Source organism: Strongylocentrotus purpuratus, unplaced genomic scaffold (assembly GCF_000002235.5).
Source record: "Strongylocentrotus purpuratus isolate Spur 01 unplaced genomic scaffold, Spur_5.0 spur5_scaffold_7, whole genome shotgun sequence".
In the NCBI taxonomy this organism is placed as follows: domain Eukaryota; kingdom Metazoa; phylum Echinodermata; class Echinoidea; order Camarodonta; family Strongylocentrotidae; genus Strongylocentrotus; species Strongylocentrotus purpuratus.
The window spans coordinates 17134555-17188282 of record NW_022145613.1 but is presented as its reverse complement, the minus strand read 5'-3'; the positions used below and the strand labels follow the sequence as shown (position 1 = coordinate 17188282).

Below are 53728 nucleotides of genomic sequence, written 5' to 3'. Positions count from 1 at the left end.
GGGATAACTTATTGCATTGAAACCATAGAGATAATTTTGGTAACTCATTATTAAGTGTATTTACTAAAGTGTTTAAATTAGGATGTGAACAGCAGATGTTCGTGTCATCAGCAAATAGGACAAATGATAATAAAGGTGTTGTATTGGTTAAATCATTAATATATAATAGAAAAAGCAAAGGGCCTAAAATTGATCCTTGCGGAACTCCACATTTGGTAGGTAGGAAACTAGACAAAACATCATTATACATTACATATTGTTTTCTGTTAGATAAATAGCTCTCAAACCATGACAATGCAACTCCACGAATTCCATAGCAGTACAGTTTTTTCAGTAAAATTTGGCTTTTGATAAATCCATAAAAACTCCTATTACATGTTCTTTATAGGCCATAGCATTCGTTATTTTATCATATAATTGTACTAAAGCTTGGTCAGTTGAATGTTCTTTTCTAAAACCATATTGATTTAGATTTAGGAAATGAAAAGTATCTAAAAACTTATAAAGCCTATTGTAATAATATTTTCTAAGATTTTGGATATGCTGGGAAGAATAGAAATAGGCCTGTAATTGCTAATTTCGTGAGGATTGTCTTTTTTTAAAACAGGATTCACATTAGCAAATTTCAAGGACTCGGGACATTTCCCGGTATTTATTGATAGATTAAAAATATGAGTTAAAGGACAAGTGATAAAGTGTATGACGTGTTTAAGAAGGAAAGCACTAATTCTATCGTGACCCTGTGATTTACTTTATTTTTTAGATTTTTTGTTATTTCGGTTATTTCATTAGGATCAGTAGGATTAAAAAACAGTGTAGAATTTGAAGGTTCAGGAAGAAATGTAGCAATATTTTTGTTCGGTGTATTAAGTTTATTTGCTAAATTAGGTCCTATGTTTACAAAATAGGAATTAAAGGTATCGGCTACATCTTCAGACTTTATAACTGTATCATCTATTGTAAAATTTTCATTGGGCAATTTTTTTTTTTTTTTCTTCTATCAAATCATTTATAATCCTCCAAGTAGATTTCATGTTTGATTTCACTCTATTGAGTTTGTCGGAATAGTACATTTTACGAGAATTTCGAATGATGTTAGTTAATTTATTTCGGTATGTTTTATATTTGTTTTTGTTCTGAATAGAGAACGATTCTCGGCGGGGGTCAAGAGATGGAGCCCCCAGAAGCTCAGGGGGAATTCAATTCAATTCAATTCAATTCAATTTTATTTTATTCAAGTCCATTTAAAAAAAGTACATTGAAAAACATTGTACATTGACAACATATTAACATGTAGGATACACAGTATACATTGAACTTTAAACACACAATTAAAAAGAGATGTAAAGACAAGAGTAAGAAATCAAAGAAATAGATAATGAACATAAAATGGAAATTGCAAAAAAAAAATAAAGGTTCTGTCGAGGCAATCCCCAGCCTATTAAAAATTTAACTGATAAAAAATTAAAAAAGCATAGTGCCATTATGGCCAAAAAAAAGAGTTTAAAAGTTATAAAAGTTAAAAAGTTGTAAAAGTTGGGATGGATTAATTATTTTGTAGAGTATGTGAATAAATAAAAAGGTTAAGTTTTGATTTAAAAGAATTAAGATAATGAGGAAGAGAGTTCCATGTTGACGGTCCTTTTGATTTGAAAGAAAAAGATGACGCTGTATTTTTACATTTTTCGACATAGTAATTTTCTGGATTTCTAGTAATATAATCATGCATTTCTGTTTTACATTTAATAATATAGGCAGGATTATATGGTAGTTTGTTATGTTTATGTTTAAAGACCATTAATGAGATACAGTAGTCATTCAATTGATAGATTGTGAGAAGATTAAGTTTTTTAAATAGTGGTTGTGAAGGAGCAGTATAGTGAGACATTGAACATATTCTTACAATCTTTTTTTGCAATTTCAATAATTCAAGGAGCCTACTGGAAAATGTATTGGCCCATACAACATTGCAATACATTAAATAAGGTAAAATCATTGAATTATACAGTAAGATTAAAATATGTTCCGGCAAGAAGTTGCGCAGTTTGCTGATGACACCAATATTCCTTGATATTTTTTTAGATATAGTAGATTTATGTTCGACCCATGATAAATGTTGATCGATAACAACGCCTAAGAAATTTGTGGATTAGACACGTTTTATGATTACATTATTCATACTAATATTAAGATTGGTCAATAAATGTTCTGTAATTGTATTTTGCTTACGATGAAAGTATATAAAGCTAGATTTGGAAATGTTAAGAGATAGCTTATTACAATAAAACCACTGTGAAGCATGGCATAATTCCTCATTAAGAAATTTACATACATCATAGAAATTGTCATGGATATAAAGGATATTTGTGTGATCAGCAAAAAGAATGAATTTCAATTTATCAGAGCAATTAATAAAATCATTTATATACAGTAAAAACAAAAGGGGCCAGGATTGAATCCTGTGGTACGCCACACTTTACTCTCATTGGATCTGATAAAACATCGCTGTAAAAAGTTATTTTAGTTCGATTTTTAAGTAGTTTCAAACCATAAGGATACTGTGACTCTAGTACCATATACCTTCAATTTTTCTAACATAATTTCATGATTGATCGAATCAAATGCTTTACTCAAATCTAAAAACACCCCCACGGAGTGTAATTTGTTATTCAAAGAAGATATCAGATAATTATGTAAATCAACAAGAGCCATTTCAGTGGATACATTCCTGGTAAAACCATACTGGCAAGAATTTAATATTACATGTTTTGTTAAAAAATGTTCTAAACGATTATAAACAATTTATTTTTTTAAATTTTGAGAAAAATGGTAGTACTGATATTGGTCTTCAATTTCCAATAACATGTGTATCATCCTTTTTATGTACTGGGGTTACTTTAGCAACTTTCATATCAAATGGCACTATACCAGTACATAAAGATAGATTAAAATATGAACAAGAGGTTTTGAAATATATATTAATACCTTCTTTAAAACACATGGATTAAGATTATCAATACCACAACTACTAGTACTCTTCAGCGATTTCACAATTTTTTAAAGTTCTGATTCATTTACAGGAGTTAAAAATAATGAAGCACCATTAGATTAACGCAAGAATTTAATAAAATCATTTTCATTACTTCTGGGAATGTTATTGCACATGTTAGGACCGATATTAATTTTAAAGAAATCATTAAAACAGTTTGCAATAAAAAGAGGATCATGAATGTCTTGACTATTAATACTAAAATATGAAGGTAAAGATTTACTTGATTTATCAACAATTTCTTTTATCACTGACCATGTTTGCTTTATATCACCTTTATTTTTTTGGAATTTATGAGCAAAATAGTTACGCCGTGCTTTCTTTCTCAGCTTATTCACTCTATTACGAGCTTCGTGAAATTTAGTTTTATTTGTGTTTGATCTCACTTTACGATATCTTCTATACGGTTTATTTTTGCCTTCAATTAATTTTAATAATTCAACATTCAACCAAGGTTTTTTACATTTATTTTAAGTTTTTTTTGTTGTAATTAGTGTTAATTTTTTTTTCATAATATAAGGAGAATTTGGTTTTAAATTTCTTGAAAGCAATTTCTGCATCGTTAGAAAAAATGACACGTATCCAGTCTTCGGTCATCAAATCAAATTTCAAGTTATTCATGGTTTTATCATTAATCAGCCGCTTTTTACCCTCTGCACAGGCATATTAGATATAGCATGATTTGTAATTTTTAAAATTGGTAAGTGATCCGTGACATTGTTGTAAAAAATCCCAGAAGTAAGGAAGGAATTGATATTATTGGTAGTCTATCAATTTTTCACTACGAGCAGAAAGAGTTTTAAGCATTAAATTTGCATCAGATGAGCATCCAGGTGCCTGATTTTGGGCCTTAGGTAAAATCCGGGGGGGGGGGGTAGAGTCCCCGGAAGCTTAGGGGTTTTAAGGCATTTAATCACGGTCAGATGAGCCATTTTTTTTTTGGGGGGGGGGGTGGGGGCCGGAAATTGGGAAATTACGTCGTCAGATATTTCATTCAGTGGCTTAGGGGGGGAGGAACTTTTTGTTGTTGCCAGGGGGCCGAGTCCCCGGGCCACACCCCCCCCCCCCTCGATCCGCCACTGCCCACAACTGTAACTGTTCGATTTACATCTCTTGAGTGTCTGAGATGAACTGAACGCTGATAAAAAATGAGTACTGTACCATCAGCTGACGATAATATTTTGTGTAACCACTCAATTGACGAGTCATCTTGGATTTCTGTTCGAACAGGTCGATCTGCTCGGCTCGAGATTGTGTAGAGATCGTGTGTACGTCTAGTTGGTCTATTAGGGATCGCGTTGGGATTGTATGTAGATCGGAATGATCGAGAAGAGATCGAAGTTGTGGTCGCCTATACGTCGTGCAGGAGTCATGAATGGTCGAATGTGGGTCGTCAATGGTCGAATAGCGGTCAGGAAGAGCTTCTGTTTAGGCATGGGATCGGGATTGGTCGGGGAAAATGGGTGATCGGGCTTGATTGGGCTTGGTCGGTTTGGTTTGATCGGCAGTGGGAACCTACCATTATGGTAAGTCGTGGACAGACAACCCCGATGACTAATTTCATAAAGAATTCTACCATTGCGTCCAACAAAATACAAAATATAAAGGCTACGTTGAAAAAAAGGATAAAATATCAAATTTTACTCGTGGCTCACATCATCAAGAGCCAAACTAGACATATAATACTTGTTTGGAACAAGTATAGGTGGGCTGGTCAACTAAAATTTGAGACAAAATAGAGCAAAAATAAGCGACATACTGCTTACAAATTCTTAAAAAACAATATCATGTAGATTCATAACGTGAACTAAATTCACCTTCTATAGGCATAACACGCAAATTATGAAGTTTTTGACATGAGGCCTTTAATCAAAATTTTCACTATGATGACGTCATCAAAATGAGAAATGATTATTACTGCGCTTGTAGAGAATTGTCTTAGCTACAACATATCGAAATTTTGAAGAAAATTGATCAATATTTACAGAGATACAATCAATTTTACATAAATATGCTGACGTCATAATATGCAAATTCGTATTTTGAGTTCCAAGGCCATTGTGATGATGTCACGATACACTTAATGGCCAAATGAGACATGGAATCATATTTCCGACTCATACTCTATCTAAATATGAAAAAAAATTGAGGATCCCGGTGCATTCCAAAGAGGTATAACGGATTTTGTATAGGCATGTTTTTGCCCATATATGCTATGTATTAAAAGAGCTCGCGCGCACTGACATTTATCTTGAATTTACGCTCATCTTGTTAATAATGGTCATAAAGAGATAAACATGGTATCAAATTCCTTGAAAAAATATGAGAAATATCATGAAAGAAAAAAAAATGGCGATTCTATGTTGTGTAATGGTGTTACGCGCGAAAACGCGCGCGCATGCTCGTACGCGCGATTTTTTATAAAATGCTTAAAATGGCCTTAAACGTATGCAAAATAAATTTGAAACGATTCTCAGCATTATAAAATTTTGCGCGCGCACTAACGCGCGGACGTACGCGCACGCGCGCGTTTTTTGACATGAAATTGACCGGACTGATATTGACCTTGATCATGATAAATATGAATGAGAAATGATTTACCGTTATGAAAATATGATCATGAGTAAATTTTCAGAAAATTTCACAAAATGGCGCCTAGATGACGTCATCAGTCAAGGTCAAGGTTGAAAACCTTACCGTGTTTTCTCCATATGCCTATACATATGTGTGCCAAATTTCAAGTTATTTGATTGAGCCATTTTCAAGTTATCTTGTTAACAAAAAAGTGGTTAGAAATAAAATAAATAAATAATAATAAAGGCAATTTTAACAAAATTATAAGGTGGTCTGTATAGATACAGCCCACCTGAAAATAATATGAATTTCCATAGGCCGCTTCCAAAAGCGTATAATTCCAAAAAGTTATAACATCAAGGTGGTCTCAGAAGGGATTTTTAATATTGCGTAATTGCATTGATGCAAACCCACACACAAAATGAGAAATTCATGAATATACATTACAAAATACGTACATAATGATTTAAACATTATCAAATGAATCTGTCAATCAGGGTTTAAAAAACAACACTTGGTATCTGTGGACGGGACAGTTAAAATAAACAGTTCGATGGAATGGTAACAAAATAAGACATATGGAGAGAAGGTGGAAAATAACGTTGACGAATAGAAAAGGGAAAAGTAACATTGTACGACAAAGACAAGCAAAATGTACATTATATCTATACAGACATTTATATCGTGGTGAAATTAACGTACTTATATTTTCTAGGACAAAATCGGTCCCCTTTATTTAGAGAACTTGAAAGACAAAGTTTCTGCAACATTCAATATGTTATTCCCGAATTCTTTTAAATTTGGGATCGGCCATAACGTCTAAAGTTAATTTTTGCATGACGTCATAAAAAATGAAGCAAGACTCACCATTTGGGGGTGTATGTTACTAATTAGTGACATAATGTAGCTATGCGGATACAGAGGCATACCTGCTCTATTCAAAATAGAATTGACTCTTGACACATGCTTATGCCACTGCTATACCAAGCGCTGATCAGTCATACGAAGTAAACAACAACAAAACAAAACAAAACAAAACAAAACAAAAATGACGAAGAGACAGCCCAGCTCATGACAAGCTTAATTTTGTTGAATAATTCTATCGTTGCCCCCTCTCCTCCCCCATTCTGCCTCAAAATCATCACTGAGCATAATTATACCTCGTGTTTTTATTTTTGCAATCGACAAAAATAAAGATTCTCGTAGAATCTAACAAAATTAGCCCTGCATTTGACAAATACTCCATAGAGAGTGTATGATGATACCAAAGTATGAAAATATATTATATGCAAAGAAAGATTATCAAACACGAACATTAGAAATAAACGAACAAAAAACACTGGGTAATCGAGATATTAGAAAATGGAATCCGTTGTATGCATAGCGGTGCTGGTAGTTTACGGATAATGTCATATTGCAGCAAGTTTTCGTATAAAATAAACAAAAAGGGAACTTTTGCTGGTTCAAACATCAATTCCATTGCATGATAAATAATTCAAAATGACCTGGAATGTTTAAGATTACCTAAAGACGAAATCCATGCTTACATTTCGCAAACTCAAGTAGAAATGGCTGATCCAGAGATCTAATTATGTTTTATTTTTATCGTCATTATTTCCACCGGAGTTTATTTTCCAGATGTAATGAGAACCGAATGTAATATTAATGACAGTAATAATCACCAATCTTGATTAAGTACCATAATCAAAAGTACCTTGAGTATCGTGTATACAATCGACGTTGTCTGTTTTGTTGTGACGAGGGTCATTAAATGGAAAATGAAGGGAAGGTGTAAAGATCCTCATTATAAACAAGATAAAATGGCGTTTGCATCATTTTTGTAGTTTGGAAACCTTGAAATGTGACCATCATCAAACAGCCATTAATTTGTTTGGTATGATGTCTTAAGTTATATCCTCTAAAAAGTTTTAGACAGAATACATTCAAGAAAAAGTTTGGTAAAGTTTACCCGAAAATAAATAAACTTTTACCCGACTTATTTAAGTGTGTAGAATTTAATTTTGATTAAAGGACGTTTGATTTAGTTTATTCTTAGAACTTTAAAGATAAGGAAATATGAATTCTCATACACTAATAAATGAAGAGGAATCATTTGATAACATCACCCTCTTATCAATGTTTGTGACCGATAGCAGATTAGCGAATTCTAATGTATATACTGTCTCTATAAATTTACACAAATCTCTATAAACTGTCATTTAAAACAAATACATGTAGAATTTAAAAAATAATGTCAGCGATTGTTCACATTTCGTAATTTCCCGTTCTTTTGTTTCCATTTCGTTAACAATCGCTAATTACTTTTAAACGTAATTTTCTGATTTTATTCGAAGCAAGCAAACTAGGATTTCGCGAAGAACCATCCCAATCTTTATAGGGTAGTAGATATTGTATTCCAACCACTGAGAGACATAGCGAAAACGACTTGAAGCAGTATAACCACTATTGATGCGGCCACTACCGGGTTACCTTTGGCGTATGGCCCACAGTATGGACTATCTGCAAACCGAGCACACTGGAGCCACATGATTTCCCTGGTAAAATACAAAACAAGAAACATTACAGAAAATTGTAAATAAGTGTGGTAGTAATTGGAAGTCTGTAAAACAAAAAAGAAGAAGTTATTGGAAAAAATAATGTAATGTGAGTGAGAGAAAGAGAGGGGGAGAGAGAGAGGGGAGGAGAGAGAGAGGGGGGAGAGAGAGTGAGTGAAATAAAAATGCATGCATACAACTAATCATTTCATTTTTTCAAATATTACTGCCTCTGTCGCAATACATTGTTAATACAATCGCGAGGACTTTCAAGAAATTTACTAATTTCAATACCATATATTGTTTATTCCATTGGAATCATGTTCAAATTACGTAATCATCATCAGTAATAGTAGGCCTATGGTGTTCGCACTTATCAATCGGTGGTGGGCTTATTGCAAGTGCTTGAGGCCGAGTTTCAGAAACTCCTTGCGATCATATTTAACAGACCGGCTTACTAACATATTAAAAAATGTGCATTATTATGCATGTTTTTTAAACAAAGATTCTTCTTGACAACCTGAAAGCTTGCCCAACGCCAGTAGCGGATCCATGGGGGGGGGGGGGAGGCCCCGGCCCCCGCCCCTGGGAAAAAACACGTTAATTTTATCTTTTTTTTATAGATGCCCCCCCCCCCCCTGGCGCTCAAGGGGAGGGGGGGGGAGGGTGTGATTTTTCAAATTTTCGAGGGCCCCCCAAAAAATGTGCTCACTACCCCCCTCCCCCACTGAGCGAGTTTTCGGCCGGCGCGATTTTCAAATTTTCGGGGGCAAAACAAAAAAATGGGCGTCACCCCTAAGAAATCCTGGATCCGCGCGTGCCTAACGCTTACCAGACAAAACAACAAGTGATGTATGCAGACTGGATTCCAACTATTGTAGTTTATTCACTAATAACAGGTTAATGAAATAACTCGTCACTAGGTCCCCATGAAAGAAACATCCATAAATTTGAATATGTTAGTAAACCGTTCTATTTACATTAGGACTTTTAGATTTACACGACGAGAACGTGGACCGCCACGTGTGACATCCTTTTAAGGGAATGTGACGTCCTTTTAGACACTGCCGGGCACGGCCCAGTGCCTAAACACAATGTCACACGCGGCAGTCCACGCTCTCGTCGTGTAAATCTAAAAGTCCCTACTTACAGGATCTTAACTTACTTAGGGTTCTCCTCACATGTCACATTCAAATTCATGTCCATTAAGAAATTCTGCAAGTACAAAACGCTTCCATTGGTGCACGTCTCTGCATACCTTGAAAGATAAAAATCAAAATCAAAAATTGAATAAATCCTGAATCTAATCTATAAACCCATATAAATATGAATGGTGCAGCTTCTTGTAAAATCGCTCATGTCCGTCACGCCGTGACGCTCCTGCAGGCCCTGTTTCATAAAACTTGTTATCAATAACAGGTTACAATAACTATTATAAGTTGCTGTAATTGTGGTATCTGTTTGGCGGAGAGCAAATTTGTCACGGACATTTGGCATTTGCTATTGATACAAAGTTTTATAAACCAGGCCCTGGCGCCCCAACTTTTTTTACCCCGGGAATCAGTCCCGCCACTCATCCTCTCCAAGCGCTATAGTTCTTCTAAGAAAGATAACCAACATTCTTTTTCAAGACTATACCAAACAGTCCTTTTCAGGACTACAAACCCTCAAGAAAGATTACCGAGAGTCCTTTTCAGGACTCCTCAATCCTCCCTCTCTCTCACATGGTGCACCCGCAAGCCTACTGTATAAAGATGATTTTGTCATTTAAATAGTATGTTCTTTCAAATTTGACACTCAGTTTTTCATTATCTCACAAAAAATTATTTTGTGTAGCGCCCTCTGCAACAGAACTCAACTATCCCTTTAAGTTCACTTTAGGCCAGAAAAAACAATACTAATTTCCTTAATTTGTTCTTACATTTCATTCGGAATCGGAAGAGTGAAGTTTGGGATGAGATAGATGGCGACATTTTTGACCACGTCCGGGTTGAGATTAGGTGCTTCTTCCGTGGCGAAGAAACTAAGAAATGACAAAACAACACAAATAAGCATAGGTATATTAGGTAAGGCTTATTCGACTTAAAGTCGCTTATCTCATCCTCTTAGCTTTGAAGATGGACAGACGAACACTACTACTTCCCCCTTTCATCCTTGGATAGCCCTGACACATGCTTGTACATGTATTTGGATTTTCAAAAAATCAAAAATTCCATTCGCCAGGTCGGGGGAGGGTGGGGGGGGGCGTATTTCCCCCAACCTTAAAACAATTGATGGGGAAATTACAACTGTCATTTCCTCGCAACTACATTTTTCATGCCAAAAAAACGCAAACTTTGTGCTTTAAAGGAGCTACACAAGAAAGTTCACTAACAACTCATAATTAGAACAAATTACATATGGATGGAAAGATTTTCTCTTGAAAAACACGAACAATTTGCTGAGAAATCATATAGATATAATGGAAAGGCGTAAAATGCAATTTTTCAAGACCCTCCTTAGACCCCCGAACGCCCCTAAACGTAAGTCAAACACACAAGCGTAGCGAGCTCTGAATTGTGACGTCACACACTGGACGAACAGCTCTGTGCCGTGTAGCAGTATGTAGCTAGCCAGCTGTGTCCCGTATGTGACGTCACAAATATTGAAAATCTGGGTCTCAAAACTAACATTTTTGAGAGTTGATTACTTCGAGCCCCAAACATATTTTGAAGAGAAGAGTTGTTGTATTTGATCGGCAAGGCTTCCCCTTCACAACGATATGAGTTTTGCATCAATTCAAAACACTTTTGATTCTTCGTGTGGCTACTTTAATGATTGGTTCGCAGAAAAGAACAATATCAATTTTAATGGCAAAATGCCACGGCTGTCTTTTCGTCGTGTGTGTGGTTAAAATTTACAATGCCCATGGTTGTTGGTTAAATTTTGATGAGATTATTTGACACACCAACTATCAAAAATGTCATCAAGGTGTTGCAATCGTCAAATGTATAGACACACAGATAGTGGTAGATCCGGAGGGTATGGTGGGGAGGGGGGCACGGGAAATAATAAAACAAGAATCATGGACTGATGACCCCTCCCCCCGCCCATTGCTCTGTTTGCTAGTCAAAGAACATTCGGACATGTGACTCTCACCACATCAGATAATCCTGGCTCTGCCACTGACAGACATGGGACTCTATGTTAGTGGTTCTCTAAAAAACTATAGGGACTTTTAGATTTACACGTCGACATAGTGGACTGCTACATGTGACGTAACACGTAGCAGTGCACTATGTCGACGTGCAAATCTAAAAGTCCCTTATCGCCGCTGTGGGGTTGAGGTAAACGAGTTACATGATATTTCCTTACCTATATTTGCTGAAAGCCCCGCCAGGTTTTTGCGCATTCAGAACAACATAGACGTCATCAACAGCTTGCGTTGCGAACTGTACCAGGAAAAAAACATTATCATCAGAGCGTTTACATTATATATGCATAATAATTGTATTTATTCAAATACAATGATTGTATTCATAATCAAATCACGCTATGCGAGTTAGAGTCCAACAATGCACTATGGCATACCTCGATGACTGAATAGTCCAAAATCACTTCCCGTGAACTCTAGAATTAAAGCGCACGTTATTATCAGCCTCAATGGGTGAATTATAATTATTTCAGTGTACGGCTATACCAGTGGGTTACGAATATATTCATACCAAGGTCTCATTCAATTTCTACAGCAAAAATATATGGAACTGTAGTATTGGGTCAGAAAAGGACTTTGGGCATTTCGATTCCTCATGGTTCTTACTCTTTCCCGACTGTTGTAACTTGTCATGTTTTCTCATTGTGTTCCATATTACAAACATTAACCTGTATTCTTCTCTAACATTTTTAACACTTTATATAAATGCTAATATAAGAGCATAATACAAAACTGATACTTTATTAGATTGTTTGCCACTTATACCAATTTAGAAATGTTTATATGAGAAACAGGAACATTAAATCCGCCATTATAATCAATCAAAACTGGAACACAATTATATCAAGTATATCTGAACGTCGTAGACGAGTGTTCAGAAAAAATAGTCTGGAGATGAGGAGATCATGGGTTCGAACTCCAGTACGATGTGCAAGTCGTTACGCAAAGTATTTTTTCATACGAAAATGGCTTGTCTCTATCATGTGGACCCGCTCGGGTGCAAACGTCAATGTAGTTTGTGGTAACAGGTCTAAATACACGATCGCAAAGACTTTCTAGTAATCATATCAAGGGCAATTTCAATACCCTATTTCTGGTATAGGTTTCATGTTCAGGTTTAAGAGGTCATTGTACTGTGTGCAGATTTCAAAACTTGAGGGAGAAGGCTTCTAAATGGCGCAGCGGATAAGTGAGCAGAGAGAACTTAGATATCATGAGACAAGAGGTTAGTAGGTTGTTAAAAAAAAATGGGTTATCATATGGGTTGAAACAAGGTTCGGTCAAAGCCTAGATACATTAATTGCATCGTTTTAAACAATGAAGCACTTTATAAGTACGAGGTATCATGTAACTTTTAAAAGGATTTAATATCAGTGGATTTGGCGCCTTATAGAAGTCTTATGTATTGGCACATTCACTCCATCAACCCTAACTTGGTACAAGGTAATTTTGCAAAACTTTTAAAAGACCCTGGTGCTCAGTCACCCGTGGCAGAATTATCATGAATATGGTATCATTGGACAGAAAACAGGTTACTTTTCATCATAAAATAGATTTCAAAGTTATATTAGTTATGACTTATTTAATTAGGAGCTATCAAAGTTGGGTACACTTTTTTGTATGCGCACTGTACACTCCAGGGGCAGATCCAGCCGGCGGCGAGGGAGGGGACAAAAAAAAGGTAGAAGTTAAATTAACGTTACCATCTTTTTAAAACCTATTTTGGGGGGCCATCGGGGGAGGGGGCCGGGCCCCCCTAGACCCGCACCTGGTACACTCTGCCTCTGACCATGGACCTAATACGGATGAACATTTGTCGTTTAGTTAACGAATTCATTGTGATTGTTTACGTCAATGTCGTCTCAATAACATTCGTATAATTGTCTTCACTTTGATCTCATGAGCGTCACCGCCAACAAGCCGGGACAGAATCAAGATAGTGATTTTACACATGTTAATCTACATGCGCACAAGATGGTAAATCGCTTAAATAATAGAAAATCGATGTGCAGTTCTGGTCTTTAATCGGAAATTGTTGTTCCGTGTTCTGTATTTTATTTTGAAAAACATGTTGGTATTACCAAATAGAGATTATATTTGGATTGGTTGTGATTTAAATTCCCTTTTCCCACAATTTCCTCATAATATTCCAAAGTTACAACGCACAGGGCTTATAATCATGGCCTTCTAAATGTTTTATAATGTCATGGGTGTGTGCGAAAATGTGCGAATCAGTAATAATACATTTCATATCTCACCAAAATCGTCTGCTTTTCAACTTTGCTGCTCCCCATTGGGGATGTTTTTATTGAATGCTACGGTCACAAAGGTTCGTACGAACGATAATTTCGTACGAATCTCCCTGTTTTTCCATTGTCTTCCCGAATTTCCATTGTCTGAAAATCGTTCGTACGGCGTTCGTAGCAGTTCGTAATGGCATTTGTGACCGAGGCATAAGACACACTCTTACAGAGCACACAATCCAAACAATACCCAAGAGAGAGAAACTGCTCCTTACGCAGTCGTTATTGTTAAAACAGCTGAATGTTCTCAATAAGATGCACGTAATCAGAAGGCGGTGACTATCATTGGATCAAAGAAAGAATCTCGTCGAATGTCCATCCGTAATAGGTCCATGCTCTGACGGATCCCGGTTCGAAACCGAGTTACGTCAAGGCGTATTATGTAATCATAACTGATTGATAATCAGTTATGTAATTTGTAAAAGTCCAATTGTACGCATGTACATTAGGCTCTAACACTTTGTGAAGGAAATAATCTGATTATATAATTGTTGCATCTGGATGTTGTATCTCAAGGTTACTCAAGAAATTGTTGATTATTTTTTATCTGTTATTAATTTTGAATTGAATTGAATTAAATTGAATTAAATAAAGCTGACAGCGTGCACAAAGCACAGCTGTAGACATACACTATAGCGTTTAAAAAAGAGCAAGGGTCGGTTGTGCCCGATATAAGTCCCGAGTGCCCAGACTCAACATCTTCGAGGCGCTGTTCCAGGAGGCTGTCTTGGAATTATTGGGACACTTTATGATTTAATGAGGGGGCTAGGGCCGGTTGTGCCCAATATAAGTCCCGAGTGCCCAGACTCAACATCTTCGAGGCGCTGTTCCGGAAGGCCGTCTTGGAATTTGGACCCTTTAGGGATTTAAAAGGGAGCAGGGGCCGGTTGTGCCCCCATAAAGCGCGGCGAAGACTCACCATATTGGATGCCTTAGCCCAGAATATCGCCTTGGTATTATTGGGACATGTTGCACCTTTCCCTTTAGGACAGACAGTGAAGTTGAGTCCGAGTCCTGTGTCATTACCGTCCGTAGCGCCACACCAGGATAGGTTACCGGCCATGTAACCCGGGAAGGTCTCCCCTATCACGTTGAAGTAAGGGGTGACCTGAGCAATGTCCTGTGGTACGTTGGTGCCCTTAACACCTGACCAAAACATCGTCTGTATAGAAAAGTATAGAAAACATAGTTCGATGATTATATATAGTGCAGTACTTGCATGAAATTTGATGATAATTGGAACAGCGTTGAGAGGAATACAATGGCCTTCAGTAACATATCGAATGTTTTCTGAACTATAAGGATATAAATGATAAGTGCCTCTTCAAACAACATCATCTACTATCATTTAAGTTTAAAGGGAACCAAAACCTTCATACTAAGTTACTTTTATTGTAAAGTTTAAAAGATTTGAATAAAATCAGTGAAAATTTGAACAAAATCGGGCAAGGAATAAGGAAGTTAGAGTGTGTGTGTGTGTGTGTGTGTGTGTATTGGGTTTTTACAGACGTGTATCAATCAGATATGATTATTTACGTCTGGGACCGACCTTTAAACGTCACCATCCGAAAGACGTGACTCAGTTTCGAACCTGCGTCCTCGGCTGAATCAGTTTGTAACTTCCGCTTTTTAGCTGGATTACAGGCGCACGCCACAACGCCTAGTTGTTAGAGCTTGTTGAAATGACTAGTCACTAGAGGGCGGTATTCAAATTGATGACATCATCTGTGGACAACTCTCCATGCCTTTTGTACATACAATTTCACTATTTTTTTCGTTTTCTTCGTATTTATTTGTGTTCTTGATCCGACTTCATAACATGTGAAGTAGAATATCATTTTGCATTCTATATCTTGCTTTCAGGGGAGTAGATTATCTCATCACAAGAAAGAAGGAAAAACATGAAATTTGATTACAGAGATTTGTTTTATCTTGTCCTCTTACCGAGGTGTTTTATTTCACATATTTCACATTTCATATATATTTACATCAACTTACATTTTAACATAATAAAAACAGACACAAGTTATTGAATAAATAATTATAACCTTAACATTTCTTGAACAATTTTTTTGCGTTTCGTCAATAAAAAACTTTGTTTATTTGCTATGTAATATTGTAGTTTTAATTTGAAATTAATGAACAGACTTTTACTATTGTACTCTCTACCATCACACACAGGCGCGTACGCAAGATTTTTTCAAGGGGGGGGGGGGGGGTTAACATTTTTAAATCGGGCCGAAAATTTCGCATCGACTAAGCCAGCCGCTAAGCGGGGGGGGGGGGGTAAGAGGACACTTTTTTAGGTCAGCCACGGGAATAATTTTTATTTTTTTATTATTTTTTTATTATTAAAAAAAAAAAAAAAAAAAAAAAAAAAAAAAAAAAAAAGGGGGGGTTTTTTTTTTTAGGGGGGGGGGGGGGGGGGGGGGGTTTATACACATAAAAATACCAAAGGGGGGGGTTAACCCCTCAAACACCCCCCCCCCCCCTGCGTACGCGCCTGATCACACATATTTAATAACAGAGATATATATCACTTCTTTCCAAGCAAGTAGGCCTAATACATGGATAGATCGAATTATAAAAGTGGGACAACTAAATTACACAGTTCCTTGTTGACTCTGTGTTTGAATATGGGACATGTGGTATGTACATGTACATGTAGATCATTTAATTCTCCTAGCCACAGATTCGAGATTTGTATTCACTCTTCCTTCCTTTGTTCCAATGACAGCCTTGTTTATGTTTCCTGTTCTATGCATGTCTAAATCCTTGCACACATTTATTCTGATCTAATCAAGTGAATTATAAAGTTTTAAAAGCCAATTGTTAGGTGAGTGCTACGAACGCATACGATAAGTTAGTTTTTAATAATTTTGTTTATCATATTATTTTTTTTATAAAGTGCTATCTTGGGGTGGACGCGGAAGTGGCACGTGCCAAATTCAGCACTTAAAGGGGGTGGGGGCTAAATAACGGAAAATAAGGACAATAAAATGAAATGGACAAGAGAAAGGGAAGGCACATCCGATCAGCTCCCCCCCCCCCCCTCTGTCGAAACCCAAGTGGCATATATACCCCAGTAGCAGTAATAGTAACTTAGTAGTACTCTAAGAATATGCCCCTTTGATGATAACCTTTTTCATTTGTTTATCAAATAGAATTAAGAATATTGTGCCTTCTGTTTTACAAAATCCTGGATCTGCCCCTGTTCATTTTCGGTAAGTATTTCTTAATTAGGCACGAAACTTACCGTGTTACGAACTGTTGTGGGCGGGACCATTTTGAAGAATTCATCATATGCGTTGTATGGGGTAGAACATGGATCCACATTGCGAATGCCTCCTAAAAACGACTCCACTGCTGCAAGACAGTTGACATTGCGACTATGAGAGAGAGTGGGGGATAAAGGGGTTGAGAGAGAGGGGAGAGGGTGAGGGGGTGGAGAGGGGGTGAGGAAGAGGGGGAGAGAGAGGGGGTAGAAAGGGGGAGAGAGAGGGGAGAGAGGGAGAGAGAGAGAGAGAGAGAGAGGGGAGGGAGGGGAGGGAGGGGAGGGAGGGATGGATGGGAGTGATGAGACAGAGTAAAGGTGGAAAGGAAAAGGTGAGAGAAAACAGGTGAGCTAGAGTAGTCTACATGTACATCTAAAATGATGCGAAGAGAAAGGTTTCACCTTATTAGTCCGATGGTTTCACGAAGAATTTCCAAATGAGATGAACATTACTATACCAAAACAAATTAAAGATGAGAAAAGGCTAGGAAGAAAATTTAAACTTACTAGGACGGGAGACATGGCTCCCCCAGGAGGCACTTCCGGTATTCCTCGCATCTACCGATCAAGATGTCAGTAATGTTGTGCGTGGTCCCTTGGCCTGGGTTGTTATAGGCAACGTTCACCGCTAGTATTGGTGACAAGTAGAGGAATATCGTGTAGATGCCCATTTCGAAGTTTTGATCCGTTCCTAAACATGAACGATTATAGTGAAGTTACTCATACATTTATAACATTTATAAACATTATATAATGCTATACCATGGATTTGGAAGGTAACACTCAACTTTCCACAAAATACAACACTACAGGAAGTTACAGTTGATATAATCCCTGATAATACAGTGGATACTAAAAACGGTAATATTATCACATTGTTGGGTATACAATTTATATTGCAGTGCAAAGTTATGTCTGTCACACCAGACATTATATCTTTCTATCGGCGGTTAAGATATTATGCGCAGGAGAGTATATATGAACGACAGAAAAAAACATTATACTCAACTTAAAACTTAAGAAGTGGAATAGAATATTAGAATGTTTAAATAGCAAATTACACATCATGCGTATTATGTACGTAAGACTTCCTATCATGAATGCCTCACAATATTCTTTGTTGTTGTTATTGTTTTTGTAAGACCTAGTTAGTCGTAATCAGATAAAAGTTGTTCAAGCTAAAACAGCATGAAATATAATGAACCGCGATCTCCAGCTACGGACAATACTCTTCCCATGTATGCAGTCATAGAAAAGAGGTCTGAGCTATTCGAGACTAGATTGCATCCCAATAAACAAAATCACGTGAAAATCACGTCAATATCAAGGTATCGACTTGAGGAGATTTACGTTCTTCAAACACCTGACATTTACGTAAATGTGTTAATACGTTTATTACTTTATTGCACTAGGTCACTTAAAGCACACGTACACTAAATCACGCAATTATTGTCACTGCAATATGACCATAATAATAACGTGATAGGAAACCGTGGTTTGTAAACCTAAACTCCCGTTTTGTTTAGTTATGAAATTACATCTTCATAAACGAAATTATCACATTCTTTAGAAGTTTTAGAATCGCGTCACAGAAACACGTGAAGCGTTAGTGCGGATAATTTTAGTTAAAATATATGCGTGAAATTCACGTGAATATTAAGAGGCTGACTTGAGATGAATCATGTTCTTCATTCACGTGAAATTTACGTCGAAGAGGAAATATGTTACTGTTACCCGCGTTAAACCCAATAATTACGCAAATATTACACAATAAAGGAACCAAAATAATGACGTTCTCATCCCGTTTCTGAACATCGTGTTTTTGATCTTCCATATAAATTACGTCCAGACGCGCCGAAAGCAGTTTGGGATTAGAGGGAGTGAGGGGGGGGGGTCGAAAGTGCAAACATCCTAGAAGAAAAAGCTACTTGCAACTGGTCCAGTTGATGAACCAGTTAACCCTGGAAATTGAAATGGGCTAAATGAGTCATTAGAACCATTTGGTAAAACTTCCAACTAGAATTGGTGTCAACTGGTGCAATGAAAATATGCTAACATTCAGTTATCAACTGGTGCAAATAGAAATATGCCAACAGTCACGGGATTATCACCACGGAACTTAAATGGTAACTGTGAAGCCATCAAGACACCCAAGAATAACTCATTGTTCACACCTAAAAAATCACAAATTCACACCTAAGATTAATAATCAGTTTGAGTCACGAGATCATTAACACGGAACTTTGATTTGATTTGATTTGATTTGATTTATTTATTTCTGTTTGATTTTCTTTTTCTTTTGCATTTTTACAAATATATAACAAACAAATATTGCAAATTTACACATGACAAAAGAATATATGTAGAATAAGTTAAGGCTGGGTGTAACTAATCGAGAACATCAAACAGGAGGGTTGACAAAATAAGCAAAGCTTGATAGTATGACTACCCTCAAAGGATACATAATAATACAAATATGGAGGAACAAAATATTGGTAAAAAGGGGGAAAAGACAGAAAAAAAGAAGAGAAAAGAAAGAGGGGATGCACATCAATATTCACAGACTTATGTGGTAGTTGGATTTCAAATTGATATATAACGATTTTAAATAAGAAAAGAAATGCAAATTTGAATACTGAGTGGCCAACTTGGGATACAATAGAATGAGAAGACTCTCAAGGTTCGGACAGTAAGAATGTGAAAGTAAGATCAGCCAGCTGGTTTTAAACCTGGGCCTGCGAGTCAGAGCCTTGAAATGTTTGTATAGAAGACAGTGTTTATTCGGTGCCAGGTAAAAATGTCAGAGGTAAAAATGTCAGAGGTAAAAATGTCAGAGGAAAAAATGTCAGAGGAAAAAATGTCAGAGGTAGAAATGTCAGAGGTAAAAATGTCAGAGGTAAAATTGTCAGAGGAAAAAAATGTCAGAGGTAAAAATGTCAGAGGTAAAAATGTCAGAGGTAAAAATGTCAGAGGAAAAAATGTCAGTCGTAAAAATGTCAGAGGTACAAGCAAAAAAATTAGCAAAGTATTTCGTACATGTCCTGAGGATAATACAATGTGGAAAATAGATTTTGAAATTTATTTTGTTGTGATCAGGCTTGCATATAATGAATGTCTAACATTTTTGATATTTTGATTTGGTTGATGTGTTAATGTTTGTGAAACGGACCGGTTTGGCCGGTCGGGCAGCCTGCAACATAGCCCGTGTAACGTTCCAGAGACGAACAAAGTCCAAAGTCCAAACGAAGAAATGAAAATTCTCGACAAAAGTCAAGTGTTAAAGTTAGTAGTGCATTTAGTACAAAATAGTTACATAATCCCGAGGAATCACGAAAAGTTACATATAAGGGCTGGGCGCCCCGAACTCTTCTAAAGCTTTAGCACCTCCTGGCGGCAAAGGAAGTGGAGTAAGAATAAGAAAATCAAGAAGTCGCTCCGAAAAGTAAAAAGTCGCTCTGAAAACTAAAAACCCGCTCCAAAAAGTAAAAGACTGTCTCGATTCAGAAGCTCATGTCATTTAAACCGAACCTCTGCAAAGCGCGCACTTCTCTAAAATGTGATGGTGCGGTTGGCATTTAAAGATAAAGTTGAGTTCTGGTCTTGCGATTGCATTGTGAAAGAAACGGTGTGGAAGCAATCAGAAAAGGTTGATCATCTAGCATAAACATGTAAGTATTGGTGTGTAGTGCAAGGTTTTGGAGTCATCAAAATGATAAAATCTTTGGCCCAGTCTTGGTAAAGTAACAAGCACTGTACACAGAAAGATATCGGGCCTCATTTTAAAGCTGTTACTTGTCATATCTGGGATATGAAGTCATTTGAAATAGATTTTCAAGGAATAACTTTTTTCTTTGATGTTCTTCCACACTTGCATAATAAGAATGATAACAAACGCTCACATATTATTGTTCACCTTTCCCCAGAACTCAACCATTACGTCTATGACTCAACCTTCTCTTTAATTGATGTAACGTGGGCGGCTTTCTGCTTTGTATCGGAGTAACAAAGCTGCTTATTGATTTTTCCCAGACTATTTTATACCGCAATAGTAATCGACAATATTTTATTGCAACGTGCGCACTTCGGGAATGTGATGGTGCGGTTAGCACTGATAACATGGCTTTCTGCTTTGTTTCAGCAGGGAGGTGAGACTTTAAAACTCACATGCCCTGGTTTCAGCATGGACCCTACTTTCAGAGTATCAAAATACCAAGCCCACAAGAAAGTGGAATTGTCGGAAATATGCATTTATTGGAAATTACATATAATAGTAGTCATTGCCACGCAGTTGAAATGTCCAACAATCTTCAAAAGTGAAGGAGAAGTGTGGGGGGGGGGGGGGAGGTTCATAGATATCTGATCCTATTTTGTGGGCTGTACTGACTTTTCTTTTTATTTAATGATTACACCATGGAGCGACAACTCAGCCTATAAAACATGGCCAAACTTCTCGATTTTAGAAATCTTTCCCCCCAGAAGTTTGCTCAGTGTACCAGTACCATTTGCTTATACAAAAGCATAATATACCGGTAAATAAATATTGAATAAGGCAGACTAATGGGACATGCATGGTTGCTACTCCGAGTTTCATGCCTTGCAAGCGATCATCAGACAATTGATAGCATTCGTCAAAGTACATGATTCCTCTACAACCTTGGTACAAATACGCTCAAAATAAGAGCTATACAATACATGTATATCCGTCCTCCATTTATTACCACAATTACTTTACTGGGGCCTACAGCCTTACAAGCTTGCTTTCATGTAGGTCCCATCATATTTCTCTTAGTTAAATCACAAATTCATATTGACCACTTATCTTTGTTATTATTATTTGTTATTAAAATAAAAACAATCTTGTACTTCATTTGAAATAAATGTATGTGTATGAGAAATATGAAAATAAATGAAATGAAATGAAAAATAAGACTACAATATCTGAATACAATGCAATAAGAATACTCATGAGTAATTCCAATTGTATTTTTATTAGTTAAGTCTTATTTTAGGGGTATTTGTACCAAGGTTGTAGGATAATCATGTACTTTTAAGAATGCTATCAGTTGCCTGATGACTGCTTGCAAGGCGCGAAACTCGGAGTAGAAACCATGTCCCATTAGTCTGCCTGCTCTGCCTGGGCATTAACCACTGTTCGGAAGGATATATAAAGCAAAGCATATATATATAAGAGGAAGGGGAGAGCAGCCGGGTCACCGTGCCCCAGAAGAAGAATACCCTCCTCCCTCCCCCCCCCCCCCCCCGTCTTCCTTCGGCAATAATCGGGCAAAAAATCACAATTTTGGGCCGAAAGGTAAATAAATTTAAACTGGGAAAGTGGAAAATAAAGCAGCGGTGAAATAACGACTGCAGAATATCCCTCGCTGTTCTTTTTCACACGGGTGTAATTATAACAAGCTTGTCACATGCTTTTGTTTTTATTGTATACCTCTAACATTTATACCTCTGACATTTTTACCTCTGACATTTTTACCTCTGACATTTTTACCTCTGACATTTTTTCCTCTGACATTTTTACCTCTGACATTTTTCCTCTGACATTTTTACCTCTGACGTTTTTTCCTCTGACATTTTTACCTCTGACATTTTCACCTCTGACATTTTTACCTCTGACATTTTTACCTCTGACATTTTTTCCTCTGACATTTTTACCTCAGACATTTTTACCTCTGACATTTTACCTCTGACATTTTTACCTCTGACATTTTTACACCGAGCCGTTTATTCAGTATCCCAAGTAGGCCACTCTTTATTCATACGTGTATTCATACCAGGTCATGGAAGGTTATAATCAACGTTTCAATAAATGGAAGCAAAAAAAGTAAACAGTACAGAAAATTGTCGAGTTTTGTAACGATGGGTAAACGAGGAGAATTTATTTTGTTGATGGATTTAAAGATAATGAGCAATAAGAAACTTTTTCACCGCTCTTTTAAAGGATAGCATTGTATTCATCGTTTTTATTTCAGGGGGTAGTGCATTCCAGGTATCAGGGCCAGAATGTCTAATTGAGTTTTGAGCTAAGGCTGTTTTGGCGTTAAATAGGTGATAGTCATTTGAATGCCTGGTTTGGTAGAAATGAAAATTAAAATTATGTTGGAATAAAATGACTAGTGATGGGGGAAGATTGCCGGATTTGAGCCGAAACATGAACACAGATTTTTGCATGAAGTGTATATCACTTATTTTTAGAGTTTTTAATGTGGCAAATAAAGGGTCAGTGTGGTCGCGATAACCTGCATCGGTACAAACTCGAATTGCTTTTTTCTGTAACAGTAATATACGATTAGTATTGCACTTATGAGTAGCCCATATGATATTGCAGTAAGAAATATATGGTAAAACCAGTGTATTATATAGCATACTAAGCACATGTGTTGGCAAAAAGTATTTTAGCTTAAATAATATACCAATATTGCGAGAAATAGGGGTAGAGATATAATTCACATGATCATTCCAGTTACATTTTTCATTTATATATACACCTAAGAATTTCGTTGATGACTTTTTTTCTATTGGAAGATTATCCACAAGCAGCTCAAAGTTATAAATATTGTGATTTCTTGAGTTTCTAAAGTGAATAAAATTGGTCTTCTTTAGGTTCAATGATAATATGTTGCTTTTGAACCATTTCGATAACTTAGGTAATTCAGTGTTCATGGTTGCGATCATCGAATTTAAATCGGAATGTGAATAAAATACATTTGTATCATCGGCAAATAATATATACTGTAGAATTGGTGAAACATTAGAAATATCGTTGACATATATCAAAAATAATAGTGGCCCAAGTATGGAGCCTTTCGGAACTCCACATTTAATAGATGATACGTTAGAAGAAACTGAATTGAATAAAGTATATTGTTTTCTTGATGACAAGTAATTTTCGAACCAATCAAGTGCTTTACCTCCTACACCGTAATGCTTTAATTTATACAATAATATAGTGTGATCAAGAGTATCAAATGCCTTGCCGAGATCCATGAATATGCCTATGACATGTTTATGATCAGCCAAGGCATCTGATACTCTATCGAACTTATGGCAACCTTGACTACCATTAAAAAAGGTGTTTTAAGACACCTAATAATTACTAATTTTTCAAACCTAAATATCACGGATTCACAGCTTAGATTAGTAATCAGTTTAAGCCACGTGATCATCACCAAAGAAAGTTATGGTGACTTTAAAACCATTTAAAAAGGTGTTTTCAGACACCTAAGAATTACTAATTTTTTACACCTGGAAATTACGGATGCCCAGCTTATATTAATAATCCGTTTGAGTCACGTGATCATCACCGCGGAACTTAAAGCAACCTTGAAACCATTTAAAAAGGTGTTTTAAGACACATAAGAATTACTAATTTTTCACACCTGGGAATCACGGATGCCCAGCTTAGATTACTAATCCGTTTGAGTCACGAGATCAATACCGCGGAAATTATGGCAACCTTGACTACCATTTAAAAAGGTGTTTTTTAAGACACCTAATAATTACTAATTTTTCACACCTAAATATCACGGATTCACAGCTTAGATTAGTAATCAGCTTGAGCCACGTGATCATAACCAAGAAAGTTATGGTAACTTCGAAACCATCTAAAGAGGTGTGTAAGACACCTCAAAATTACTAATTTAATATAACCAGAGGTTCACGGACAGAACAATAAGACGATTAGCCGGTGAAAGTAACGTGATTATTTTGGATAACCTGTGAAACCAATCGATAAAGGTGCTTAAAAGACCAGATAATTACTTATTTATCACCACCATCGGTTAACGGACAAAAAACTCGTTGCTTGGTCAAGTGGTTATTTGGTCATAAACACTTGATTTACAGAGGTAAGTGGAATCACGTTACTCCAGTCGCGTGATAAATTGGTGGTTTTTAGGTGCGATGAAAACGTGAACAGGAGTACCTTTTTAACAAAAATGAAAGGCACGTGTCGATCACGTTTAAATCTTGTTCAAAAGGCACCATACTTTAAAATCACTTAAAATACACTCCCCAAAAGGGTTAATTTTTAGTATTCTGTTTATTGGGATGGGTCAATCTCAAAGTAAACTTCGCCTGACTCAATACCACTAAACTCTAGAGTTTAGTGCTCAATACAATGTATTCTGTTAACTGTGGCAGGGTTTATACTAGCGGACTAATGCCATTCCTGTTCAGAGGTACACCAGAGTGCCTAGTTGTTCAAAGCAGTGTGTAATATCGTCGCTTATTTGTCATTTTATAAAGGAAGTCACGCGGGCAAAGATAATCAGCCTATTATTGCCTGTATAAGTAGTTCACAAATAATGGAAACCTACGTTGATACGGTTATGTACTTGTACTTACAACTGAGTGAAGATCAAGCACTGTGAATTTAACAAAATACTGTCACTCCTGCCTCAAAACCCCTGGTCTGTGAACAGGTATCCAGTGTTTAGAAGTCCAGTTGGGACTTGCATCCAACCAATAATGAATTCAAAGTTGAAATCCGCGGCTATATACTAGTATGTCCGTGGTGAATGTATATAGAGTGAACTATATAATCTTCGTTCTGCGGGAGCTCTTCATTAGATATGCCTGGGTAATTTAGTCTCATTTCACAACGCCCCCTATCGTCAGAGCATGGTCAGATTCAGCAGCCTAACATGTTAGCCTATGGACGTTTTTTTTTTTAAATCGTTAAAAATTCATTTTTTGTTTAAACGAAAAGCACATCCACCCCGACGTACGTTATCACTAGCTCTTTCATTGGAGCCCTCATGTCTCATTGACTTTTGAAAGTTCACCCACCGTAATTTTTCAAAATAGGTTGCAAGCTCGTCATTGCCTATAATACACATGTGAAACAAGTCTAACTTTGGACTCAGTTTACCAAGCGATTTGAAGATTATAGGTCGAGCACACGAAACATAAAAAACATGAATTATCATAGATCACTTCTGCCTAGTTCGTTTTGTCCATTTCATCCAACCCCCCACCGTAATTTTTCCATTTAGTAAAAGCAAACATTTTGCCGAGTTTAGCAAAAACATGAATATTCATGAACGGTCAGACAATACAGCCTTTTAGTACGTAACGTATAGTGAATGGGAATGTGCGATGATCCGTGTAGGAGGTAGAGGTCAGTGGTTTGTGCTGGCAATGTTCACGCGAGTGAAAATGAGACAATCGGAGCAATATGCATGGGTAATGTTGGTTTGTTAGTTCAGTCTAGCTTAGTGTTTCCTTATTAGAGAGAGAGAGAGAGAGCGCGCGAGAGAGAGAGAGAGAGAGAGGAAGAGAGAGCTAATGGGTGAGCGGCAGAGAAAGAAAGAGAGAGATAGATAGAAGAGAGAGTGAGAGAGAGAGAGAGAGAGAGAGAGAAAGAGAGAGAGAAAGAGAGGGAGAGAGAGAGGGAGAGAGAGAGAGATAGAAAGAATCGAGAGGGAAAGGGAGAGACAGACAGAGGGAGAGATAGAGGGAGAGAGAGGAGGGGAAGGGAAGGGGGTGGGACGACTGAGACGGCGGGGGAAGGTTAGATAATAACATTTATGTTAGGAAAATATTTTGAGTATTTGAAGTACACAAGGAATTGAGTAATTGGTCATACTCCACAATGGCAACACACATCGAAACCATGCAAATTGCCATAAGGAGACTTTCCATATCGAACTTTCTACAGTTTCAAGGTTAATGAGATTTATCATATTGCAACATGAATATGAAATAGCTTTACAATAACTGTCGTATTATCGTAAATTACACTTATGTATTAAAGGTAATGCAAAGTTTTGGGAAATTATGAAAATTGGATAGATAGTAATTCTCTATAATTTTAATATATTTGGATGCCCCTGTGGATGAAATATAAGTACTACAAAGTTTAGCCCCTAAACACTTCTGCTTTCGAGAAATAAAATAATAAAAAATTAAATTATTTCAAACAGCGCGTAAGGCCATTCCATGGTAGTTACGACAATGAAAATCTCAGGATATGCAGTTCTGATATATAATTTCCAAACGGGAATAGCAAATCGGTCGATTGTAATCAAGAAACATTGTTTTAAGGCTGAAGTAATATGTGTCTTGAGAGAGTGCTATACAACATAAAGAGTTTGGTATTTACAATTGTATCACTTTATACTCGATTTCAACCGCGACAACAATCCTTGAATATCGTAAAATTGCATATGCTTCCAATATGTTCATTTGAACCAATTCATAACCCCGTACCAAAACTGTGTATAACCTTTAACAGCGCGTGACCGAAAGAGAGGGAAAGAGAGAGAGAGAGAGAAAGAGCACTAGAGAGAGAAAGAAAGAGAGAGAGATAAACAGAGAAAGATAAAGAGTTAGTAAGTGGGCGGGAGAGAGAGAGAGAGAGAGAGAGAGAGGAGTGGGGGAGGGGGAGGGGGAGTGGAGGGGTAGAAGTGGGAATGGGAGGCCTGAGGTAGCGGGAGAATGTTATATAATAAAACTTATGTTGTAAATACATGTATATGAGTTTTTAAAATACACAAGGAATTAAATTATTCGCTATACTCTACATGCAAATGGCATCACATACCAAAAACATATTACCTTTCAAAAGTTCGTAACTTTTTTTTCTATTGGATTTATCTTATACTTTCACTTATTTTTGTCTCAAGTTATTTACTTTCATTTAGGTCAGCCAAACATGAGAAGGTGTTTCAATTCCCAATTTTATTTCAAAAAATTAAACAAAAAATTAAACAAAAAAAATTCTTTCCCTTCATAACGTTTATTTCCCTCTTTCCTTTTCAAAACATTCCTCCAAGTTGTTCCTTTCCTTTTCAAAACATTCCTCCAAGTTGTTCCTTTCCTTTTTCCTTTGAAAATGTTCCTTTCCTTATAGTTCCCTTTAGAATATTCATGTTTTGGTCTTAATTTGATATTACATTATTAGGCATGTACATTATTCTCAATGTACTCAATTCTAATAAAACCACGGCTGTGCATGAGGTAGAAACCATGAAGGAATTTGAAAATGAGTCTAGCTATTCGATGCCGAACAAAAAATGTCACTTGATCCATTCCAGTCAAGTACTTCTACAGGGGAGGGGGGCCCCAGACACCTTTGATATTATTTGCAAAATAACTACTCATTCCGTCAGAAGCTTGTGGGGTGGGGTAGAGGGTGCAGTACCCCCAAAGGTTTGATTTTGATTTGATTTGATTTGATTCCTTCTGAATTCATGTAAACAGTTTTTCGATAACAATAATAATATAAAGTACAATAAGTATTTTTCTGACAATGAATCATAAATAAGCAAATACATATATATAAATTGTTATATTCAAAAACGAAATGATAAACTGTCATAAATACTAAATTTCCTCAAACATGATAAAACATTATAAAATTATTTGCGGAAAAAGGACTGTCATTGTAAGCAGATTGCTTGATAATACGACAGCGCCAGACAAAACTCATGAAATATATTAACACATTTATTAAGCAGAAACGGATAGGTAATTGAAAATACAAATTTCGATGATGGTGATGCAGGATGAGGATGATGATGAAGATGATGATGATGATGATGATGATGATGATGACGATGGTGATAATGATTCGAATGAATGAAAGAAGAGATGACATGATAATGAATGAAGAGTTGACACAGAAATTCTACCTTGAGTATTCTGATAATAACATCGTTTTAACTTTGGCCTTACATGATTACAGGGAGCAACATGATTTAATAGATTCTGGGAGAGAGTTCCATAGGTCGGGACCATGGTGTCTTATGGATCTATGGGCAATAAGTAATTTCGGGTTTACTAGATAAAAATTTGAGGCATTGCTGGTAGGGTAAGAGTGAATAGCTTTATTCATAGTGAAAAAGTTTTGAATGAAAGAGGGAGCATATTATTTAAATACTTAAACATGATCAGTAAACTTTGTAGCGAATTTATGTCGAATAATGTTAGGGTTTTCAGTTTGTAAAATATTGGACTTGTGTGAGACAAATACGGTGAACCAGTGCATATACGAAGGGCTTTCTTTTGCAATAAATAAATAGAGTTGATTTGGGTTTTGGCGCTGGTGGCCCATACTAAATTTCAATATGTTATATACGGTAATATCAATGAATTATATAGCATAACAAGTGTATAACATGGGATTAATTTCTTAATTTTATATAATAAACCAACATTCCTAGAAATAGAAGTAGTGATCATTCCAGTTTAGATTTTCATCGAAAATGACACCCAAAAATTTAGTTTTTCTCTTTCTTTCGAGAGGGACATTATCTATAATTATGTTGTAAGGAAAGTCAATGACATGCGAATTTGCGTGGTTGAAATGCATAAAATTTGTTTTATTTATTTAAGGGATAACTTATTGCATTGAAACTATAGCGATAATTTTGGTAACTCATTATTAAGTGTATTTACTAAAGTGTTTAAATTAGGATGTGAACAGCAGATGTTCGTGTCATCAGCAAATAGGACAAATGATAATAAAGGTGTTGTATTGGTTAAATCATTAATATATAATAGAAAAAGCAAAGGGCCTAAAATTGATCCTTGCGGAACTCCACATTTGGTAGGTAGGAAACTAGACAAAACATCATTATACATTACATATTGTTTTCTGTTAGATAAATAGCTCTCAAACCATGACAATGCAACTCACGAATTCCATAACAGTAAAGTTTTTTCAGTAAAATTTGGTGGTCCAGTGTATCAAAGGCTTTTGATAAATCCATAAAAACTCCTATTACATGTTCTATATTGGCCATAGCATTTGTTATTTTATCATATAATTGTACTAAAGCTTGGTCAGTTGAATATTCTTTTCTAAAAACCATATTGATTCATATTTAGGAAATGAAAAGTATCTAAAAACTTATAAAGCCTATTGTAAATAATTTTTTCTAAGATTTTGGATATGCTGGGAACTTGGGAAGAATAGAAATAGGCCTGTAATTGCTAATTTCGTGAGGATTGTCTTTTTTTAAACAAGATTCACCTCAGCAATTTTCAAGGACTCGGGACATTTCCCGGTATTTATTGATAGATTAAAAATATGAGTTAAAGGACAAGCGATAAAGTGTATAACGTGTTTAAGAAGGAAAGCACTAATTCTATCGTGACCCTGTGATTTACTTAACTTTAGATTTTTTGTTATTTCAGTATTTCATTAGGATCAGTGGGATTAAAAAACAGTGTAGAATTTGAAGGTTCAGGAAGAAATGTAGCAACATTTTTGTTTGGTGTTTGAAGTTTATTTGCTAAATTAGGTCCTATGTTTACAAAATAGGAATTAAAGATATCGGCTACATCTTCAGACTTTATAACTGTATCATCTATTGTAAAATTATCATTGGGCAATTTTTTAGTTTTTTTTTCTCCAATCAAATCATTTATAATCCCCCAAGTAGATTTCATGTTTGATTTCACTCTATTGAGTTTGTCGGAATAGTACATTTTTACGAGAATTTCGAATGATGTTAGTTAATTTATTTCGGTATGTTTTATATTTGTTTTTGTTATGAATAGTGAACGTTTCTCGGTGGGATCAAGGGGTGGAGCCCCCAGAAGCTCAGGGGGAATTCAATTCAATTCAATTCAATTCAATTTTTATTTTATTCAAGTCCATTTAAAAAAAGTACATTGAAAAACATTGTACATTGACAACATATTAACATGTAGGAAACACAGTATACATTGAACTTTAAACACACAATTAAAAAGAAAAGTAAAGACAAGAGTAAGAAATCAAAGAAATAGATAATGAACATGAAATGGAAATTGCAAAAGAACCAAATAAAGGTTCTGTCGAGGCAATCCCCGGTCTATTAAAAATTTAACTGATAAAAAATTAGAAAAGCATAGTGCCATTATAGCAACAAAAAAAGTTTAAAAGTTATAGAAGTTAAAAAGTTATAAAAGTTGGGATGGATTAATTATTTTGTAGAGTATGTGAATACAAAAAAAGTTAAGTTTTGATTTAAAAGAATTAAGAAACGATTTTTAAAAAAATATAATGAGGAAGAGAGTTCCATGTTGACGGTCCTTTTGATTTGAAAGAAAAAGATGATGCTGTATTTTTACATTTTTCGACATAGTAATTTTCTGGATTTCTAGTATTATAATTATGCATTTCTGTTTTACATTTAATAATAGAGGCAGGATTATATGGTAATTTGTTATGTTTATGTTTAAAGACCATTAATGAGATACAGAAGTCATTCAATTGATAGATTGTGAGAAGATTAAGTTTTTTAAATAGTAGTTGTGAAGGAGCAGTATAGTGAGACATTGAACATATTCTTACAATCTTTTTTTGCAATTTCAATAATCCAAGGAGCCTACTTGGAAATGTATTGGCCCATACAACATTGCAATACATTAAATAAGGTAAAATCATTGAATTATACAGTAAGATTAAAATATGTTCTGGCAAGAAGTGGCGCAGTTTGCTGATGACACCAATATTCCTTGATATGTTTTTAGATATAGTAGATTTATGTTCGACCCATGATAAATGTTGATCGATAACAATAAAACCACTGTGAAACATGGCATAATTCCTCATTAAGAAATTTACATAAATCATAGAAATTGTCATGGCTATAAAGGATATTAGTGTGATCAGCAAAAAAAAAATGAATTTCAATTTATCAGAGCAATTAATCAAATCATTTATATACAGTATAAAGTAAAGGGGCCAGGATTTAACCCTGTGGTACGCCACACTTTACTCTCATTGGATCTGATAAAACGTCGCTGTAAAAAGTTATTTAAGTTCGATTTTTTAATAGTTTTCAAACCATAAGGATACTGTGCCTCTAATACCATATACCTTCAATTGTTCTAACATAATTTCATGGTTGATCGAATCAAATGCTTTACTCAAATCTAAAAACACCCCACGGAGTGTAATTTGTTATTCAAAGAAGATATCAGATAATTATGTAAACCAAAAAGAGCCATTTCAGTGGATACATTCCTGGTAAAACCATACTGGCAAGAATTTAATATCACATGTTTTGTTAAAAAATGTTCTAAACGATTGTAAACAATTTTTTATAAAAATTTTGAGAAAAATGGTAGTACTGATATTGGTCTACAATTTCCAATAACATGTGTATCATCCTTTTTATGTACTGGGGTTACTTTAGCAACTTTCATATCAGATGGCACAATACCAGTACATAAAGATAAATTAAAAATATGAACAAGAGGTTTTGAAATATATATTAATACCTTCTTTAAAACACATGGATTAAGATTATCAAAACCACAACTACTAGTACTCTTCAGCGATTTCACAATTTTTTAAAGTTCTGATTCATTTACAGGAGTTAAAAATAATGAAGCACCATTAGATTGAGGCAAGAATTTACTAAAATCATATTCATTACCTCTGGGGATGTTATTGCACATGTTAGGACCGATAATAATTTTTAAAAAATCATTAAAACAGTTTGCAATAATAAGAGGATCATGAATGTCTTGACCATTAATACTAAAAAATGAAGGTAAAGATTTACTTGATTTATCAACAATTTCTTTTATCACTGACCATGTTTGCTTTATATCACCTTTTGTTTTTTGGAATTTATGAGCAAATAGTTACGCCGTGCTTTCTTTCTCAGCTTATTCACTCTATTACGAGCTTCGTGAAATTTAGTTTTATTTGTGTTTGATCTCACTTTACAATATCTTCTATACGGTTTATTTTTGCCTTCAATTAATTTTAATAATTCAACATTCAACCAAGGTTTTTTACATTTCTTTTAAGTTTTTTTTTGTTTTTAGTGTTAAGTTTTTTTTCATAATATAAGGTAAATTTGGTTTTAAATTTCTTGTAAGCAATTTCTGCATCGTTAGAAAAAAATGCACTTATCCAGTCTTCGGTCATCAAATCAAATTTCAAGTTATTCATGGTTTTATCATTAATCAGCCGCTTTTTTTTACATTCTGCACAGGCATATTAGATATAGCAAGATTTGTAATTTTAAAAATTGGTAAGTGATCCGTGCCATTGTTGTTAAAAATCCCAGAAGTAATGAAGGAATTTAAATCATTGGTAAATCTATCAATTTTTCACTACGAGCAGAAAGACGAGTGGGCTTGTCAATCAATGGCAAAAGTTGTGACGAGTATAACAATTGTAAAAAATCAACACTATATTTATTAGTAGATTTAAAAAAATCAATATTAAAGTCACCCATAATGTAAATAAGTTTATTTTCTGTATTAAGCTCCTGCAAACATGTGTCAAAGTCACTTTATATGAAACTATCGATTCTGCTCACCCGCCATTACTCATGGCTCACATCATCAAGAGCCAAAAGATAATATGAATTTCCATAGGCCGCTTCCAAAAGCGTATAATTCCAAAAAGATATAACATTAAGGTGGTCTCAGAAGGGATTTTTAATATTGCGTAATTGCATTGATGCAAACACACACACAAAATGAGAAATTCATGAATATACATTCCAAATACGTACATAATGATTAAAACATTAACAAATGAACCTGTCAATCAGGGTTTAAAAAAGCATTACTTAGTACCTGTGGACGGGACAGTTAAAATAGACAGATCGATGGAATGGTAACAAGATAAGACAAATAGAGAGAAGGTGGAAAATAACATAGACGAATAGGAAAGGGAATAGTAACAGTGAAAAATGAGACAAGCAAAATGTACATTATATCTATACAGACATTTATATCGTGGTGAAATTAAAGTACTCACATTTACTAGGACATAATCGTTTCCTTTATTTCGAGTAGTTGAAAGACAAAGTTTCTGACACATCCAATATGTTCTTCCCAAATCCTTTTTAATTTGGGATTAACCATAACGTCTAAAGTTAATTTTTGCATGACGTCATAAGAAAAGAAGCAAGACTCACCATTTGGGGGCGTATCAGTGACATAATGTAGCTATGAGGATACAGGGGCATACGTGCTCCATTCAAAATTGAATTGACAGTGGACACATGAAATGCCACTGCTATACCGAGCGCTGATCAGTCATACGAAGTAAACAACAACAAAACAAAAACAACAAAAATGACGAAGAGACAGCCCAGCTCATGCCAAGCTCACTTATTTTGTTGAATCATCATTTCGTTGTCCCCCCCCCCCATCTGCCTTAAAATCATCACTGAGCACATACGTTGTGTTTTTAGTTTTGCTATCGACAAAAATAAAATTCTCGTAGAATCTAACGAAATTGGCCCTGCATTTGACAAATACTCCATAGAGATGTATGATGGTACGAGAGCATGAAAGTATATATGCAAAGAAAGATTATCAAACACAAACAATAAAACATAGAAGTACAAAGAACGCTGGATAATCGAGATATTAGAAAATGGAATCCGTTGTATGCATAGCGGTGCTGGTACCTGTAGTTTACGGAAAATGTCATATTGCAGCAAGTTTTCGTATAAAATAAACAAAAAAGCAATGGTTCGAACAACAGTTCCATTGCATGATAAATAATTCAAAATGACCTGGAATGTTTCAGATTACCTAGAGACGAAATCCATGCTTACTTCTCGAATACTCTAGTAGTAAAGGGTGATCATTTCTTTAACCAGATTTCTTATTATATGTTATTTGTATCGTCATTATGTGTACCTGAGTTTATTTGCCAGATGTAATCAGAACCGAAGGTGATATTGATGATAATAATAATCATCAATCTCGATTTAAAGCCTTATGTTGGGAGCCTCACAAATTTGATGAGAAAATTTCACTTAAATTGAATAATAATGTGAAAGAAGATGTCATTTACAACACATTTCTGCAAGGATTTTCAAAACAAATGTGTTTAACGTCGAATATTGATGAAAGAATACAAAATTTAGGTTTTCTGCGTACAAAAGAAACCCCAAATTATGTATTCGGAATGTAACCACCTCTAAACAGCTATCCATTTGTTGAGTAGAATATCTAAATGTCTGAAAAGTTCAAGACACAGTACGCTCTGCAAAAAGTTTGGTAAAGTTTACCCAATAACTGATGGGTAACATTTTACCCGGCTTATTTTAGTGTTTAGAATTTAGTTTTGATTAAAGGGCGTGGACTAATGTTTACAACATGAAACCAAGAATTAACAACACTATTCATTTGATTTAGTTTATTCTTAGAACTTTAAAAATAAAAAAAATATTAGTTCTCATACACTAACGACTAAAGAGGAATCATTTGATAACATCACCCTCTTATCAATATTTGTGACCAATAGCAGATTAGCGATTTCTAATGTATATACTGTCTCTATAAATTTACACAAATCTCTCTAAACTATCATTTAAAACAAATACATGTAGAATCAAAAAAATAATGTCAGCGATTGTTAACATTTCGTAATTTCCCGTTCCTTTGTTTCCATTTCGTTAACAATCGCTAATTACTTTTAAACATAATTTTCTGATTTTATTCGAAGCAAGCAAACTAGGATTTCGCGAAGAACCATCCCAATCTCTATAGGGTAGTAGATATTGTATTCCAACCACTGAGAGACATAGCGAAAACGACTTGAAGCAGTATAACCACTATTGATGCGGCCACTACCGGGGTACCTTTGGCGTATGGCCCACAGTATGGACTATCTGCAAACCGAGCACACTGGAGCCACATGATTTCCCTGGTAAAATACAAAACAAGAAACATTACAGACAAGTGTAAATAAGTGTGGTAGTAATTGGAAGTCTGTAAAAAAAAAAGGGGAAGTTATTGGAAAAAATAATTTAATGTGAGTGAGAGAAAGAGAGGGAGAGAGAGAGAGAGAGAGAGTGAAAATAAAAATGCATGCATACAACTAATCATTTCATTTTGTTCAAATATTACTGCCTCTGTCGCAATACATTGTTAACACAATCGCGAGGACTTTCAAGAAATCAACTAATTTCAATACCATATATTGTTTATTCCATTGGAATCTTGTTCAGATTACGTAATCATCATCAGTAGGCCTATGGTGTTCGCACTTATCAATCGGTGGTGGGATTATTGCAAGTGCTTGAGGTTGAGTTTCAGAAACTCCTTGCGATCATATTTAACAGACCGGCTTACTAACAAAAAATGTGCATTAAAAAATGTGCATTATTATGCATGTTTTTTAAACAAAGGTTCTTCTTGACAACCTGTAAGCTTGCCCAACGCCAGTGGCGGATCCCTGGTGGAGGGGGAGGCCCGGCCCCCGCCCCTGGGAAAAAACACGTTAATTTTATCCTTTTTTTTTTAGATGGGCCCCACCCCCTGGCGTTCAAGGTGGGTGCGATTTTTCAAATTTTCGAGGGCCAAAAAAATAAAATGGGCATCACCCCTAAGAAATCCTGGATCCGCGCCTGCCTAACGCTTACCAGACAAAACAACAGGTAATGTATGCAGACTGGATTTCAACTATTGTAGTTTAATCATTAATGAAAAAAATCGTCACTAGGTCCCCCATGAAAGAAACATCCATAAATTAGAATATGTTAGTAAACCGGTCTATTTACATTAGGGACTTTTAGATTTACACGACGAGAACGTGGACCGCCACGTGTGACGTCCTTTTAAGACACTGCCGGGCACGGCCCAGTGCCTTCACACAATGTCACACGCAGCAGTCCACGCTCTCGTCGTGTAAATCTGAAAGTCCCTATTTCCAGGATCTTAACTTACTTAGGGTTCTCCTCACATTTCACATTAAAATTCCTGTTCATCAAGTAATTCCGCAAGTACAAAACGCTTCCATTGGTGCACGTCTCTGCATACCTTGGATGATAAAAATCAAAATCAAAAATTGAATAATCCTGAATCTAATCTATAAACCCATATTAATATAAATGGTGCAGCTTCTTGTAAAAGCGCTCATGTCCGTCACACCGTGATGCTCCTGCAGGCCCTGTTTTATATCATTAACAGGTTACATTAACTGTTATAAGTTGCTGTAATTGTGGTATCTGTTTGGCGGAGAGCAAATTTGTCACAGACATTTGGCATTTGTTATTGATACAAAGTTTTATAAGCCAGGCCCTGGCGCCCCAACTTTTTTTTTACCCCGGGAATCAGTCCCGCCACTCATCTTCTCCAAGCGCTATAGTTGTCCTCAGAACTATAAGCAAGCTAAGAAAGATAACCAACATTCTTTTTCAAGACTATACCAAACAGTCCTTTTCAGGACGTGTAGCGCCCTCTGCAACAGAACTCAACTACTTTTAGCAATTTAGCAAATTTTAGCAATTAATCTCCCAGAAAATAAAAATGAAGAAAGAAAAAACAATACTAGTTTCCTTAATTTGTTCTTACATTTCATTCGGAATCGGAAGAGTGAAGTTTGGGATGAGATAGATGGTGACATTTGTGACTACGTCCGGGTTGAGATTAGGTGCTTCTTCCGTGGCGAAGAAACTAAGAAATGACAAAACAACACAAATAAGCATAGGTATATTAGGCAGGGGCGTAAATCCCGGGGGGATGGGGGGGCTGCTTCCCCCCTGGCTTGAAGTAAGGGGGATGGCCTGTACTATCATCCCCCCTGAGATTACAAAAAAAAAAAAAAAAAGGAAGAAGAAGAAAAAAAAAAAGTGATTGTTTCAGTTTCAGCATAATGCATGAGAAATGTGTTATTTTTTAAAATGTATGTATAACTGTATGGCCTACACGTATACAGTATGTCACGATCATTAAAAGTAGTTGCGCGACGTGCGCGAACAAGCACTTCATAAACTTCAGAATAATTTGTCGTTATTTTGAAAGGTATTATTATAGCCCAGACGTAAAGTGCAATCATGTAGAGTAGATGCCCGGCTCACCCCCCCCCCCCCCCCCATTAAGTGTTATTTAGGGTACGTGTATGCTCGTTCCCTACCTTTGAGAGCACCCCCCCCCCACCCTATCTCAGGACTGCCAACATCTTTGAATCCCCCTTTCGCCGGCTTTTCGCTGGCTTTTCCTGCCTTGGAGACCCACCCCCCCCCCCGAATCCGGAACACTGTTAAATGTACCACATCCCCCCCCCCAAAAAAAAAAAATAAATAAATAAAATAAATAAATAAAAAAATCAAAAAATCAAAAAAAAAATCAGGTGAGCTCTAGTCGATCGAGGGGGACTGCGGGCCGATGTTTTTACTTTTTAAAATTAAATAATCCTGAATGAGCTTTCAAAGCTAGCAGGAATTTCAGGAATTTGATCCCGGGATTTGATCAATTTTTCTATGAAATTCAAAATATTTTATAACCTCCTTTTTACATTTCTCAGGATTCCAAAGAGAGAGAGGAAAAAAACCCACCCCCTTTTTAAAGAAACTAAGAGTCGAGAACGGTACAACGAATCGTCTTCTTTCTCTAATGATTTAATGAAACGTAAAAGCTTCCGCGCTTCGCGCGAGAGGGGGAGAAGGGAAAAACTGAATTCAGATGAGAATTAAAAGTCGAGAACGGTACAGCGAATCGTCTTCTTTCTCTAATGATTTAATGAAACGTAAAAGCTTCCGCGCTTTGCGCGGGAGGGGGGAAGGGAAAAACTGAATTCAGATGAGGATTAAAAGTCGAGAACGGTACAACGAATCGTCTTCTTTTACTAATGATTTAACGAAACGTAAAAGCTTCCGCGCTTCTCGCGGGAGGAGGGAAGGGAAAAACTGAATTCAGATGAGGATTAAAAGTCAAGAACGGTACAACGAATCGTCTTCTTTCTCTAATGATTTAATGAAACGTCAAAACGCTTCAGCACTTCGCGCGGGAGATGACGAAGGGAAAAACTGAATTCAGATGAGGATTATTTTCGAGAACGGTGCAACGAATCGTCTTCTTTCTCTAATGATTTAATGAAACGTAAAAGCTTCCGCGCTTCGCGCGGAAGGGGGGGGGGGGCTGAATTCAGACGAGGATTATTTTCGAGAACGGTACAACAAATCGTCACCATTAAGTACCAATATTTGGCTCGCATAATTTCAAATTTGGGCCCCCCCCCCCTAAGAAATCCTGGATCTGTGTATGTGCGCATGTATAAATTTATGTACATGTGTTTGGGTATGTGTGTGTTTGTTGTTTGTTCGTTTGTGTGTCTGCATGTGTGTGTGCGTTTGTATGTGTGTGTTTGTGTGTGTGAGAGTGTGTGTGTTGTGTGTTATGTGTTTGTGCGTGCGCGAACGCGCGCGCTTGCTTAAATTAGTGTGGGCGTGTGCTCGTGCTAGTATGTGATGGCTATCGCCGATCTTCCCCCCCCCCCCCCCACTCCTCGGTACGGATTTACGCCCCTGATATTAGGTAAGGTTTATTCGACTTAAATTCGATTATCTCATTCTCTTAGCTTTGAAGATGGACAGACGATCACTACTACTTCCCCCCTTTCAGCCTTGGATAGCCCTGACACATGCTTGTACATGTATTTTGATTTTCAAAAAATCAAAAATTCCATTCGCCAGGTCGGGGGGAGGGGGGGGGGCGTATTTCCCCAACCTTAAAACAATTGATGGGGAAATTACAACTGTCATTTCCTCGCAACTACATTTTTCATGCCCCAAAACGCAAACTTTGTGCTTTAAAGGAGCTTCACAAAGAAAGTTCACTAACAACTCATAATTAGAACAAATTACATATGGATGGAAAGATTTTCTCTTGAAAAACACGAACAATTTGCTGAGAAATCATAATAATAATAATAATAATAATAGATTTATATAGCGCAGCTTTTATACAAAATATATTCAGCTGCGCTGGTTATCATTTCATCCTTTACATGGATATCATGGAAAGGCGTAAAATGCAATTTTTCAAGACCCTCCTTAATAGACCCCCGAACGCCCCTGGACGTAAGTCAAACACACAAGCGTAGCGAGCTCTGAATTGTGACGTCACACACTGGACGAACAGCTCAGTGCCGTGTAGCAGTATGCAGCTTGCCAGCCGTGTCCCGTATGTGACGTCACAAATATTGACGCTCTACAAAGGACCGCTGAAGGCAAAAAATCTGGATCTCAAAACTCATATTTTTGAGAGTTGATTACTGCGGGCCCCAAACATATTTTGAAGAGAAGAGTTGTTGTATTTGATCGGCAAGGCTTCCCCTTCGTAATGATTTGAGTTTTGCATCAATTCAAAACACTTTTGATTCTTCGTGTGGCTACTTTAATGATTGGTTCGCAGAAAAAAAGAATATCAATTTTAATGGCAAAATGCCACGGCTGTCTTTTTGTCGTGTGTGTGGTTAAAATTTACAATGCCCATGGTTGTTGGTTAAATTTTGATGAGATTATTTGGCACGCCAACTATCAAAAATGTCATCAAGGTGTTGCAATCGTCATTATAGTGGTGGATCCGGAAGGGGTGGTGGGGAGGGGGGCACGGGAAATAATAAAACAAGAATCATGGACTGATGACCCCTCCCCCCCCCCCCCCCCCGCCCATCGCTCTGTTTGCTAGTCAAAGAACATTCGGACATGTAACTCTCCCCACATCAGATAATCCTGGCTCTGCCACTGACAGACATGGGACTCTATGTTAGTGGTTCTCTAAAAAACTATACGGACTTTTAGATTTACACGTCGACATAGTGGACTGCTACATGTGACGTAACACGTAGCAGTCCACTATGTCGACGTGCAAATCTAAAAGTCCCTTATCGCCGCTGTGGGGTTGAGGTAAACGAGTTACATGATATTTCCTTACCTATAATTGCTGAAAGCCCCGCCAGGTTTTTGCGCATTCAAAACAACATAGACGTCACCAACAGCTTGCGTTGCTAGCTGTACCCGGAAAAAAACATTATCATCAGAGCGTTTACATTATATATGCATAATAATTGTATTTATTCAAATACAATGATTGTATTCATAATCAAATCACGCTCTGGGGATGTTTTTATTTAATGCTACGGTCACAAAAGTTCGTACGAACGATAAATTCGTACGAATCTCCCTGTTTTCCATTGTTTTCCCGAATGTCCATTGTCTGAAAATCGTTCGTACGGCGTTCGCAGCAGTTCGTAATGGCATTTGCGACCGAGGCATAAGACACACTCTTACAGAGCACACAATCCAAACAATACCCAAGAGAGGGAAACTGCTCCTTACGCAGTCGTTATTGTTAAAACAGCTGTAATGTTCTGATTAATGCCTCGGTCACAAATGCCATTACGAACTGCTACGAAGGCCGTACGAACATTTTTCAGACAATGGAAATTCGGGAAGACAATGGAAAAACAGGGAGATTCGTACGAAATATTCGTTCGTACGAACCTTTGTGACCGTAGCATTAGATGAACGTAATCAGAAGACGGTGACTATCATTAGATCAAAGAAAGAATCTAATCGAATGTTCATCTGTAATAGGTCCATGCTCTGACGGATCCCGGTTCGAAACCGAGTTACATCAAGGCGTATATGTAATCATAACTGATTGATAATCAGTTATGTAATCTGTAAAAGTCCAATTGTACGCATGTACATTAGGCTCTAACACTTTGTGAAGGAAATAATCTAATTATTGTTGCATCTGGATGTTGTATCTCAAGGTTACTCAAAAATTTGTTGATTATTTTTATCTGTAATTAAAATTGAATTGAATTGAATTGAATTGAATAAAGCTGACGGAGTGCACAAAGCACAGCTGTAGACATACACTAAAGAGTTTTTAAAAAAGAGCAAGGGTCGGTTGTGCCCGATATAGGTCGCGAGTGCACAGACTCAACATCTTCGAGACGCTGTTACAGAAGGCTGTCTTGGAATTATTGGGACACTTTATGATTTAATGAGGGGGCTCGGGCCGGTTGTGCCCGATATAAGTCCCGAGTGCCCAGACTCAACATCTTCGAGGCGCTGTTCAAGAAGACTGTCTTGGAATTATAGGGACACTTTATGATTTAAAAGGGAGCAGGGGCCGGTTGTTCCCCATAAAGCGCGGCGAAGACTCACCATATTGGATGCCTTAGACCAGAATATCACTTTGGTATTATTGGGACATGTTTCACTTTTCCATTCAGGACAGACAGTGAAGTTGAGTCCAAGTCCCGTGTCATCACCGTCCGTAGCGCCACACCAGGTTAGGTTACCGGTCATGTAACCCGGGAATGTCTCATCGAGCACGTTGAAGTTAGGGGTGACCTGAGCAACGTCCTGTGGTACGTTGGTGCCGATAACACCCGACCAAAACATTGTCTGTATAGAAAAGTATAGAAAAACAGAAAGGAAAAAAAAATAGTGAAAATCAAAAGATTAATGAAGGGGGTGGGGGAAGGTAAACTATAGGATGATCATCGAAATTATTTGGGTGCATGGTCTTCATTTTGCTCCACATACGCCTAATCTTAGCTTGTGAATGTGACTGAAAATACTGAAACACTAATGGCATAGACTAAAGGAAAATGTGAATATCATTTTTTTTCATTAAAAAAAAATCATAAGGAAAGGGTAGAATGATAACAATGATAAGAAACTACTAACAAACGCTAAAACGCCACAGAAACAGGTCGAGAGAATGAGAATGAGTGGAAGAGAAATAGAGAGAGAGAGAGAGAGAGAGCGAGAGAGAGTTAGAGAGAAAGAGAAAGAGCGGGGGAGGGGCATATGTTTAATGATTGAGATTGTTAACATAGTTCGATGATTATAATAAAGTACAGTACTTGCATGAAATTTAATGATAATTGGAACAGCGTTGAGAGGAATACAATGGCCTTCAGTAACATATCGAATGTTTTCTGAACTATAAGGATATAAATGATGAGTGCCCCTTCAAACGCCGCAATCAACCATCATTTGAGTTTAACCCTAAAAAGGCCGGGCTATTTGAGGTCTTAGTACGGCGGGGGGGGGGGCATTATGCCCCCTCTTAAGATCTCGGCCGCGAAGCGGCCAATCGCCGCGAAAATTTGCACGCATGTCAAGTGAAGTGTATAGAATAATATGATGATTTCAATTTTTTGAAAAATTCACTCACTTGCATATTTATGGTAACTTATACAAATAATGTCTTAAAAATCATATTTTTACCTATAAATCATATATTATTCATATTTGAGCATTCTTTTTCACTACATATATTCATTAGACCATTCTGAATAATAATACAACAAAACAAATTGGAAAAGCCAGCTTATTCCTTATGTTATTTCTTGTTTTGATAATTTCTTATGTATTTCATTGTTTTTTAACTTATGAATTTCATTGTTTTTGTTGTTTTATTTCATTTCTTACTACAATTCAACTATTTTGACTCCCATAACAACCACTTAAACTTTAAACAAGACCTAATAACCATGTTATCAGTACTCGTGTTTATCCTGTCACCTATCTTGACCGATCATGGCTCAAATAGATGACCAAAATTTTTGCAATTTTCTTGAAGCTAGCTTGAGTGATATCAGTGACAGCATTGAAAATATTTCTTTAAGATGTAATTATTCTACAGAATAACAGTTCTTTGAGTCAGTTAAAAATGCCACATATAAAGAGCTTTCCCTTCTTAATTTTAATATCCGCAGCATGAGTAGAAATTTTGAACATGTGACATCATTTGTGAACAAAATCAGCTCAGGCTTAACTGCCATTGGTGTCACTGAAACTTGGTTCACCAATGAAAATGTTGCAAGTTTGTTTGTTATTCCAGGTTATAACTTGTTAAGCAATAGTAGAGTAGACAGACGTGGTGGTGGTGTTGCCCTTTATGTTCCGTCTGGGCTCGATTATCGAGTATGTCACAAACTTAATGTCATGACTGAAAATATAGAAGCTTTATTTGTTGAAGTGTTTATTTCTGGTGAAAAAAATATCGTAATTGGAGTCGTGTACAGACCTCCCAATGGTATTTTGAACTTTTTTTTGACGAAATGCAGAGAGCTTTGGAAAGCCAGTCACTTAATGGTAAATCCTTATTTTTGGTTGGAGATTATAATATAAACCTTTTACAGCATAATGTTGATGCTCATTTTGATGATTTCCTGAATTTGTTGTCGTTTTCCTTGTTGCCCTTGATAACAAAACCAACAAGAGTAACTGAATCCTCTGCTACTCTAATTGACAATATCTTTAGTAACTTGCAACCTTTTCCTTTATCTACTATTATTGTGTCAGACTTGTCTGACCATTTTCCTGTGTATACTAAAATTCCTTTGGGAAAAAACCCCGTAGTCACCCAAAAGAATATTTATGTTAGAAGAAACACCACAGAAAATATTAATCAGTTTAGAGACGCATTATTGGCGACAAACTGGAGTGATGTTCTTTTGAATCAGTGTGATGAGAGTGCCTTCGATATTTTCATGAATAGGTTTTATTCGTTGTATGATGCTAATATTCCAGTAGTAAAGAGTAAAAACAACCGTAGAAAAACTCCAAGTTTGCCGTGGGTCACCAATGCTATGCTGAAATCAATAAATAAGAAAAATGAGCTGTTTTATAAGTATAGGAAAGCAGGGACGGAAGCTCTAAAAAGGAAATATTCCGTTTACAGAAATACTCTGACTTCTCAGATGCGTGCAGCCAAAAAACAATACTATTTTGCACAGTTTCAAGCAACTTACAATAATATCAAGGGCACGTGGAAGGTGATAAGAAAGGTATTTCAAAAAACATCTAAAGTAACAAGTATAATACAAATGAATATAGATGACCAAATGGTTGAAGATAAGAATATTAAAGTGGAAAAGTTTAATGAATATTTTTGTAATATTGGTCCGAATCTGAAAAAAAATATTCCAAACAGTCAAACTGATTTTCCTGATTACTTAGGAGAACATAACATGCAAAGTTTATTTCTGGTGCCCACAAATGACGAAGAATTGCTTGGTATTGTTAAAGCCCTCAAGAACAAGAAAAGTCCTGGGTATGATCATATTGGGAACGAACTTATTAAGCAAGTTATTGTCGGTATCCTTCAACCACTAGTTCATATTTTTAATTTGTCTATGTCAAGCGGAGTTGTACCGATAAACATGAAGATCGCAAAAGTTGTACCAATTCTTAAAGAAGGTGACTCTCAATTACTGACAAATTATCGTCCAATTTCTTTGTTAACGTGTTTTTCAAAAATTCTGGAAAAAGTTATTTATGTAAGAACTATAACATTTTTAAACGAAACATGTGTCTTCAGTAATTATCAGTTTGGTTTTCGGGAGAAGCATACAACAACACATGCAATTTTACACCTTATAGATAAACTTGCTTCTGCCTTAGATAGTCGCTTACACACCATCGGCACATTTTTAGACTTTTCCAAGGCCTTTGATACTGTAGACCATGAAATTCTCTTAAGTACACTATGTCATTATGGTGTCAGGGGAGTCGCCTTGGATTGGTTTAGAAGTTATCTTACTGATAGAAAGCAATATGTGTCCTTAAATGGAATTGACTCTTGCCCCCAAAAAGTAACATGTGGCGTTCCCCAGGGCTCCATTTTGGGACCACTTTTATTCATCTTGTATATTATTGATTTTCAACGCTCATCAAGTGTATTATCATTTATATTTTTTGCTGATGACTCAAGTGTATTTTTTTCTCATAAATGTCCATAAATATTGTTGAAAACTGTTAATGAAGAGTTTCGAAAAGTAATGAAGTGGATTAATGCTAATAATTTATCCTTGAATCTTCAGAAAACAAATTATATACTGTCCAGTAATTCAGTTAATGTTTTGCCAGGCGAAGTGGTATTTAATGATAGCCCAATTGAAAGAGTAACTTCAACAAAATTTCTTGGGATACACATAGATGAGAAACTGAATTGGAAAACTCATGTGGACAAATTAAGTAAAGTGGTGTCAAAAAATACTGGTGTTATTTATAAGTTGAGATCATGTATACCGCAAGAAGTATTGTTCATTTTGTACTCTACTCTTATTTAATCATATATTAATTATGGTCTGATGGCATGGGGCAAATCATCCCAAACTCAAATCCACAGGCTTTTTTTTGTGCAGAAGCGGGTTATTAGAATAATTTGTAAAGCGAATTATCGTGCACATACAAATCTACTTTTTTATGAAAATGGTATTCTAAAACTAGGAGATCTCTATTCAATGCAACTTGGAATGCTCATGTTTAGCATTCACTCTGGGGACCTCCCTCCTGCCCGCCCTCCTGCCCTTGCTCAAATCTTTAGAAGAAATAACCAAATTCAGGCTTCTGCTCTCCATTTACCATATGCAAGGACAACCTTCACTTTGAATACACTAATGTCCACTGGCCCCAGGTTCTGGAATTCACTTGATACTACTATAACAAATGCTTCAAGTATCTCAGCTTTTAAACGTAGACTTAAGTCATATTTACTTCACAAGTATGACACATGAATGTGTTATCAAGCTTTATTTTTTGTGTACTGTAGCATATTTAACTCTACTCTCGATCTATTTTTTGTTATTTTTTGACTTTGACATAATCCCCTTTATCCCTTTTCTTTCTTCTTCTTTCTCATCTGTACATATACCATAAATTCCTACTTGTCGTTCTTGACCTCTGCACTCAGAGAGCAATAACTCATTAATGTCTCGATTTGGTGTCAGCTTGGGTTTGTCCATATTAGATCGCCCTCTCATGGGTGGGTTGATTTTTGCTCATATGATACTTTTTTTTCACACACACGGTGAGTTTGTTAGCTCACCCGGTGTGATGGGGATGTGTGCATCTTCAGGTATACTTGTTGTAGTCATCCATGCTGTGGTCGATGCATCGCTGGGTAGTTGTTCTCTGAGAGTGAGAGTATTTTGTAAATAGTTTTATGTATTCCATATTTGTTGTTGTATTCATGAATCAGTTATCTTTGTCACATCATATGAGGGGGCCTTAACTTAACAAGCTGTGCTTCAACCAAGGTCTCCTCGTCTTTCTCTATTCTACATTGTTCTATTATGATTATACTCTATTATATTTTGTCACATGTGTTTTCTGGAAGACAAATAAACTTGATACTTGATACTCAATACTTAATAACCCATGATTGATCTGTTTTTAGGAAAAATGACTTTTCCATATGTTTTGTACACAAATCACGAAAATGAGCGATTTTCGGGCTGACATGCAAAGACAAAAGGTCACGTAACCCTTGTAACCGTACTTCCGATTTTCAAAAAAATTCTTTTAAAAGTTGCGCAAGGCTCGAAAGAAAAAAGTCAGCGAGCGGCGGGGCGCCACCATATGCGTTCCCGAGCGATCGAAAAAAAAATCGTGGAGGGGGGGGGGGGGCCATAATGCCCCCCGGCCTTATTAGGGTTTTAAGTGCCATCTTCAAATATATGCTGGTCCATATGCATGTATTCAGTGCAGGCACGTAGCCAGAGTTTCATGGTTTTTTTTGGGGGGGGGGCACGTACATGTGGCTACGTGCCTGATTCAGTGACGTAGCTATAAATGCACAGGAGAACAACCCCCTCCCCCATTCGAATGGTGAACAAATAACACGTAAAAAAGAAAAAAGAGAAAGGGAAAGATTGAAGGTGAAAATGGTCGGGGTAAAGACGAGGAAAGGACCCTATCCCCAAGTCAGTGGCCTTATAAATTCCTATTTGATTTTCCGACTAGACCGCTACCCACAAAGTCATGATGTCAGTGAGTGCCCCCGGCCCCTCAACTGGATCGCGCTACGCCACTGCATGTATAAGCGGAATATATAGAGCTTGATTTTCAGCGTAAATACACATTTAAAATACATGATCCCTACAAGAAAGATTGTAATACAAAATATGAAATAGAGTGGTGTATACCTCATCTTTAAGCATAATATATTCATTTCAATTTTTCTCTATTTTCTCTATTTTCTCTCTCTATTTTTTTTAAATTGCACATATGACCCCGGGCCCGTGCCCCGTGTAGCTACGACACTGGTTGCTTTCCTTCCAATTCGGAGTATTATAACCATTGCGACCAGTTTGCTAGCCTATATTTAATAACAGAGATTGTTTTTATCTTGTCCTCTTACCGAGGTGTTTTATTTCACATATTTCACATTTCATATATATTTACATCAATTTACATTTTAACATAATAAAAACAGACACAAGTTATTGAATAAATAGTTATAACCTTAACATTTCTTGAACAATTTCTTTGCGTTTCGTCAATAAAAAACTTTGTTTATTTGCTATGTAATATTGTAGTTTTAATTTGAAATTAATGAACAGACTTTTACTATTGTACTCTCTACCATCACACGTATTTAATAACAGAGATATATATATCACTTCTTTCCAAGCAAGTAGGCCTAATACATGGATAGATCGAATTATAAAAGTGGGACAATTAAATTACACAGTTCCTTGTTGACTCTGTGCTTGAATATAGGACATGTGGTATGTACATGTACGTGTAGATTATTTAATTCTCCTAGCCACAAATTGGAGAATTGTATACACTCTTCCTTCCTTTGTTCCAATAACATCCTTGTTTATGTTTCCTGTTCTATGCATGTCTAAATCCTTGCACACATTTATTCTGATCTAATCAAGTGAATTATGTACTCGTTTTAAAAGCCAATTGTTAGGTGAGTGCTACGAACGCATACGATAAGTTAGATTTTAATAATTTTGTGTATAACATTATTTTTTTTATAAAGTGCTATCTTGGGGTGGACGCGGAAGTGGCACGTGCCAAATTCGGCACTTAAAGGGGTGGGGGCTAAATAACGGAAAATAAGGACGATTAAATGAAATGGACAAGAGAAAGGGAAGGTACATCCGATCAGCCCCCCCCCCCCCTTTGTCGAAATCCAAGTGGCATATATACCCCAGTAGTAGTAATAGTAACTTAGTAGTACTCTAAGAATATGCCCCTTTGATGATAACCTTTTTCATTTGTTTATCAAATAGAATTAAGAATATTGTGCCTTCTGTTTTACAAAATCCTGGATCTGCCCCTGTTCATTTTCGGTAAGTATTTCTTAATTAGGCATGAAACTTACCGTGTTAGGAACTGTGGTGGGCGGGACCATTTTGAAGAATTCATCATATGCGTTGTCTGGGGTAGAACATGGATCCACATTGCGAATGCCTCCTAAAAACGACTCCACTGCTGCAAGACAGTTGACATTACGACTATGAGAGAGAGTGGGGGATAAAGGGGTTGAGAGAGAGGGGAGAGGGTGAGGGGAGAGGGTGAGGGGTGGAGAGGGGGTGAGGAAGAGGGGGAGAGAGAGGGGGAAGAAAGGGGGAGAGAGAGGGGAGAGAGGGAGAGGGAGAGAGAGAGGGGGAGAGAGAAAGGGGAGGGAGGGGGAGGGAGGGGAGGGAGGGATGGATGGGAGTGATGAGACAGAGTAAAGGTGGAAAGGAAAAGGTGAGAGAAAACAGGTGAGCTAGAGTAGTCTACATGAGAAGAGAAAGGTTTCACCTTATTAGTCCAATGGTTTCACGAAGAATTTCCAATTGAGATGAACATTACTATACCAAAACAAATTAAAGATGAGAAAAGGCTAGGAAGACAATTTAAACTTACTAGGACGGGAGACATGGCTCCCCCAGGAGGCACTTCCGGTATTCCTCGCATCTACCGATCAAGATGTCAGTAATGTTGTGCGTGGTCCCTGGGCCTGGGTTGTTATAGGCAACGGTCACCGCCAGTATTGGTGACAAGTAGAGGAATATCGTGTAGATGCCCATTTCGAAGTTTTGATCCGTTCCTAAACATGAACGATTATAGTGAAGTTACTCAAACATTTATAACATTTATAAACATTATATAATGCTATACCATGGATTTGGAAGGTAACACTCAACTTTCCACAAAATACAACACTACAGGAAGTTACAGTTGATGTAATCCCTGATAATACAGTGGATACTAAAAACGGTAATATTATCACATTGTTGGGTATACAATTTATATTGCAGTGCAAAGTTATGTCTGTCACACCTGACATTATATCTTTCTATAGGCGGTTAAGATATTATGCGCAGGAGAGTATATATTATGAACGAAAGAAAAAAACATTATACTCAACTTAAAACTTAAGAAGTGGAATAGAATATTAGAATGTTTAAATAGCACATTACACATCATGCGTATTATGTACGTAAGACTTCCTATCATGAATGCCTCACAATATTCTTTGTTGTTGTTATTGTGTTGTTTTTGTTTTTGTAAAACCTAGTTAGTCGTAATCAGATATACGTCGTACAAGCTAAAACAGCATGAAATATAATGAACCGCGATCTCCAGCTACGGACAATACTCTTCCCATGTATGCAGTCATAAAAAAAAATGAGGTCTGAGCTATTCGAGACTAGATTGCATCCCAATAAACAAAATCACGTGAAAATCACGTCAATATCAAGGTATCGACTTGAGGAGATTTACGTTCTTCAAACACCTGACATTTACGTAAATGTGTTATTACGTTTATTGCACTAGGTCACTTAAAGCACACGTACACTAAATCACGCAATTGTACCTGCAATATGACCATAATAATAACGTGATTATCCCTACCTTGGAGACCGTGGTTTGTAAACCTAATACTCCCGTTTTTGTTTGGTTATGAAATTACATCTTCATAAACGAAATTATCACATTAGGCCAAATAAAAAAAATAAAAAAAAACATATTTAGCGTCCTGTTTTTTCGAAAAATAGGAAGGAGGAGACCCTTTTTTTTTTTTTTTTTACTTTCAAAATGGTCGCTCAAAATGGCTGCTCGGTACATTTCCCCTGACATTCGGGCTATTTTTCAAGATGGCGGCCAACTTTTTTTTTTTTTTTTTTTTTTTAATCAGAAATAGATCCATTTTAGCAGTGTTTTTCATGTTTTTTTTCTTTAAAAAAAAAAATTTAAATCTCAAAAAAAAAAAAAAAAAAAAAATAGGAGGCGGCCTTATTTAGAAGTTTTAGAATCGCGTCACAGAAACACGTGAAGCGTTAGTGATAGTTTTAGTTAAAATATATGCGTGAAATTCACGTGAATATTAAGAGGCTGACTTGAAATGAATCATGTTCTTCATTCACGTGAAATTTACGTCGAAGAGGAAATATGTTACTGTAACCCGCGTTCAACCCAATAATAACGCAAATGTTACACAATAAATGAACCAAAATAATTACGTTCTCATCCCGTTTCTGAACATCGTGTTTTGGATCTTCCATATGAATTACGTCCAGGCGCGCCGGAAGCAGTTTGGGATTAGAGGGGTTGGGTGGGGGGGGGGGGGTCGTGGGTGCAAACATCCCAGAAGAAAAAGCTAGTTGCAACTGGTCCAGTTGATGAACCAGTTAATGCCAACTGGTAACCCTGGAAATTGAAATGGGCCAAATGAGCCATTAGAACCATTTGATAAAACTTCCAACCAGTTGAACGGCAACAACACTTCAATACTGGTACGTCTGTATTTTTAATGTAAAGGCATTGGTAATAAGTAGACTTACATAATTTAATTAATCGAAATTTCTTCATATACTTGTATTTTATTGAAATTATTTTAGTTCATTGTTAATGTTTCCCTTATTCATGTTTAATTAAATGTAATTTATACGAAGTAGCGAAATTTCCTAATAACTGGTAATTTATATTTGTAGAATTTTCGAAATGACTTGCATATAACTAAATCATCAGTAATTAAGAAATATGCTGTAAATTCAAATAAATTGTTTAAAAAACATAGATCTGCACGCACCCTATATTCAATATGCAAATTAATTGGTGTCAGCTGGTTCAACTGGATATATGCCATCAGTCAGTCATCAACTGGTGTAACTGGAAATATGCACACAGATCAGTTATCAACTGGTGCAATGAAAATATGCCAACAGTCAGTTATCAACTGGTGCAAATAGAAATATGCCAACAGTCACGGGATTATCACCACGGAACTTAAATGGAATACCCAAGAATAACTCATTGTTCACACCTAAAAAATCACAAATTCACACCTAAGATTAAGATTCAGTTTGAGTCACGAGATCATCACCGCGGAACTTATGGCAACTTTGACTACCATTTAAAAAGGTGTTTTAAGACACCTAATAATTACTCATTTTTCACACCTAAATATCACGGATTCACAGCTTAGATTAGTAATCAATTTTAGCCACGTGATCATCACCAAGAAAGTTATGGTAACTTTAAAACCATTTAAAAGGGTGTTTTCAGACACTTAAGAATTACACCTGGAAATCACGGATGCCCAGCTTATATTAATAATCCGTTTGAGACACGAGATCATTACCGCGGAACTTATGGCAACTTTGACTACCATTTAAAAAGGTGTGTTAAGACACCTAATAATTACTAATTTTTTCACACCTAAATATCACGGATTCACAGCTTAGATTAGTAATAAGTTTTAGGCACGTGATCATCACAAGGAAAGTTATGGTAACTTTGAAACCATTTAAAAAGGTGTTTTAAGATACCTAAGAATTACTAATGTTCACACCTAAAAATCACGGATGCCCAGCTTAGATTAATAATCCGTTTGAGTCACGAGATCAATACCGCGGAACTTATGGCAACCTAGACTACCATTTAAAAAAGGTGTTTTAAAACACCTAATAATTACTAATTTTTCACACCTAAATATCACGGATTCACTGCTTAGATTAGTAATCAGCTTGAGCCACGTGATCATCACCAATAAAGTTATGCTAACTTTGAAACCATTTAAAAAGGTGTTGTAAGACACCTATAATAAGAATTATTAATTTAATATAACCAGAGATTCACGGACAGAACAATAAGACGATTAGCCGGTGTAAGTAACGTGATTATTACCATCAACCTTGGATAACCTGTGAAACCAATCGATAAAGGTGCTTAAAAGACCAAATAATTACTTATTAATCACCACCATCGATTAACGGACAAAAAACTCGTTGCTTGGTCAAGTGGTTATTTGGTCATCATGTAAACACTTGATTTACAGAGGTAAGTGGAATCACGTTACTCCAGTCGCGTGATAAATTGGTGGTTTTTAGGTGCGATGAAAACGTGAACAGGAGTACCTTTTTAACAAAAATGAAGGCACGTGTCGAAAACGTTTAATTCTAGTTCAAAAGGCACCATACTTTAAAATCACTTAAAATACACCCCCAAAAAGGATTATTTTTTAGTGTTCTGTTTATTGGGATGGGTCAATCTTAAAGTAAACTTGGTCTGACTCAATACCACTAAACTCTAGAGTTTAGTGCTTAATACAATGTATTCTGTTAACTGTGGCTGGGTATATACTAGCGTGTGATTGCTGTTCAGAAGTACACCAGAGAGCCCGGTGTTAAAAGCAGTGTGTAACATCGCCGCTTATTTGTCATTTTATAAGGGTAGTCACGCGGGAAAAGATAATCAGCCTATTATTGCCTGTATAAGTAGTTTACAAATAATGGAAACCTACCTTGATACGGTTATGTACTTGTATATACTTACCAGTAAAGATCAAGCACTGTGAATTAAACAAAATACTGTAACTCTTGCCTCGAAAACCCCGGGTCAGTGAAAAGGTACCAATGTTTTGAAGTCCAGTTGGGACTTGCATCCAACCAATAATGAATTTAAAATTAAAATCCGCGGCTATATACTAGTATGTCTGGGTAATTCCGAGTCCAAGGTGCATGGGTAATGTTGGTTGGTGAGTTCAATCTAGAGTAGTGTTACCTTATTGCACATCAGATTCATATTGCACAACAGTGGCGTATCTAGGCCCCCCGGCCCGCCCCCCCCACCCCCACCCTGGGGAAAAAACCTTGTAAAAACACGTGATTTTTTAGCTTTTTGGGGGATGCCCCCCCCCCCCCCTGGCGCTAAAGGGGGGGGGGTGCAAATTTTCAAATTTTCGAGGGCCAAAAAAAAAAAAGTGCTCACTACCCCCCCCCCCCCCCCCCCCCCCCCGGTT

The 53728-nt window shown here is 36.4% G+C and overlaps 2 protein-coding genes across 2 annotated transcripts; both read right to left on the bottom strand.

Moving 5' to 3' along the window:
* Positions 1 to 6978: 6978 nt before the first annotated feature.
* On the bottom strand, positions 6979 to 25539 carry LOC100892365 (ADP-ribosyl cyclase/cyclic ADP-ribose hydrolase 2-like). Its single transcript, XM_030974875.1, has 8 exons — positions 25310 to 25539; positions 17456 to 17639; positions 16931 to 17063; positions 14594 to 14836; positions 11533 to 11609; positions 10100 to 10201; positions 9344 to 9436; positions 6979 to 8178 (listed from the first exon to the last, which is right to left on the bottom strand). Exons 2-8 carry the CDS (start codon positions 17617 to 17619, stop codon positions 8016 to 8018), a joined length of 975 nt encoding a protein of 324 aa, XP_030830735.1. The 5' UTR covers positions 17620 to 17639; positions 25310 to 25539; the 3' UTR covers positions 6979 to 8015.
* Positions 25540 to 34794: 9255 nt separating this feature from the next.
* Positions 34795 to 53461, bottom strand: LOC115918151 (ADP-ribosyl cyclase/cyclic ADP-ribose hydrolase-like). The gene is made up of 8 exons (XM_030974860.1): positions 53263 to 53461; positions 49348 to 49531; positions 48818 to 48950; positions 41845 to 42087; positions 40601 to 40677; positions 37238 to 37339; positions 36611 to 36703; positions 34795 to 35588 (listed from the first exon to the last, which is right to left on the bottom strand). Exons 1-8 carry the CDS (start codon positions 53369 to 53371, stop codon positions 35426 to 35428), a joined length of 1104 nt encoding a protein of 367 aa, XP_030830720.1. The 5' UTR covers positions 53372 to 53461; the 3' UTR covers positions 34795 to 35425.
* Between the last annotated feature and the right edge of the window lie 267 nt (positions 53462 to 53728).

Coding starts and splice junctions, on each gene's coding strand:
- LOC115918151 (XM_030974860.1), bottom strand. CDS start 53,371: ATGCAAGTCCCAACTGGACTTCAAAACATTGGTACCTTTTCACTGACC. Junction 49,532..53,262: donor ACAGTGCTTGATCTTTACTG/GTAAGTATATAC, acceptor GTTCATGTTTAG/GAACGGATCAAAACTTCGAA. Junction 42,088..48,817: donor CCACCACAGTTCCTAACACG/GTAAGTTTCATG, acceptor TTTTCTATACAG/ACAATGTTTTGGTCGGGTGT.
- LOC100892365 (XM_030974875.1), bottom strand. CDS start 17,619: ATGGGCATCTACACGATATTCCTCTACTTGTCACCAATACTAGCGGTG. Junction 14,837..16,930: donor CCACAACAGTTCGTAACACG/GTAAGTTTCGTG, acceptor TTTTCTATACAG/ACGATGTTTTGGTCAGGTGT. Junction 10,202..11,532: donor GGGGCTTTCAGCAAATATAG/GTAAGGAAATAT, acceptor GTCATTTCTTAG/TTTCTTCGCCACGGAAGAAG.